At 42.2% G+C, this 67,355-nt stretch overlaps 8 protein-coding genes and 1 long non-coding RNA gene across 19 annotated transcripts in view; 6 read left to right on the top strand and 3 right to left on the bottom strand.

The window, feature by feature from the left end:
- Positions 1-10,917, bottom strand: part of akap9 (A kinase (PRKA) anchor protein 9) — a 56,237-nt gene extending 45,320 nt beyond the window's left edge. The window contains 8 exon segments of the mRNA XM_061814028.1: positions 1-1,783; positions 2,651-2,848; positions 3,797-3,952; positions 4,313-4,456; positions 5,215-5,277; positions 6,256-6,300; positions 7,218-7,409; positions 10,683-10,917. The exon segment at positions 1-1,783 is cut by the window's left edge and continues 752 nt beyond it. Of these exon segments, the coding sequence (XP_061670012.1) occupies positions 1-1,783; positions 2,651-2,848; positions 3,797-3,952; positions 4,313-4,456; positions 5,215-5,277; positions 6,256-6,300; positions 7,218-7,409; positions 10,683-10,730 (2,629 nt within the window). The 5' untranslated portion in view covers positions 10,731-10,917.
- Positions 10,918-13,577: 2,660 nt separating this feature from the next.
- On the top strand, positions 13,578-15,271 carry LOC133498012 (transcription termination factor 1, mitochondrial). The gene is made up of 2 exons (XM_061814358.1): positions 13,578-13,772; positions 14,075-15,271. Exon 2 carries the CDS (start codon positions 14,113-14,115, stop codon positions 15,265-15,267), a length of 1,155 nt encoding a protein of 384 aa, XP_061670342.1. The 5' UTR covers positions 13,578-13,772; positions 14,075-14,112; the 3' UTR covers positions 15,268-15,271.
- Positions 15,272-16,670: 1,399 nt separating this feature from the next.
- dus3l (dihydrouridine synthase 3-like (S. cerevisiae)) lies at positions 16,671-22,932 on the top strand. The gene is made up of 16 exons (XM_061814195.1): positions 16,671-17,032; positions 17,180-17,274; positions 17,715-17,964; positions 18,197-18,548; positions 19,250-19,317; positions 19,773-19,862; positions 19,949-19,990; positions 20,069-20,221; positions 20,386-20,502; positions 20,598-20,663; positions 20,760-20,870; positions 21,497-21,593; positions 21,668-21,743; positions 21,881-22,069; positions 22,259-22,387; positions 22,700-22,932. The coding sequence occupies exons 2-16, from the start codon at positions 17,195-17,197 to the stop codon at positions 22,770-22,772; spliced, it is 1,893 nt and encodes a 630-aa protein (XP_061670179.1). The 5' UTR covers positions 16,671-17,032; positions 17,180-17,194; the 3' UTR covers positions 22,773-22,932.
- Positions 22,933-23,447: 515 nt separating this feature from the next.
- Positions 23,448-27,842, top strand: LOC133497928 (zona pellucida sperm-binding protein 4-like). Of its 2 annotated transcripts, XM_061814207.1 has the most exons (11): positions 23,449-23,891; positions 24,286-24,389; positions 24,457-24,643; positions 24,968-25,090; positions 25,507-25,676; positions 25,760-25,857; positions 26,011-26,159; positions 26,422-26,596; positions 27,096-27,231; positions 27,627-27,701; positions 27,770-27,842. In XM_061814207.1, the coding sequence occupies exons 1-11, from the start codon at positions 23,519-23,521 to the stop codon at positions 27,776-27,778; spliced, it is 1,599 nt and encodes a 532-aa protein (XP_061670191.1). In that variant the 5' UTR covers positions 23,449-23,518; the 3' UTR covers positions 27,779-27,842. The 2 variants fall into 2 exon arrangements, with proteins under 2 accessions (XP_061670199.1, XP_061670191.1); XM_061814215.1 differs by lacking the exon at positions 24,968-25,090 and having other exon boundaries at positions 23,448-23,891.
- A 693-nt stretch (positions 27,843-28,535) lies between these two features.
- cndp2 (carnosine dipeptidase 2) lies at positions 28,536-35,268 on the top strand. Of its 2 annotated transcripts, XM_061814334.1 has the most exons (13): positions 28,536-28,775; positions 29,470-29,520; positions 29,615-29,698; positions 29,987-30,130; positions 30,369-30,531; positions 31,453-31,541; positions 31,736-31,936; positions 32,024-32,108; positions 32,642-32,802; positions 32,879-33,043; positions 34,086-34,227; positions 34,879-35,026; positions 35,092-35,268. In XM_061814334.1, the coding sequence occupies exons 3-13, from the start codon at positions 29,639-29,641 to the stop codon at positions 35,159-35,161; spliced, it is 1,428 nt and encodes a 475-aa protein (XP_061670318.1). In that variant the 5' UTR covers positions 28,536-28,775; positions 29,470-29,520; positions 29,615-29,638; the 3' UTR covers positions 35,162-35,268. The 2 variants fall into 2 exon arrangements, with proteins under 2 accessions (XP_061670318.1, XP_061670312.1); XM_061814328.1 differs by lacking the exon at positions 29,470-29,520 and having other exon boundaries at positions 28,537-28,775.
- A 471-nt stretch (positions 35,269-35,739) lies between these two features.
- Positions 35,740-47,646, top strand: recql4 (RecQ helicase-like 4). 5 transcript variants are annotated; one of them, XM_061814043.1, is made up of 28 exons: positions 35,741-36,000; positions 36,093-36,126; positions 36,199-36,317; positions 36,663-36,809; positions 36,879-37,009; positions 37,234-37,942; positions 38,369-38,451; positions 38,541-38,640; positions 38,951-39,128; positions 39,355-39,609; positions 39,682-39,774; positions 40,026-40,162; positions 40,255-40,338; positions 40,410-40,598; positions 40,676-40,858; positions 40,933-41,131; positions 41,498-41,691; positions 41,793-41,876; positions 41,997-42,134; positions 42,209-42,479; positions 42,720-42,849; positions 42,928-43,094; positions 43,236-43,413; positions 43,654-43,810; positions 43,890-43,998; positions 44,306-44,423; positions 46,102-46,188; positions 47,300-47,428. In XM_061814043.1, the coding sequence occupies exons 1-27, from the start codon at positions 35,917-35,919 to the stop codon at positions 46,181-46,183; spliced, it is 4,353 nt and encodes a 1,450-aa protein (XP_061670027.1). In that variant the 5' UTR covers positions 35,741-35,916; the 3' UTR covers positions 46,184-46,188; positions 47,300-47,428. The 5 variants fall into 5 exon arrangements, with proteins under 5 accessions (XP_061670046.1, XP_061670027.1, XP_061670036.1 ...); XM_061814062.1 differs by lacking the exon at positions 47,300-47,428 and having other exon boundaries at positions 35,740-36,000; positions 38,378-38,451; positions 46,102-46,316; XM_061814052.1 differs by lacking the exons at positions 46,102-46,188; positions 47,300-47,428 and adding an exon at positions 47,507-47,646.
- On the bottom strand, positions 47,545-53,119 carry LOC133497879 (zinc transporter ZIP4-like). 2 transcript variants are annotated; one of them, XM_061814135.1, is made up of 12 exons: positions 52,500-53,118; positions 50,717-51,079; positions 49,871-50,066; positions 49,638-49,780; positions 49,405-49,576; positions 49,157-49,329; positions 48,870-49,058; positions 48,668-48,778; positions 48,541-48,598; positions 48,155-48,307; positions 47,758-47,945; positions 47,545-47,684 (listed from the first exon to the last, which is right to left on the bottom strand). In XM_061814135.1, the coding sequence occupies exons 1-12, from the start codon at positions 52,944-52,946 to the stop codon at positions 47,556-47,558; spliced, it is 2,322 nt and encodes a 773-aa protein (XP_061670119.1). In that variant the 5' UTR covers positions 52,947-53,118; the 3' UTR covers positions 47,545-47,555. The 2 variants fall into 2 exon arrangements, with proteins under 2 accessions (XP_061670119.1, XP_061670111.1); XM_061814127.1 differs by having other exon boundaries at positions 49,157-49,576; positions 52,500-53,119.
- On the top strand, positions 47,844-51,016 carry LOC133498039 (uncharacterized). Of its 4 annotated transcripts, none has more exons than XR_009794174.1 (8): positions 47,844-47,983; positions 48,123-48,279; positions 48,387-48,435; positions 49,148-49,324; positions 49,648-49,800; positions 49,892-50,069; positions 50,141-50,241; positions 50,882-51,016. It is a non-coding gene; the product is annotated as an uncharacterized LOC133498039 (long non-coding RNA). The 4 variants fall into 4 exon arrangements; XR_009794175.1 differs by having other exon boundaries at positions 47,845-47,983; positions 48,078-48,279; XR_009794176.1 differs by having other exon boundaries at positions 47,859-47,983; positions 48,102-48,279.
- Positions 53,120-58,692: 5,573 nt separating the features above from the next.
- Positions 58,693-65,213, bottom strand: LOC133497914 (zinc transporter ZIP4-like). Its single transcript, XM_061814183.1, has 12 exons — positions 64,849-65,213; positions 62,256-62,609; positions 61,638-61,833; positions 61,375-61,559; positions 61,143-61,314; positions 60,422-60,594; positions 60,141-60,323; positions 59,959-60,063; positions 59,832-59,889; positions 59,448-59,600; positions 59,051-59,238; positions 58,693-58,910 (listed from the first exon to the last, which is right to left on the bottom strand). The coding sequence occupies exons 1-12, from the start codon at positions 65,068-65,070 to the stop codon at positions 58,782-58,784; spliced, it is 2,118 nt and encodes a 705-aa protein (XP_061670167.1). The 5' UTR covers positions 65,071-65,213; the 3' UTR covers positions 58,693-58,781.
- Between the last annotated feature and the right edge of the window lie 2,142 nt (positions 65,214-67,355).

The following is a 67,355-nucleotide window of genomic DNA, read 5'->3' as shown; positions in this document are numbered from 1 at the left end:
GGTAGTTCACTTCGAAATTTCTCTCAGCAAAGGAGAATGTAGTCCGTTGCTTTTCAATCTCCTCTCTCAGCTGGGAGACGACTTTTTCCATTCCAACCATTTTTGCATCATTTTCAAAATGATGCTCCTTCCATTTTCTCTCCCAGCTTTGGTCCTTCTCTTGAAGAACCTCGTTCTTCTTCAGCAACATTTGGATCTCATTCTCCATCCTGACTCGTTGCTCCCTTCCCTTCCGCAAATCATTCAGCTCTGTCTGGAGTTCCTCTAGCTGCCGGACAAGGTCGTCCGCTTTGGAGCTGTGCAAGGCCAGCTTGAGATCTTCCTTCAGGTTGACAATTTGTTGCAAGAGCTCCTCTCGCTCGTTGGAAAAGCCAACCTTATCCTTTTGTAACAAATGCATCTGATCTTCATAGGTGAGGCGCAGGTCATCCAGAGATTTTTGGTGTTTGACAGCAGCTTCGTTAAGGAGGTTCTCGGCATTGAGGAAGCCCTCTCGACGGAGCTCTTCCCGGAGGTGCATAAGCTCCTCCTCATGGCTGAACAGCAGCTGCGTTCGCAATCTCTCCAACTCCGCCTCCTGTGATTCTGCCATGCGGTCCAGCACAGCGTCCTTCTCTCGCTCCAGCATCTCGAGCTTGATCTTGAAGTTGGTCGTCTCAGACTCATGCTGGGCCTCGGCTTCCAGTGCCGCCTCCCCAGCGGCAGCCAGCTGGCGTCGTAGATCATCAGCAGTCTCCAGAAGCCCCTGGATCTTGTCTTGTTGGCTCTCCTGCGAGATGAGACTACTGGACACCAGCTCGGCTTTGTCTTTCGCGGAACGGAGATCGCAGCGGAGCTTCTGGAGCTCAGACTGGAGGTTCGACTTTTCTCGGTTGAATTCCTTTGTGGATACTGCTAATGTTGCTTGAAGCTCCTGAATCTTCACAGTGAGTTTCTCCTTGATGGTGGAGTTTTGTTGTTTCAGAAACTCCACCTCGGCATGATGTTTGTCTATCTCTGCGTGATGCTGCGCCGTTGCTTGCTCCATACGAGCTGCATTCTGCAAGTTGAGCTCCTGTTTCATTTGGACAATCTGTTGCCCGTACATCTCGTCCAGCTCTGCCCTAAGAAGGTCGAGCTTCCGCGTAGTGTCCTCCTGCATTCTTTGGATGACATCACCCTCTGACAGGCTGTCCCGATGACAGCGCCTTTGCAGATCCTCCACTGTTCCCATGAGCTGCTTAATCTCATCTGAGGACGTTCGTTCTCTTTGTCTAGAGGTGGTGAGCTCACTTTCACAGCTTTGTAGGTCACCCCGTGCCTTCTCCAGGTGTGATTTACAACTTTCCACTTCGCTTTTACTGCTTTCTAAATAATGCTTAGTGTTCACCAAGTCGCCAAGGCATTTTTCAAGCTCTGATTCCTTCACAGCCACTCGTTGCTGGAGGCTCCGCAGGCTTTGCCGTGATGACTCCAGCTCCTCCTCCAGCCCTCCGAGAGAACAGTCCCTCTCGGAAATGACTCTCTCCTGCTCTGCTATTATCAGGTCCTTCTCATCAGACGCCTGAATGTCATTCGCTGATCGTCCCAAAATGGCCAATTCCTCTCGAAAGAGGTTCAGAGACGCTGTCTGCTCGGATAGCAGCAGATTCTTCTCCTTCAGCGTGGTGGCAAGAGTCTCTTCAGACGCTCTCAGTTCGGCGAGAAACTGATCTTGATTCATGATGACCTTTTCTTTCTCAGCTATAAGAAAATCCTTCTCATTTAGCCTTTGGGAGAAGGACTCCTCTGATCTTCTCCCTGACTGCAGTAACAGTCAAGTATTACAAGAACACCAACGGTTAATAATATAATAATCAATAATTCTTCAACAGGCAGTAACTGTCATCAGTGTGAAGAGTGGAGACCATTTAGACTATGCTGCTAAACAAAACAGCAGCACTTACCATGACATGTAAACAGTGATAAAGCTGAATGTTACGGACTCGCTGTTGTGTTAAATAAATAAATGGCTCCCTCCAACGGAAGCCTCACAATCAGGGAAAAAAAAATGCAACAACTTCACAACATGTTATTCTTCACACATTGACATTACAAAGTTAACTGTTGAGTCACTTTGAACTTTATCCCTCACTTAAAACAGCAGCACATAAAAAGTCTATGAAAAGCATGTGTGTTGTAAAAAAGTTCACTGAGCAGTAGTAAAGATGATTATACAAAGAGACTGTCTTCAAAAATGATCAGCGTTGCAGTAGATGCTATTATCTGGCCACTCCACAGTGCTATATTCACGTTCCATGAGCTATGCAACTTTTTTTCTTCCTTCTAGTCTTCAACTCTTGCCACTTCCATAATATACATAACTACTTTCTTGTTGCTTGTCCCGTTAGGGGTGGCCACAGCCTGTCATCCCAGAGGAACTCAAATAGTTTAATAGTTAAACGCCGCTATCAAATGACATAATGTGGTTAACAAATGTGTTCCACCTGTCATAATAACTACATCATGATGTGCTTTAATGCTGGCTCTTTCAATTTTGGTGAGCTTTTGATGTTTCATCACTATGAACATAAGGTATTTTTGTACAACAATTTAAAAAATAAAGCCACCATACGAAGGGATACAGTACCGGTAAGAACTTTAATAGGAATAGACACAACCTGTCACTTACCAATTCCATGTCACTGATTTTGAGCTGGAGCTGAGCGATTTGCTCAAGCTGCCTGTCACACTTCTCCCGTTTTTTTCCGGCTTCAATGTTGGACTCTTCCAGCTGGATCTGGTACTGCGCCAGCTGCTGCCTGGCTTGAAGAAGGTCAGCTGCCGTGCTGCTGTGGCTCGTGTTCCGTAGGGTCTCACCGGCCTGCAGCTGTAAAAGATGGGGGGAAAAAAATTACAAAAAAACTGAAATCTGTTATACGGGACATATTTTGAAAAAAATTCTTTTCAATGGCTTGTGTACAAACAGTTGGGTCTCTGGCCTGTCTACCCACCCACTAAGTGGGAAAATAACCATGAAATCATTTGCTCTCTGCCCATTTCTGAAAACGTGTCTATAAGAAGTGTTCTGTGCTGCCCCCTCACTGTTGGGGTAGTTTCCCACAACAGGTTTCTCTGCAAATGACATTATTTGATGGGCTGGGTGAAGTTCCAGAACCACTTTCAGCTATTACCTATTTTATAAATACATCAAAATTGGGATTTATCCCAAAAGCAAATAGCAAGAAAAACATGTTGAACATTTTTTAGAATAATGATTTTGAGCATAAATATAACAGGAACTACGACCCCAAAATAGTTCAATATAATTTAAACGCAGCTTGAAAATAAATGCGCTACAGATAATTGGATTTTGAAAAATCCACCGGCGGGAAAAGACTAATTCTACAAACCATGTTAAATGTAGCCAATTGCAGACATGTAAAGCTGAAAAACGAGTAGCTATATCGCTTCAACATACTTTGTTAACATAAACTACTGTACTACTTTCCTGTATAGGTTTTGGTGCCATCTTGTGGGATCTGGGGCATTTTCGGAACAAAAACAGATTGTGTGACTTTTACCAGAAAATAGCTGAGGATAAATTCCCAGGAAAAAAACAATAAAGCATTTTTACGCTGTAAGACAGAATTTAATACACTACACTGCGTGGATGTGGCACATTCACACAAATACTTCCAAACTGGGTCCGGTGTAATATGTACTGTAGTTTTTGATCGTTGGGGAATGGCGAAAGCATTTCACAGACACGAAATTAAGACACCTGTAAAGTCGTTTAAATTGGGTATATTAAAAAAAAAAAAAAGATGCCTTCCACCTGTTGGAACTGAAGCTGCAGTTTTTGGCTCTGCTCAGTCAGCGCCAGGAATTCCTTCATGATCTCGTCTTTCTCCTCGCGAGCTTGCTGGAGATTAGTGGTGAGCTGAGTGATGATGCCATCCCTTTGCTTCAGCGCCGCCTCAAAGTCCTGCAGCTGGAAGAAAGATGGAATGAATAAGTGACACCAAATACGTGGAAAACCCACTGGGGGCACGCATCAATGACTGTGTGTTTTTAAACTACCCCTGCTTTGTTAGCAGCCATTGACAGTGGAACCAGTGCACATCAGCTAAGGACAATGGCTTAATGATTAATTTGATTTTGATTCAATTGAATTTTGTTCTTTTCTATGAAAAAGGTCAAGATTAATTTAGGTTGAAACAAATTATTCCTATAACATTTAGAAATGCATATGGTAGTTATGTTTAATTGGCCCTGGAATATGAAGCAGTCCTTGGAAAGGTTTCTCATCGGAATCTCATCATCATCTACAGCAGTGATATTTCATTTTTACCTTGTGCACACCTTCTGCTCCAAATATGGCCCGTATTTCCTCAAGCTCTTGACTTAGCTCCTCCACTGCTTGGGTCTTTGCTGCAAGTGCGTCCTTGACATCCTGCATCCTACCTTCCTTCGTCGCCTCTTGTTCTGTCTCATCCTGAGCAAATAAGTAAAAGCTTGTAGAGTAAATGCACTTTTCTTCAAGGTGTAAGAGAATAAGACAGAGGGGCCAGTTAGTAAACAATCAAGTCCTGCGGCAGTAGGCTTTAAAAGCTGAAAGCGTCATAGATGAGAGAATATGCGGTATTAGTTTTGGAAATTCAGGTCAAACTGCACATATGTCAAGAGTTAACCATTTCAACTGTTACTAACCAAAACAGAAGCAGATATTGAGGGACAAACAGTCTCTGTGAATGAAGTTTGAATGTTAGTGGAAGTTAAGAAGAGTATTCGCCATACATCCAAGTCCATGAACCCTTCAAGTGCTTTTTTTTTTTTTTTTTTTTTTTTTTAATATTATTAAATCGATTTGATCACGGTTGTTCCTTGTCTATGGCAGGGCGAGGTTCCAATACCCTGGGCATACTCATCTATGACACCTTAACAAGATTCTTACATTAGTCCAAATCAAACCCCCTAAATCAGCTGTATTGATCAGCACCTCCATTAGCCAAGCAAAATAAATCATTCTAAGTCATGTCATGCGGTCACTGTGACCTTGACACTTGTAACCAACACCAAAGCACAATTTCTTTGTGTGTAGAAGAGTACAAACATTAGTACAGAGTCATAGTAGCGGGGCGAAGGGGTGGGTTGGGGGATCTTAATATGTTAAGCGAATGGATAGTCAGCTGCGGGAGGCAGTTTCCAGCCATCAGGGCCCGCGAGCAGAGCTGCCTGATCGGATTACCGTACCCAAATAAAATCCCCGGAGGAGGACGTCATGAGATTGGCCATCATCTCACGGCAGCCGTTGACCTGCTAATTCACAACATGTCAGGCAAACAGCAAAAGAATCGCTGATGTGAGGGCTGATTACATTTGTGGACATTTGGATGCCTAATTATGAAAATAGGATAAAAATATTAGTAAGTCCATCTCTGAGTTGCTGCAATACCAGGAAAAAAAATTATCTTAAGCAGTGATTCCTTATCAGTGTGTCATGAAAGACTATCAAATTTACCTGAGAAAATTATCCAATTTCACTTAATGCTCCAAAAATGATTGGCTTCATATAATGTAACTTTGATCAACTATCTATTCCACAGACTTTTAGTGATATGAAGAGAACAATTAAATGCTCTTCCATTAGATCACAGAATGTACATATTTAAACAATGTATCCATTTTTTGTGACATTTTTGTTTGGTTGTTTGCTGCGAGGTTTTTTTTGTAATATATTATGTGTCTTAGTTCAGTAAGTTTTGGGAGGCACTGCTCTAAAGCAGAGTAGACACACACCAGCAGTCAGGCTAAATTTGAGGATTTTCCATTCCTTGCGATCAAGATGATTGATTGATTATTATTATTATTGAATATCTCTAAAAGACAAAGCTGAGCCCTTTCGTGTGTGTGTATGCGGGGGGTTAAGTGTGCTTTTTTTTTCCCTCCCTAATCTGTTTAGAAAACACACCAACAATTGTAAATGTTAAACCTGTCCAATATCTACAATCACAAAGCCTTATGTTCACTTGGAACTGTGACAGACTTACAATTGGCGAGAAGTAAGGTTACGCTTGCGGTGTGCTCTGTTGGTCATCTCAAGTACACCACATTTTATCATCATGTGTAGAGTTTTGAGAATTTCTAAAATTGCGATGAGTTTACCCCGCTTAAGACATCCTTAATATTAGCTGCTAGATTTTGTAAATAACATATAGTAATTAATAGATCATTTGAAAGGCAACAGATCATTGTTTATGACGGCCATTCATCTACTCGCTAACATCACCTTACCTCAGAGGAATAATCATCTGCCGTCGTCGACACTTCACTCTCGGGCTGTAACACAAGATGTTTACATTTTTTCCAAATGTATTTACTTTACATGATTGCACAGACATATTAGGAAAGTTTGATGATAATGAGCCAATCCTGCAATACAAAAAGGAGAATATTGAAATTTGAATATGGGCCTCAGGTTGTGCTTCAAAAGTACTGCAAGGTCGCAGGAGTCCGAAGACTGTCTGTTTCCATGGCAACCCCATTGCTTTCCCCAGCATCAATTACATAAGGGGTTCTGGGACAAAGCGAGTAATAACCACCGAAAATAACGTTGATAAGTGAGATTCTTTGCTGTGGAAAGCATGATGTGACCATTTTTGCTGGAAGTTGCTAGAAGCAAGTTATCTGCCAACACAAGAACAGCATGTGAGTTTTCTGGCTTTTGAAACATTCGCCTTCATTGTCCATTTACAAGTTGTGTCCTCCACAGTCTGAAATGAACACTAGAGGCAGCATGAAAAAGGAAATCCATCAATATTTGAAAGGAATTTCAGAATGTGTGATGAAGGTATTTTCAACCAGCAGACAACTGGAGTTTGCCACTCAAATGGATAGCAGAATTATTAGTGGTTGCGTTATGTTTGCGTCGTGAAACGAGTGTCAGGCTGATTTTAAAAATCCTTGTAATGATTGTAAAATTTTATAATTTGCCTGAAATGACTGCTTTAGATCAAAACACCCAACTTCCTTTTCAATTTCCACTATTTTCGTGGATCTTGTGATCAGAGGAAAAGGCTGCATCAGAGCCTAATGGCCAAGTTCCTGTTCAATTTAGGGCTCGGGTCCTTGACACTTTTTCATGTTAGACAGCTCCACCCAACTATATTGATATGTGATCCTGTGTCAGGAGCCATTTATTTCTAACTTTCTTGGAAACCCTGGTGCCCGGGACCTAAAAATCGATTAAAATGTACCTCGATGGGGTATGTCTGGTCGTGCTTCAGCGTTTCCCCACTGGGTAGCATCTTGGAGGAACTCAGCTCAGCGGCGGATGGTGCCGAACGATCTGGCTCCACACTTCCCTGCGAGTCCTCCTCTGGCTTCTTTTTCTTCTTCTTCTTCCTCTGTGAATCTGCCTGAGCTTTCCGTTGACGGTACTCAGCCAGCTGTGGTAAAGAAGAAATAAAAAGAGATGTTTCAAAAACAGGTCAATGTTTTCCTGGTTTATCCTCTCAAAAATAAATCAGTTTACTTGTTGTCGGCACAGTTTAGGAAAAGTCAAGCGAAACATGTCATCGTCTGTGTTCGGAGCATCCATATAACATGCAAGTCATGCCTTTTGCTCTGCCAGCAGGTGCTAATCCCGACTAAAGGATTACACTTCAAACCATGTTAACGATCAGTTTAAACTGCCAGTGAAACTTGGGCAACAATCTTGCTCCTCTTTTCAACTGGGCGCGAATTTTTTTTGCTTAATTCATAACCTCTCATTGGTCATTTAGCATTGGAAATTTTTCGAAATTCCAACTATTGCTGGCAGACACATTTAATGTTGAGCCTACATGTGGAGCAACTAAGACATCTAATTAACTGAATTAGATCACTTGAACTGAGGTACACCTAATCTACAGCATGCTGCAGCCAGATCTGGGTGAAAGCCACCATTTCTGCCAAAACGTACACATTGGAATAGAGATTTTCACATGGAGACCCCAAAACAATTGCAATACCAGAGATGAACAGAATGCCCACAGCAAAAGGATTTTCAACTTGAAGAATTGCCAGGTTAATTTTGTCCCTCTTATTGTGGCAACAGCTGCAAAATGGGGGGGGGGGCACTCACAATCACACCTCGGGGCAATTTAGTGTCTCCAATTAATGTTGCATGTTTTTGGGATGGGGGAGGAAACCGGAGTTCCCGGAGAAAACCCACATAGGCACGGGGAGAACATGCAAATTCCACATAGGGAGAGCTGGGATTGAACCCGGGTCCTCAGAACTGTGAGGCCAACTCTTTACCAGCCGCCAAACAGGGCAAAAAAAAAAATTAAATGTTTCTGTTTGTAGGCATTGAAAAAGGGACTACTGTATCAGTTCCGATGCTACCTCTGACAGTGGAAAATTGCCCATTGACCTGAATCCACGTTGCTTTTTATACAGAACAGTGACATGCTAATTAGAAATTGCCATCTTTTTTGATCATCTACAAGGAACTCCAGCTCTGAAACTACCTTTGAAGGTGGAAAATTGTGGGTTCATCTTTGTCCCCCGATTCCATTTCAGTGGGGAAAAAAGGCAAGATAATTCCAGCTTTTACATAATGAGTAGAAGGGACGACAGTCTAGCTGGATTGTTTGAGACAAAAACAGGTGTGAAAATGTTTGCTTCAATAAATTGAAAGTTTCCACAGGTTCTGATATTACATCTGAAGGGGAAAATTTACCCTCTTGACTACATACTCCCCTGTTCTATGTCTGTGTTATTTAAATTTAAATGTAAAGACAGCAATCACATGGGGGGAAAGGCCAGAAAATGCCATCTTTTACTGGCTTTGTAAAGAGGTTCTTCTCTGATACTACCACTAAAGACGGAATATAGTATTACTGCATCAACCTTGAAATGTATTTGACGTAGTTCTTTTATTCCATCTCGTGACACTGCACAGGTCAACCACGTGTTTATTGATAAATATTTTTCTTTCAGGGGAATTGTGCTATTGACAGAGTGGATAATGAACAGACATATATTATGTATGACCAACAGGTGGACACACAGGTGGGACACGAAGCTAACCCTGCTAGCTTAGGTTACAGCTAAAGATTGTTTGATATGGATTCTAAATCGACAAGAGGGCTAATGTGTAGTCCAGGAAATGTTTGGCTTTTAGTGAGCTGCTTAGTATTGTCAACTGCCCTACTTGGCAGAGCCGGTGCTGAGGGTGGGGGGCATATGGAGTGTGGAGTCTGTGGAGGAGCATCTCCATCTGGGCTGGCGCTAACCACGTAGGTGTTTCAACATAAGCTGTTTGGACACATTTATACTCATATTCCAAAACCGGATTGTGGTGGTAAAAACACAGTAGACTGAGAGCAGGAAGTGCTATGTGAGCATGGTGCATAGTGAAAGAAAATCAATATGAAAATGACCCAGATGAAAATCTTCTCATGAGGCTCTACAATTTGTTGGCATATATGAACACAATTGTCGTCGAAAAAGCAAACCCAGCGATATATCATGATATATTTTAGTCCTCGCAGTAAAGATGCACTATTTTAATTCCTGCTTGCATTTTAGCATATTTTTCACAACTATCCTGATTTCCTTAGCAGCAAGCGGCATAACGTGACCTAGCATGATGACAAGGTGGGGCAGAAAATTCTCGTGTCACAACTACAAACTATATGTTTTCCCCTTTAAAGCAATCTCCCTGCAGTCTAACACACTTTCCCAGCATTCCCTGCAAGGCCCAAATGCATTCCTGGACAAATTCATTGGGAATCCTCCATAAATCTGTTGTCACAGCTATTTTGTTATCATTCACGTCTTGAAAACTATTGCCTATTGATGACCCCATTGAGTTCAGGGGAAAAAAAGGAATGGGGGGGGGGGGGGATTTGCAGAGCCAAGTCAGCTGAGTGCTGATCCATCAGGGATGTTCCTCTTCGCCAAGAAGTGTCAGACGCTTAGGGTGTTCTGAGAAGGCGCGTTGTCATGGTAAAAACCACAAGGTGTCCTGTCACAACTCCCATTTCTTCTTACACATTCCACAATAGAAACACCTCAGGATCTCTTTGCTGACATGCTGACATCGAAGGGGACAATTTGTAGTGTGAGTTTGAAATGTATCCTTTGTGACACCAGTCTTAGAACTTTTCTGCCATACTCCATGGGGGCAGCATTGCACTTCAATTTGTCCGCATTGAAAATCTATCCTCACTTTTTAGACCTAATCGCAGGAAGTAACATACAGTATATTGGAATTTACATACAACCAGCCACAGGACAATGGGTTTTCAGGAAGTATTAGGGACCTAATTTGCAAGAGTGCTAAATGACACAGAAAAATTAGTACAAGTTTGTCATGAGGGGGGTATGTGTCCTGTAAATCCTGTTCCACCTGACTGCCGACCTCACATCAGGGGAGGCATCGAAAAGCTTTTATTTACTGACGGATAACGCACTCTCTTGAAGCACTCCAATCTTATACAAACAATGAAGTTTCTCATGCAGCATGATATTAAGGTTGCACTATATATTGAGAAAGTAGCGACGCGGCTAATCCCCTGTCAAAGCCGCCGGGGCACACGTCTGGACTGACAGCTGCAAAGGGGGGTGTCAGGGTCGGTGCGGAACAGTTGCCAGATCCCCAAAGGGCCTTTACATTTCAACCAAAAGTTCTCCACGACGTTATTAGAGAAACACCACAGCAGAAATTTTACCTTTGCTTTGCCGGTCTCGAGCTTTTTTTGCCGCTCCTCGTCTTCCATAGTCACCGTGGCTACAACAAGACAGAGAGGAAGTCATAAATCGCGTAACCGCGTCAATGATCAAGTGTGTGAGGGCCTCGCCGGCTTCCCCTCAGCCGCCACTCGCATTCTTTCAGGGTTGCCTTCTTGCTAGCAGTTGGCGGCCATGTTTTTTTCCACGTAAACATGACACCCACCCGTGATGACGCCTGATAGGTGGCCCGTAGCCACGCCTCCTGCTTACCACCGGTGTTGCTCTCATGGACAAAACATTTTTATAGTTTATTTGTCACACATTTAAACGACAACGGAGTGAAGACGGATTCAATCCATTTAGCGTGTTTTCTCAATTTTCTACTTTGGTCAGGTAGTTTGTTCACTCGTGGTGCATTTGGCGAGCTACCACCCGGAAGTACTTATACGTCGGCATCTTCATTCGAAAGTGATTTATAACCGCGCCTTCTTTACTCATTGCTGTAGCCTGATTGGCTGTCGGAATTCCCAATTGTGAGGCTTCCTTCACAGACGAGCGTTTGAGCTCGAACGTATCGAATGAGTATAAATAAATAAATAAAAATAACAAATAAATATAAAATAAAAATGACTATCAAATAAGAAAACTACGTATAATAAACAGTTGTTGTTTTTTAATTGCAACTGTTTACAAGCTTTTATGGTTCTGGTACCAGTTGTAACTTTGGTCCAGATTTTGCCATGAAACATGATTTTAGCGGGGCAGGAGAAATGATGTGGATGGCCTGAACTGTGTCTAAAGTCGAGGACTGCAGCTCAGACAAGAAAGGATCGTCTACTTTTCATTGTATTAGCATGAATTATGGTGTGGTAATTAGCAATATTAATGCTTTATTGTTGTAATTACTGCAAAAATAAAAGTTATGCTATCTTTAGATGCACTTGCTCAGTCACTTACTAAAGGGGGATAAAAAAAAACATACCACAAACACTGAAATTAAAGGATTGGTGATGAGTCCACAGGTTTCTTGCGTCCAACACTTAATAAAATTTACACATTTTCTCAAATTGTTGAACAAGAGCCATTTGTTGGTAGAAAAGCATGTTCTATTTTAATTTATTTATTTGATTTACTTTTTTTCATTTCAATTGTTTTGTTTGGTGTGTTGTATTTTTTTTTTTTTTTTTTTTGGGGGGGGGGACCCTACACCCCATGTGCCGTATATGGCCTGCGAATGTATTTGTTTCGGGCCACCCTGCAATTCTACGACTAAAACCACACAGCAGCTTTTATGAAAATTCCCAAACATGTGAGATTTAACCAACAAATGCTCACAGTGAAACAATCTGTTTGATCGGTGCATCATATTTTACCATATATTTTGTAGTACGGCCATCATGGGACTGTTTTTACCCCAATGCTAGTTAATTGTGTCAGGAATGAAAGATGACAAAACACAACAAGCATCTATTTTGTGATCTATGCGTGTTTGTCCTTCCATCTCAATTCACTTATGAAAGTCATAAGTACTCATTGTTCTCCCTCCCAAAAATGACTGCTGCTGTTTCTATGGTAACAGACAGAGCTGTCGCAGTTCGAGGGGGCTGCTTTTTTGTTTTTTGAAGAAAATGTTCCAATCCCCCTACTCCAGCTGAAGGAGAACTAGGAGAGCTTTTTTAGAAAATGGTCATGAAGGGAACATTCTGTTCCACTGCAACGTACCTGCAGCAGCAGATGAGGACGATGAGGGCGATCTGTGTCTCCGGTTGTCGGTCGCGGAGCAACTTATCGTCTGGCAGATCTTGAATTCCACCCATTTTCTTGTAGACATGTCAAACTTAATGCCACCTGTGAGAGCGGTTAGTGTTTGTGCGGCGGCATGGGAAACCGTGAGGCATTTTGAAACTTTAGGCCGCATTCTAAATTATTCATTCACAAAGGGAGTAATCTCTCAGCAGCAAAACTGAACAATTGGATCAGGAGTGGAATGCATAAAGGAAATGAGAACATTGTGTGATCTGATTATACAGCTCTAAGGTGAGGCAGTGAAGAAAATAACCAAATAAAACTGATTGTAGCAATATTGTGCTATTCGGTAATTAATCTGCCACTTTGAAGCGCTTATTCTGGAGAATAAAAGTGGATAAATGCAGAAAGATCGTCATAATAGCCACATGGCGCTATGTTAATCAAAGTGCATCTGATCATGACAATCATACAAAGGGATACTTTTTTATTCATGTTTAAAATCATCCTCACTTGAGTCTTACACAGCGCAGGGGTGAAAGTTGTTTTGCATAATGAATAGCCAGGGAATCGGTTCAAATATTCATGAGTGGAGGGCCTCATCAGTGTCAACCCAGCAGGCACAAGACGTGGATGCAACGTTGAATTAACCTTGTGTGAGGTCGTGACGTCGGACAACCTAAATTCAACGTAAATTCCACAGTGGAATGACAATACATTTTTAACGTTGATTCCTCGTGGATGACGCAACTAACGTGATGTGTCAAGTTACTGTCTGAAAATATTCCCATGATGCACTGCACGTGTTGCTGCCATTCCTAGTTTTCAAATCGTCAGCAATCGTTCATTGTGATTTACAAATTTTTATGGTAATTAATCTGTCTAAACTATCAATCCGTTCGTCCAGGCTGTGAGCTCCAACGCATTTTCGACGTTGGACGTAGACGTTGTTTCAACGTAAAATCCACGTGGAATGCGATTGTAATTTCAATTTAAATGTGCCGTGGCCTGTGATTGGTTCAGTTCAGGGTGTACCCTGCTTCTCATCCAAAGCAAATCGTGATAGGCTCCAGCACGCCCTGCCCGCGACCCTAGTGGGGATAAAGGGTACGGAAGATGAAGGAAGGAAGGAATAAATGAATTAAATGAATGACTACAGACGATTCTGGTGCTACATAATTAAATGCAATCACAAGATGGCGCCAGCTCCATCGCGGGTAACTGATCGGCGAAGAAGAGGAAGAAGAAGAAGAAGGAAAAATCGACGAAGAAGAAGGAGAAGGAACGAAGAAGAAAGGTGCAACAGTTTCGATTCAAAATGTTAATCTCTCCTACCGCGTGAGGTACGTCTCGTTTTAACTAATATATATCTTTAAAATACTGTTTGTCGTTTTGTCGTTGTAATTTTGACCTCAAAATTGCAGCATGGCTTATTTTTTTGTGTGATACTGCATTAACTTGCCTTATCTTGTAAAAATAAATAAATAAGTGTATCTATATTTATATCTTGGGTGTAACCAAATATCTTACCTTAAAATGTCGGAGCAGTATTTCCTTAACCTCAAAGAAAACAGTGATCATATCTGAACTTCAGATATTTTTTTCCTACATTTCTTGATGTTAAGTGTGATTATGCTTTTTGCAGTTCTGATGATGCTTACAAGGATATCACACTGATGAAAAATGGCATCTGCGTTCAGAGCAATTGTCAGCCTCCACAGATTATTCTTTCTCCATAAAACCTTTAAGTGTGCCACAGTACAATCGGCGACAGTCTTCCCTCTCAGGAGACTTAACAATGTGGCCCCCAACGAGAATGAGCCCAAAGCATCCGTAAACACTGAGAATGAGTCTCTGCTGGAGAACTTGAATCTGTTAGGAGTGGATGTGAAGATGGCTCGCCAACGTCAGCCAGGTGTTCTCCGTAGGGTCTTCACCAACGAGCAGGGCGTGGCTAAGTTCCTGCAGAGCAAAGGTGCCAGCCAACACACCGTGGCTAGCATCATATCCCGTTACCCGCGCGCCATCACACGCTCCCTGGAGAATCTGGAGCACCGCTGGCAACTGTGGAGGAACGTCTTCGAGACTGACGAGGAGGTTGTGAGCATCCTGGACCGCTCGCCCGAGTCCTTCTTCCGCTCCAGCGACAACTGCAAATTGGAGAAGAACTTAGCTTACCTGTCTTCACTCAGGCTGAGCAACAAGGACCTCCACCGGCTGCTTGCAGCTGCGCCGCGCATCTTCTCCAACAGCCTGGAGCTCAACAAGCAGATGGTGGAGTTCCTGGAGGACGTCTGCATCAAGCTCGGCGGGACCGCTCCAAAGGAGTTCGCCAAAGCAATCATATCCAAAAACCTCTACGTCCTTATCCGAAGCACAAAGAGAGTCAAGACCAACATTGATAATCTGCAAGCGGCTATGAAACTGAGCGACGCCGAGCTCCTGGTCTTGCTTCAGGGGTCCGGTGCAAAAATCCTGGACCTCTCCAACGAATACCTGAAAAATAACATGGCCAACGTTCAGGAGAGGTTTCTCGTGTTGGGCTGTTGCGAAGAGGACGTCAAAAAGTTGATCGTCAGCTATCCGATGGTTCTCTACATCGGGGCGACCACCCTGAGCACTAAACTGGACTGTCTCCTCAACGGAGGAATCACAATGAAGCAGATACTGGGGAAGCCCAAGGTGTTGGACTACAGCACGCAGAACGTTGCTGCAAGATTACAGGAGCTTCACGAGATCGGCTATAACTTCGAGGCGAACGGCATCGGCATCCTGGACTTGAGTCAGAAGCGATTTGCCGCCAAGATAGAGAAACTAGTCACTTCCCCCGATGAATAAATGTGTTTGTTGTCGATGTAAAGTGGCTTCCAGATCGTATAACTACAGATGCCACAAGATGGCAGCAAAGTACTTTTATTTTCTATGAGGGAGTCAAAATGAGTCGCTGACTTTTTCTGAAAGTGACAGCTACTTTTTGGGTACCGATTCATGCAAGGGCTTACCAGTTTGATACACACTTTTGAAATATGAAATTTGTGCTCAAATTACCTTTAATATGCTATGATATAGGTAGATACTACATAATGATTTAAAAAAAGGTATGAAGCAATTGTAAATCTCTTTGTTTACATTTTCAAGTGATCAATTCTAGGAAATCACAATACCCCATCATTTTGGCCCAAATTTAAAAAATCTGGGAATTCTGAACCGTGAATGTGTTTTCTCATTAGTTTAACATTTAATATAGAGCAAACAATAATCCCAAGTCACTTATGCATAATTAAGTAAGAGAAAAATTCAAAATCACGAGAAAATATAGAGAATAATTCCAATAAATTTAATTAAGTTCCACAAAATGGCACACACAATATGCATTTTATCAGACTTCAGCTCAGTGAGCTTTTAAAGGATTGTCATGATTTGATTTTTGTGTGACACCAGTACAGAAAGGTACTAGTGGTTGTGAAGAGGAAAAGTGTACTGTTAACCATAGAACAGGAAATAAAAGGCCTCTGTGTTCTCAGTACAATAAAATGAGGAATAGAAAATATTCATTGCAAATACTAATTCAAACAAGCAGATGCTAATGTAAATACACTTTCGAGTCTTTCCATTCCTTCTCCATTTTGTGTGGCAGGCACCACTGTATTTATTTTTCTTATTTTTTTACGCATGTTCACTTGTATTCTTAAATTCTGTGATTAGCTGTAGGAAAGTAAAGGATCAAGTATTACATCAAACATTACCTGTACGGGTACGGATTTGTGATGGTGGGGATTTTATATTATTTTGTGAGTGAAATGAATTTGAAAAATGCAAGCAACTCTGAGACTTTTGCTTTAGTGTAAGATAAATGTAATTTAATGATACAAATTATCATTTAAAAAAAAAAAACAAACTTGAAATCGTCGCTTTCGGCTTTTGGAAATGAGTTTGGGCTTTCAAGTCATCCTCGGACGCTTTTAAACGATGTACTGTACCGGTTTTGGGTCCACTTCACTTTCAGTGTCGCTAAGGGAGGTCAAAGTCGTGAGCGCATTCCAAGTGTGTGGACTGCAAAGAAAGAAAACCTGAAAATACATTGTGCTTCATTCGGTTACACACAAAGCTGAAAAATCACAACGAAGACGTGGGAATAATATTTTATGCGCAAAATATTGTTGAACGCACTTTGGTACTGATGGGGGGAGTAAACCTCGTGAAAATACGTTGAAAATTCGACTTAATTTTAATGTCCTTGCATTGCCTTTAATGCCATTTTATATTAGCCTGAGTGCTGCGGAATGTTGCCAGATCTGCTCTTCATAAACTCTGCTCGTGAACAACGGAACCAATGATTTGCGCACGTAGCTTCAAGACCTTTATAAGTGATGCGCTGTTGCCTTCTCATGCTTTTCCTGCCCACACAGGTCGAATACTTGCAATACAAATGCTACGTTACGGCAAACACGTAACCAAAATTAGTTTCAAATGGTTTGTATATTCAGTGGCATTAAGAAATGTAACGTGCTAGTTGTCGACTGTTTTAATTGGGATATTAGCTTTGTGTTAGCCGCTAGCTTCCATAGATCACCTGTCACAGACCTTCGACACCAGCATACTAGTAAGTAAGAGCCGCGTCAGTTGACCACAACAAGTTAGTATTATGGAGACTAATGTTACCGGACAAGTATTTACTGAGTATCTGCCAAAATAATTTCAGTTTAATGTGCACTTAAGAACGGAAGTCGTGTATTTTCTGTTTTCACAGAAACCAGCAGATGTGATGGAAAAGCCTGTAGAGGAAACAGCACTTGCAAAGGGGACAGAAGCTCCAGTCAAGGGTGAAGCGTCCCTCAAACCAGAGTGAGTCATTAAAATATGCATAACTCATAAAATGCCAATCGCAAACAACCATTCACAGTCACACTTACAAGCGACGTAAAGTTGTCAATTAACCAACCATTCATGTTTAAAGTACCCGGAGATAACCCCTAAACTGACAACATGCATATTCCTTACTGTCGAGGCCACATTTGAACCCTGATCCTCAGAACTGTAAGGCCGACGTGCTGCCTGGAGGTGGGGTGGGGCGGAACTATCCTCTGTTTTTATATATTTGCTGTTTTTGTACTCAAACCGGAGCCCTGTTTAAAATAAACATCATTTTGGGACTATCTTGAGGCATCATGGTGTGGAGGGGAGGAACTTTCAAATTAGTACTTTGCTGGCATCCTTTGGCAGTAATAACCCTTTTTATTTCCTAATGTTCTCACTTTGCATGTTCTAAATCATCGCATTTGCAGATTTATCACCAGCAAAGACAAATTCCACGAGTTTCTCGATTCTGAGTGGCATGGCTTGAAGGGAGTTGAGAACAAGACATCTGAGGTGCCTGAGGAGGAGCCCGTAAGAAAAAAGACAAAATTGGATACAGAGGAGATCGACAAAACCGCCAAACCAGACGGCAAACGCCTGAGGGGTCAGAACAAGTCGAGGCCACATAAGAAGCCAACATCATATGACGAAAAGAGGCTTTGTGCCTCTGTTATTCAGGTAGCACCTTCTAAAAGGAGACATCTATTTTTCTACACCATTTGTCCTTATTCGAGTAGCAAGTGAGCTGTCCTGACTGATACTTGGACTGGTTGTCAGTCAATCACAAAACACAACTCCTCAGTTAAATTCACACCTCATCGTTATTACAATCAAAATTCCATAAAACTGCATGTTAAAATGGCTTGTTGTGATGTGATGTTCTCACTGGTCCTCACTCTGGTTTCACCAGGGCAACCAGGAATGTCCCTACGGGGACAAGTGCCACTTCTATCACGACGTCGCCACCTACCTAGCCAGCAAGCCGTCTGACATCGGCCAACGCTGCCACGTCTACGACACCTTCGGGAAGTGCGCGTACGGCCTTGCCTGCCGCTTCGCCAAGGCGCACACCACGGCCGACCTGAAGAGTGCCGAGAACGCGGATGTGGTGAAAAGCTGCGAGGGCCGCACGCCGGTGAGGAACAGCCTTAGTAAAGAGCTGCAGAATCAACTGAGGAAGCATTCCGTCGTGTTCAAGAAGTCGGCGGAGTACCTCAAGACGCTTTCCAACAACAAGGATAAAAAAGAACAGCAGGACAATGGTAGGAAGACATTTTAGTTTGTTGACCATGGGAATGAGTGGTTCTGAATGGGTGATCTTTAATCATTTGTAAAAGATTATGGGTAATCAATTAAAAACAAGTGCATACAGATTGTACTCAATTCAAAGCTCTGAGAGGATTCTCATGTCACTTAACTCTTAAACGCCTAGATGAATGAAATCTAAATAGTCCCAAGTTTTATGTTTTAAAACAAAAGACATTTTTGAGAATATAGTCTTTTTTTTTTTAAGAGTAAGGGCATAGTTTTAAGCATAAAGGTGTAAAATTATTATTTTTTTTTAATTAACTTGATATATAGATTTATTTTGCCTAACACCTATGATTCAAATCCCACAATACTACAACTTTATTTTGAAAAATGCCGTTATCTTTTTCTCCTAACAAAATTCATCTTTGTTCATGTAAAGATTAATTTTTCTTAAAAAATCTGACTTTACCCTCCTAAAATTACAACGTATTTTCTTTAAATATGAATTCCGAATTTCAACAGTTTTTCTCGAAAATCTGTAACTTTTTCAAATTGCTACGTTATTTACTGGAAATGGTAGGTATACTTCATTAAATCCAAGATTACAAGGGGTACTTGGAAAAATTTCTGTCCCTTAACCCAAAAGCTTTGTCAACCCCTAATGTGAGGAATATTAATAATACCCCTTTTAATTGTTGAAAACTTTTGACAGGGGCCGCTGACATACCAGCTGTTCCAACAACCGAAGCAACGCATGAATCTACAGGTGCAGAAACTCAGGTAAAAATGTATCTACAAAAATGTACTAAAATATCTGGATTTTGGCTACGACACACCAAATTCCAATTTAATTCCTGAATGTCCACGTCTAATTACATGTGACGCATATGATGTTACATTAATGACATACATGAAACAACCCGCATATACAGATGCAACCTAAATTGCTCTGACATTCACATTATGTACATCCACAATCATCACCAATTTGTTGAGTTTTGCAACATCAAGCTTGGTATACACGATCAATGAGTTTACACCATATCGGCGAATATCCAATACATATCAGATTTTTCTTTTTTTAATCCACATTAGGAACAGGCCAGATTCCGATTTCATGTCTTTTAGAATCTATTTACTCTGCCGCGATGCAAATCCAAATTGTGCCAGTTGATCTTATTTGATCCCTGCAGTGTAAATCCAGCAGTGCCTCATGTCATTTATTTTTTTGGCAGGTTAGCTCAGAAAAGACATCCACTGTGAGGACTATTGGTCCCGTCACTGACATGGATGTCATCAAGTTGCGAGCATGTGAAAAAAAACAGGTGTCTTCCACACCTCTGTATATTTTTCTTTTTTTTTTTAAAGCCAAACCAAAGAATGCTGAACGTATGTGGTTCTGTGTTTGAAGGTGGACTTCCAAGACAAGCTTTACCTCGCACCGCTAACAACTGTAAGTGCCACGAGAGTGCAAATTCCGCACACATCATTGATTTAGTTGTTAATTATCGCTGTCCTCTTATTTCCCAAGTGTGGCAACCTGCCTTTCCGCCGCGTGTGCAAGCGCCTGGGAGCGGACATCACCTGCGGCGAGATGGCCATGTGTACCAACCTGCTCCAGGGCCAGCAGTCCGAGTGGGCCCTGCTCAAGAGGCATGAGAGTGAAGATCTCTTTGGAGTCCAGGTTGGATTACAATACCACGCTTAAGGACCAGGAAGGCCCTAAATTGGCTACTTCGGGGTGTGGGTTTCCCAAGATGTGTGCAAGGACTACTTGAAATGGATACCCAAATCATAAAGAGAGGGGAAATACATGCTTACTGGTGTTAAATATTACTTTGTCTTCAGGTGGAGGGCTGCTTCCCCGACACCATGACGAGATGCGCCGAGCTCATCAACAACAACACAGAGGTGGACTTTGTGGACATAAACTCAGGGTGCCCCATTGACCTTGTCTATAAGAAGGTTTATTTCTTTCTTTATTTATCCATGGTGACAGCCCCCTCGCCACCTAAATAAATGAATAAATAAATACAACTTTTCTGTTTTCTCGTCCTCAGGGTGGAGGCTGTGGCCTAATGACACGCACTCGCAAGTTTGAGCAAATCGTCCGGGGAATGAACTATGTGAGTGTGCGTGTTTAAGATACCGGTAAATTTGTCTGTGTTTTGGGGAAGAAAAAAAAACAAAATTTTTTTTGGGCTCCCCCCCACCTTTATAAGGTGCTGGACGTCCCTTTAACAGTGAAGATCCGCACCGGGGTTCAGGAGAAGAACAACATTGCGCATAAACTCATCCCGGAGATGAAGAATTGGGGCATTTCTATGATCACGGTAATCGTTTTTTTTCTCCAGACTATCTGGTATAAAATATTTGCGTTAAACAGTTCAAGTTTTGGTTTTCTGTTACGGTTTTAGCAGATTGTACTCACCCTAACAGAATAAGTCATAAATGAATAATCTTGTTTCATTTTACTCATAAATTTGCAAATTATGTGATATTGGGGTCAGTTTAATTGAGCATTTATCTTCTACCATCAAGGCAGCTGATGCTATAGGGTAGATGAACATGTGCATTTTTTGTAGAAAGTAATTAATTATCAAACCAATAAAGTTATATTTCCCATAGAACAGTGTTTGGGAATCACTGGTTTAGATAACTGAAAATGACTTGAGAGATTATGCTTTTCAATAATTTCAAACAATGAAAATTTTAGTGACGTGCTTTTTACAGCCATTGGTTCATGAATACGATGGCTGCACTTGTTTTTAGCTAGTTTTTGTGCCTTTGTTTTCTTTCCCCCTCTTTGTTTTACTCAGCTGTATGATGCCAGGTAACCATTTCAAACGAGAATGTGTTCTCAACTGCCTTGCCTGGTAAAATAAATAAAACTAAATAAGAAAATGAACCAAAACACTACATTTCCTACGACGTTTTTCTTCCTGGTGTTGGAATTTAGCTGCATGGCCGCTCTAGAGAGCAGCGCTACACCAAGCTTGCCGACTGGGAATACATCACCACCTGCTCCAAGCTGGCCAGCCCTATCCCACTCTTTGGTAAAAATAAATATTGGACATTTATTTCTGTTTTAACAATGCAGAATAATGCATCGATGTTGTTGTTGGAATAGGTAATGGCGATATTCTGTCCTATGAGGATGCCATGAAAGCCAAAGAGACGGGGGTTTCCGGGATCATGATTGCAAGGTTAGTGTCATTTTATTACTGCTTTTTCTCCCCCACCAAACAATCTACTGAACTCCAAAGAGTTCCGAACCATTATGAGTAGTAGTACATTATGAGTGTAATGAAATCTATATTCTGTATTTGTGATCATTCATCAGGGGCGCATTAGTGAAGCCGTGGCTCTTCACGGAAATCAAGGAGAGGCGCCACTGGGACATCTCGTCCGGGGAACGTCTGGACATCCTCCGGGAGTTCAGCAACTTCGGCTTGGAGCACTGGGGCTCGGACACGCGGGGTGTGGAGAAGACGCGCACCTTCCTGCTGGAGTGGCTCTCCTTCATGTGCAGGTGGGACGCTTTTGGAGTCACAAGACCCATTGTAAAAATGAAATTGGTACAATAATCGGTTTTAAGTAAAGTTGTTGTATGCTTGAAGTTCTCCCTGGACACTAAAGTTTTGAGAACGCCTGCCTTATGGGAAACGGTATTACTTTTATGTTATATACATACGTTTTTAAAGTTGGAAACGTATTTCAGGTATATTCCAGTCGGGCTGCTGGAGCGAGTGCCTGTGAAGATCAACGAGAGGCCTCCGTACTACATGGGGAGGAACTATCTGGAGTCCCTGATGGCGAGTCAAAACGTCGGAGACTGGATTAGGATCAGGTGAGCGCCTGTTTCCCCTGTTTCAGGAGCATTTTTCCACATAGCGATTTCGCATCAAAACATCACAGAAGAGCCGAAATGTATTTGAAGCGAACAAAGGCAGAATATTGGTGCAGTTCTGTGCAAATGATACAATAACGCATCATCCCAGCTGTGTAAGAGGGGCGGTTTCATATAATAATGGTCCCATCACACGCTTGACAGAAGAGCTGAAATATATTTAACAGGCAGTGTAAATGAGGCTGTTTGTTATTTATTCAATTTTGCTTTTCAGATTGATCATCTTCAAAATGTTTTTTTTTTCTTTTCCAGTGAAATGCTGCTTGGACCTGTGCCCCCAAATTTCAACTTCTTGCCCAAACACAAAGCCAACTCGTACAAGTGATTCTCCCCACCCACCCCCCCTGTCATTTTGAGAACAATATCTAGGATTTTATTTTATTTCAAAATCAACTGTGTGGTATATTAACTCACAAGAAAAATATGCTAATTTTTGTTTTGGTACACTTGTACTGTGCAATAAAGCCACACTTAATATACCACTGATGTTTTTATGTGTCTCTGTAAAGCGTTAATTGCTCAGCCCGAAACTTAAACTCTCACGCTAATCAAAACAGCAGCACATAAATTATGGGATGACCGCTCCTTCTTGTCCTATGTGGTGTTAAAGATACCATAATCCTAAACTGTTTGCAGGCAAGGATTAGCATTCTAGTCAATTCTGATCTGATCACGCCGTAATGTGTGTAAATGTTAAATGTAAACAGTATGACAACAACTAAAATGAATTAAAGTGTGGAGCCTTCCCCGTCTGTAGTTTAGTCAACACCCCTGCCTGGAAATGCTTATCAATGGAGCAATTTTGAAGCATATAAATGTGCAGTGAGAATGTACTGTGCGGTATTTGAATCATTTTTCATATCAGTAGAAGAGGACAGATTTTATACTGTACATATTTTTGCACGTGATGCAATTTGATGTGAATTGTGATTGATATTGCACACCTGCCTTTTGATTGGCTGAGATTCATCCAATCAGAAGCCACCAGGTGTGATCAATTAAGCACCACCTGAAGCCGAACGTGACGGTCGGAAAGATTCTGCCACGTCACGTTTTTCTTTTGGAGTCCAAATGGCTCGCCTCTGGCTGCTGGTTGTCCTGACCTGGGGTCTTTTGGTTTCGGGACGGGACCAGGAAGTTGAAACGGCACTTTTTGAAGAGGAGGCCAAGACGGGAACGTTGGATGACGATGACATTAACAACAGTGATTACGATGACGATGAAGGCAATTTTCCTGATCTAGAAGGAGTGAAAACATTGGACCCGGAACCTGTAAAAGGGGATTCGGCGACCCTCGGACTTCAGGAGGTATCCATCGGGTCCGCTCTGAGGGGATGGTCGAGCACCATAGACCCGATTGGAACTGGACTCCGAGTAACTTGTGACGATGAAGGCTTCAAGATCTTTCTCCCGGCTGCTCAGTTCAGTGACGTAAAAGTTTTGGGTAGGTGCTATTCATCTGATTTTACAGCACTTAAAAATCTGTTCTACTCATTCATGTTCATGACGTGAAGTTTGCACATCAGTCTGCTATAAGGGACAGTAATCCAAACGCTATCTGCATATTCATTTTTAGATTTGCAAATCCAGTAATGACAGCTGTTGTCTTGTGAAAGTTGTGCATGAGTCACTGTGGTAGAATGTGATCAAAAAGCTATTTGAATGCTTGATATGAAAGTTGTCAAATACTGGAGTGAGTACAAAGAGTTGGCAGAGAAGAAAACATCTTTTGAACAACTATCCCTGTGTAGCAAGTCCCCACCACACACACCTTCCCAATGCATTCACCACTCTTAGAATTTTTGTATTATTTTTTTTAATTCTTGGCTTTTCTCCAGGTTCTGAAGACCAACGATCTGTCGATCACGCTCAATGTGGTCTCAACGTGAGCCGCTTCGAGGACACCCTAACCGTGCCTTTTATCGGATGCCACATGGAGATTGTAAGTCCTACATTATTTCTCATTTCAAAACAAATGAATGGACTGAAATATTGCCTTGCCCTTGCAGACCAACAGCTACAGCCTGCAACTGTCGTACAAAGATGAGCTTGGCGAGGCCCGTGTGGCCGCAGTGTCGTGCCGTCCGGGTCCGGAGTCCGCCTCAGGCCTGCAGCTTCGCGCCGGTGTCCCACCTGGCGCACCTGCGTCGAGGTGCCGTACGCCACCACCAGTGCGGACACCGCCAAGGGCGGAACGTGAGTGCTCAGTCTCCACAGATCACATCATTTAGCGGTAATAGTGAAATGATTTAATGCACTGGTTCTTATTATGAGGTCACAATATCATTAAAAAAAAATTACTGTACATATGAGGACGAACACAAATAAACATAATAAATAATAGTTAAAAAGGGGAAAAAAACTTTTTAAAAATACAGTATCAGCTTAAATCAAATGGACAATTTTTAAATGTCATCTTGGGGTACAAGTGCTAGTCCTGGTATATTGGTTTAGGATTAGGATGGCCGTCCTTGGACTCCAAAAACCTGAGGAAGCCCTTTTTTAAATGTTTGACTTCAGACTGTGCCGTGGCCCCTGAAGAGCAGCTACCTTGTGGCTATGCTGAAATTTTGCCTGCTGATTGTGAGACAAAGGGATGCTGTGTCAATCCTACTTCATATGAATGCTTCTATCCATTGGATGGTAAAGATTTTTTTTTCTCGTTTATTTTGGGGTGTTACAATTTGCTGTCAATGATCTGGTTCTGGTTATTTTTCACTCTTTTGGAATGCTGTCGCTGTGGTTTCTTTTCAGGCTTTTTATCTCTCATGTACACTGTGCTTTATTTCTAGCTAGCAAACAGTTGTCATGATACTGCTCTGTGCTTCTTTTTCAGTATGGTTACTGCTGTTGAGTTTTCCTGCTCTCCAGCTTTGCTTTTCAGGCTTTTTTGTCATACACTGTACTGCTTCAGGATTTTTTTTTTTTTTTTAAATCACTAATTCAGTTTCAGGATTTGTCTCTCGCTCTGTGCTTCTTATTCAATATTTTTCTTTAAGTGTTCATCTTACTCATGATCAGTTTAAATCAAATAGACAAACTTTAAATTGTCGTTCCAGAGTGCACGGTCGATCTCCATTTTGTTTTCATCATCCGTTCCACATACGAATCCTGGCATCTGGACCCCACCCGGCTGGTGATTCCCGGAACAAAGTGCAGGCCCGTTGTGGCGAACGCCGACTTTGCCATCTTTAAGTTCAAAGTTACCGAATGTGGAACACGCACTTATGTAAGTTGTCACTTATCATTACACGTAGCATTGTGATGTACTCTTGCTTTGTACTGCCTTAAAACCTGATGATCAAATTTCAGGACATTGGCATGACAAGGTTCTACCTGGCTGAGGTCCAAACTCTAGTTCGAGCGCTGAACCTCAAGTACGGCATCATCACAAGAATGGATCCATTAAGGTTGCCATTATTACACTATATAAATGAAAGTGTTCTTCACTAGGGGTTCTCAAACTTTTTGGGTCTAGGGACATGGAGACATTTTTCCAAGACCCCCCTCATAATGCCAACCCCAATGAAACAGAATCATTTCATTATTTGTCTTCATTTTAGGTTCTTGCTGGAGTGTCGCTACAGTTTAGCCGATCGTGACCAGCAGCCGTTCGCCAGCGTCGGCTATATGGTGAAGATCCCGAGCCGCGACCTACCGTCGTCCATCCCCTCTGACGGTTTATACGGGGTTCAGTTGAGGATTGCTACAGGTCTGAATGAGGGCTGGGATTCGTGGAGTTATTTGTGATAAAATTATTGGCCTGGTTGTAAGAGCACGCGACAGTGATTCATCATATCTGCGTAGCAGGAAAAAGTCAAAACTGATTGACACAGCAAAACGATGTAACACAAATGATAAAGTGATGCAATACCACACTACATGTTGCAAAATATCACAATCCCATATGTATAATATTGCGCTTTTGTTTGAATATGAAGTTTGTAACTTACCTGTGTTTTAATTCCAAACAGATGAGACGTTTTCCACTTTCCTGCCTTCTTTTCCAACGTTGCGGTACATCCTGACCAAACCTGTATATTTGGAACTGAGTCTCTTGTCTCCCAAACCTAATGCGAGTATTCTGGTCAAGTACTGTCTGGCATACCCTCAGTCTGCAAAGAACGCACTGGTGCTCGTTTATGAAGGGTAAGCCAGCATCTCGACCCAACTTGCCCCCCCCCCCCCCCCCCCATTTTTATCTTATTTCGTTGTGGTTTATCGTGTACGTTTGTCTTTTTATATTTATATATTTTAAAAAACATTTTTTCATTCTGTGGTTTGGAGCCAATTGTGACAGCCCTCCCCCATACCTGCTCACCTGAACTGCTTGCTCTAACAACATAGGTGCTAGTTCGGAACTACCTTAATGTTTGTTTAGTGACTTTTCTGAACCCTCTAGCAAATACCCCCCACCACGACTGACTTGTACAGGTATGGTCTTACGAGGAATGTTGCTTTCTGTAGGTGTGCTTGGAGTTCATACCTGCTTGCACGAACAACATAGGTGCAAACAGGTGGTAGTTTACAAAAGTTTGCAACTAGCTTAACGTGCTATGTTTAGTGACTTTTCTGACCCCTCAAGAACCCCACCCCCCACGACTTACTTGTACACGTATGGTCTTACGAGGACTGTTGTTTTCTGTAGGTGTGCCAACCCTAATGACCCAAATGTGGCAATCCTGCAAGTGAGCAACTTACACCAAAATCGCCATCAGAGGCATTTTGAGGTCAAGGCGTTTCAGTTTATGGACGTTAAGACTAAGCGGTACCTTGATGAACAAGTGAGTATCTGGAAAGGCTTTCAAGTGTAGATTCTACTGACCTCTATATGTGATAACTATGGAAAGCAATTGGAGCATATATATATATATTTTTTTTTCTTTTTTGGTTCTGTATCCTTAACATACAGCTCAAGGTCCATCCAGTAGTATGCCCTTTGTCCTCCCTCATAAGATCATTCAACACTCTCGTAGAATTGGGAATTAGTAGGATGACGAAGTGGTACTAGTAGTGGAATGTTACTAAAAATAATTTTTCCCAATAGTGTGCCTTTGGCGCTCCACTCATCTATTTTGTCTATTTATGTTACCTGAAGTTGGCTAACAAGGATAATGATACATGCTCTAACAGCTTTTATAAATAACTTAAAATTATACTGTATCTATTGCCCCTACAGATCCACTTCATGTGCTCTTCAGAGGTTTGCTGGTCCGATGAGAAGACTTGTGAAGAGCGCTGCTTTGACGGAAAAGTGAGATTTCAAATGCGTATTTATATATTACCGTCGATGCGCTATCTTAATGTTCTATTTCTTTGCAGGTACCATAAGGACTCACAACCTGTGGACATCAACCTAAACTGTGATTGTACATTAAAAAGACTGACAAATGTATCCTGTTGTGCATTAATTTCCTATTGCATCATGCAACAAGAGGTCACTCAAATTACACATCATTCATGTCCATCAAGTCGTCAAGATTTATATAACCTACTGGTGGATCTTAATAAATTTCAGTAGTTCAATTAAAAGTGAAACTTATTCACGATCTGGAATGAAATAGTTAATGATTTTGAAGGATAATCTTTGATATATCTTTCTCACCGTCTCAAATTGGAAGATGAGAATTCTTTATTTTTTTTCCCCTTTGGTAAATGTTCTCATTGCTGACCTAACTCAATAATGTGCATTTACAAACAAGCCGAAGTTAAATATTTTCATTTTATGAACAATTCTTAAGGTACAACAAACGTTGGCAATTAGTGAATTTTATACACACACACACACACACACACCACACACACACACACACACACACACACACCACACACACACACACACCACACACACACCACACACACACACACACACACACACACACACACACACACATATATATAATTTGAAAATATAGTGATGAAGCAGCGCCAACCCACAATCCTTTGCGCCATTAACACGTAAACAAAATAGTAGTTCTGGCATTTTTAAATTTCCATTATGTGCATTTTATCGCCGTTAGTACAACAAGGAAAACATTTTGAATATAATTTTGGTTGCGAATTTTCTGTATTAGACTACGAAGCCCATACAGAATCCGGAAGTGTGGGTTGTCACGTGAGTAACAGCGGCACGAGTCATAAAAAATAGTGCCCACGTTGAAAATTATTCAATTGAATTGTTTTATCTTTACTTCACAAGCGGGCCAACCGTCTTATTGCATCAGATTTTATAGTAAGTGTTTTAGGTTTAATTGAAGCTATCACTGCTGTTGAACGTGAACCTGACTGCTCAGTTGTTGGCGACAGCGCGACAAACCACAGCATTCGGGTAAGTGCAAAAATACAATTTGGCTAAATATTCGTTATGATTTAGCAAAACTGTTCGGCCACTGTTAGTTAATCGTAAACGACTCTTAAAATGCAGTGAGTGTTGACGAATAACCTGGTTAAAATCGTGCAAATTTAAATTCAATTATGATCTACTCTTAAAAACTCCTTTAAACAAGGAAAGTCCATCCATGCATAGTCCAAGCCGCTTATCCTCACAAGGGTCGCTGGAATGCTGGAGCCTATCCCAGCCAACGTCAATTTGACATAACTGATGATTTTATTGCGATGTCGTCGTAGCATACCTCACGGCTGATGTTGAAAATCGTTCTGCTTTTATTAAATCTTCCATAATTTACAGTTTAACATCTAAACTGACTGTGGCAGTTGTGACTGGCTTGGACTTTGCCTCAAGTCAGGGAGTCTGTGTTGAGAATGGATATTTTATTCCTCTTCGTAGTGGAAATGGTAAATGTGATATTAAGTGATTGTGCAAGAGATGGGGTTTCTTGTTGCTTGTGTTTGTGTTTGGGTGTCACGACCAGACGATGATGTACTTTCCCCAAATAATAGACAATTGAGTGCTCGAAATGTGTCAAAACACATTTTTTTGTTAGGTACTTTTGCGTGTCTTGTGATCTTGCACTTTTATTTATTTATTTATTTATTTTTGTCCTTTTGGATTTGCTGTGCAGCTGCAGATGTAGTTCCGTGTGCATTGGGTAGCCAGACTGTGTTGTCAGCAAGTAGGTGGAGTCTGTCCACCACACACACCCCTCATAAACCAGTGCTGGGCTGGAGGTCGTCTGACACCATTCTCCCTCTGTCAAACCTTCTCAGATCCTCCTTCCGACACCGGACAAAATGGCTCATCTCCCTGCTCTTTTCCAGTATGTGGACGAACACCAGGAGCTTTACGTGGCGGTAAGACCCCCCCCCCCCCCCACACACACACACACATTGGCTAGACTCCTTATATTCCATCAACATATATGTCGTTTTAGTGGCCGATTCATATGTTATATAGTCTCCAGAGAGCCATATAATATTAATGAAATCGTATGATGCGATCATCAAGCGTCTGGTCATTGTTATAAATTTATGAGCATTTGTCGGGTAGCTGTTTAGAAACTTTAGAACAGTTTTGCATGGTGCGCCACATTTTGCCAAAAGCTGCCTTTAACTTGTTAACATTCAGTTGTTCTTGACCAGCGCTTGGCGGAATGGGTGGGGGTCCAGAGCGTGTCCGCCTGGCCGGAGAAGCGCGGCGAGATCAAGAAAATGATGCAAATGGCCGCCAAGGACATTGAGCGGCTGGGCGGCACCGTGGAGATGGTGGACATTGGTAAACAGAAGGTGAAAACGTACTTTTATATTGTTTACTTGCATGTTATTCAATTATGTAGAATTCCCTAAATTCGAAAAATGGTCTGCCAATTTCTGTTCTGCAGTCACGTCAGCCTTGTAGCATAAAAAAAAACAAACAAAAAAAAAACAATTAGACAACTGTTAATATTCTCAATAATCAAGAAGATTTAGTGGAACACCCACCGCTGTTTTAACATCCAGCTGAGAGTGTTTCTGTTTGTTGCAGCTTCCGAGCGGGGAGGAGATCCCGCTGCCCCCCATCATCCTGGGCCGGCTGGGTTCCGACCCGGGCAAGAAGACCGTTTGCATCTACGGCCACCTCGACGTCCAGCCCGCCAACGTCGACGACGGCTGGGACACGGAGCCGTTCACTCTGGTGGAGAAAGAAGGTGAGTTTGGTGACTTTCAGTTTCTCTGATGACTAGTTTATGTTTTGAAATGGTTTTATAATGATGTCAAGAGTCTGATGATTACTCCCACTACTGCACGGTACATTCATTGTCTCCAGACACACGTTGATAACAGATTTCAGAATAAAATACATGTTTGAGGTGAAACTGTCAATTACTTATTCCTCCATAACATCTCATGTTTGAGCATTCAATGTCTTTCCGGCGTTACAGTCAGTGTTTTGATCAGCATTCCTCCACGAAATGCGTGCTGTGCAGCTTTTATCAGCTGATCCCGTCACGGTTCACGCTCATTTCCAAAGTCCTTTCCAAGTCATCGCGGCTTATCTCACCGCTCGGAATGTAGAACTAGGTAGAAAGAGTCATTATCTTGCTTTGTATTGTTCCCGCTTGCACATTCAAGAGCCAACTTGGACTCGGTTCCTCTGCAAAACGGCAGCACCTATTAACGTGCATAAACACTGTCAAGTGTGAAGACGCTATTGAGGTGCAGACACGCAGTGGTGTGCGTTGATGTTACGAGGTCACTGCCATACATAACTGACTGGTTCTGTGCTTTCTTAGTCTGTTCTGATTTGTCGCACCCCTTATTGTTGTACTCCTTTTTGTTTGTGATTTTCTATCACCTTATAGAAAGCAGCACTTCCTCTTCCTGTCACCTCCATCCTACTTGCTGAGTTTCTCTTTTGCATTATTTGCGTGGGTGTGTGTTTCACAATACAAAATAAAATCAATTCAAGAGAATAGCTTCAACTTTATTTGGAATTGTCTGACCAGAACTAAGACTTTAATCCAAATGTTTTCTTTTATTTTAGTTGTGAAATTGTCCAGCCAGAGCCCAGAGAAAAATGTAATTTATTTTAAAACTTGAAAATGGTGTTATTTTGTTGTATTTGATAGGAAAGCTCTACGGAAGAGGCTCCACTGACGACAAGGGTCCCGTGCTGGCTTGGTTTAACTGCATCGAGGCTTACCAGAAAATCCAGCAGGTAAACTTCCAGCAAGAAATTAAATGTGTCAACAGGCGATTCCAGGCGGGTGACTGTCCAAAGGTCTGAATGCAATATGGTTTCTCCTTGCAGGGACTTAATAATTAAACCCACTTACATCACCAACTTTGTTGCTTTTTCCACCATTCTTTCTTTGAAATCGAGCTAATCGTGAGATGTTGCCTCCACGGCAGGAGCTGCCCATCAACATCAAGTTCTGCTTTGAAGGCATGGAGGAGTCTGGATCGGAGGGCTTGGACGACCTGGTCTTCTCGCGCAAGGACACCTTCTTCAAGGACGTGGACTATGTGTGCATCTCGGACAACTACTGGCTGGGCAAGACCAAACCCTGCATCACGTACGGCCTCAGGGGAATCTGCTACTTCTTCATTGAGGTGAACATCTTGACATTTTGATATGTGTACACCCAGCACGTACAAAGTTAGAATTATAATAACAACCATGTTGACGATATGTTAAAGGTGGACGGCTGTGAGAAGGACTTGCACTCAGGCGTGTTTGGTGGCTCTGTTCACGAGGCCATGACGGACCTCATCACACTTATGGGCAAGTCATGATGCCGTTTGCATTCATAGCTGATAGTGCATAAAGAATGTGCACATACTTGTAAGTGGAGTTGGACGCACGTAAGAAAACAAATACCCTTTGACGTCTTCCTTTTCAAATGTCAGTGAGTCCAAGCGTACACCTAAATCAACAAATGAATGGCTTCAGGTCAAGGAAGTTTATTTTTGGAATGGCATTGGAATTCCTTTTTATTTCTTTTTGTTTTATTTCTGCAAAGGATGGATGGTCTAGCCAGAGCCCAGACCTCAATCCAAATCATTTAAAAAAAATTTTCCATTTCATTTTCATTCAAACTTTATAAATGTCTAGCCAGAGCACAGACCAAAATCTTTCATTCGCATTAAATTAACATTTTAGAAGGGTTCAGCCGCAGATCAGACCATATTCCAAATTTTTAATTTTCAAAAAAATTACAATGAATTATTTTAACTTGTTGTAATGGACTCTGCAAAGCCAATTAGAATTCATTTTACTTGAATTAATGGATTCATTTGTGTTGTCTCCTTCAACAGGCTCCCTGGTGGACAGGAAGGGGAAAATCATGATTCCTGGCATGTACGACGACGTGGCTCCTCTGACAGACGACGAGAGGCAACTTTACGACAGGATCGAGTTCGACTTGGAGGAGTACTGCAAAGACGTCGGTGTTGAACAGCTACTGCACAGCTCCAAGGTGAGGCCATTGTTAACCCTAGGAACAAGGCCACCAAGCATTTGAATCACTTTTTTTCCCCATCTTTTTTTTATAGGAGCAAATCCTAATGCACCGCTGGAGGTACCCCTCGCTCTCTCTGCACGGCATCGAGGGGGCTTTTGCCGACGCAGGCGCCAAGACGGTTATCCCGCGCAAAGTCAACGGCAAATTCTCCATCCGGCTGGTCCCTGACATGGACCCCAAAGTTGTGGAGAAGAAGGTAAGACCACAAATAATTAAATCAAACTACAATACTCTAATTAATTAATTTGAAATACCTGTATACAAATACATTGAATTTAATTAAGATAAGATACATAAATAATAATAAAAACGTAATGCATTTACATTTACAATAATTTAAATTACAATAAAATGCAACACGTTTTATTAAATTCAAATAAAAAAATTCAATACTGTGAATTAAATAGCCATTCATATTAAATTGACATAAATTCAAATAATTGAATAAAAAACAATCAAGAAGGAAAAAAGCGAAATTATACTAATTTCAGAGAACCAAAAAAAATGAACATTTTAATACAATAAGTAATAAAATACAATAAATGATATTAATCAAGATAAATATCATTCCAGTAAGTCAATCAAAAATAGTGATGAAAGAGGATATAGTGCAATATATTTAGGTTTAACCAAAGAAATACCTTTTCAAATTCAGTAAATTGAATAAAAGAAGTGTAATTAAAATTCTAATAAAATAAATTAAAATAATAGTAAACCACAGTGAAGTATTACAGTATAATGAAATTAAGGTAATAGTGAAGTGTAGTAAATCTAAAGAGATAAAATACAAAAATATTTTTTTTGTATTCACAGCTGATTACATAAATTTCATAAATACTATAACGTTTTATTTAAACGCCAAAAAAATTCAATGAAACCAAACGAAGCAAGATTAAGATACAATCACATGCAATTTAATAAAATGGAACAAGGCAAAATTTTAAAAATGAATTGCTCAGCCATTTTTTTTCTAGTCGTCATGTGACTGTGGTTTGCCACGTCTGTCTGTGCAAACCTAAAAATAAACCCCGCCAACAGTCCTTGAGGAAGTACGTGCCTCTCACCATTAGAAACAATAAAATGAAAAGCAAACCTGTGCACATCAAGATGTTTTTTTTTTTTTTTTTTTACTTGAAGTCACGTGAATAGCTGACTCATCATGAATCACATCACTCCACACAAGTTAGTTTTTGTTTGCTTGTGGAGTTATTCAACGCAATCGTTATTTTGGTTTTCAGGTGACTGACTATCTAAAGCAGAAGTTTGCCGAACTGGAGAGCCCCAACAAGCTGAACGTGTACATGGGCCACGGGGCCAAAGCCTGGGTGTCCGACTTCAACCATCCACACTACATGGCGGGTCGCAAAGCTATGAAGACGGGTATGCCTGTGTCAGAGAGGTGGCAATAGTACAAACACACTGTAGTGGAGTAAAAGTCCCCCCTACAAAAAAAAAATGACTATGGTAAAAGCAGAAGTACAGATTCAGTTCCTTTACTTACAGGGGGTATTAAAATTTTGCACACTTCAAATTCCATTTTTTTTTTCGGTGCCTCTCTATATATGCACTAAAGTTAAGCTGTTCTAGAAGCCCTTTCTTGACATTTTAATAGTCACATTTTACAGTTTTGAAATAATTTATCTTTGTCTTGTTTTTTTCATATCACAGAAAGAGGTAGCAGACTTTTTTTTATACTAATAATAGCTTTATGTAGCACTTTTAGAGATATTTACAAAGTTCTTTGAGAGACCAAATAGGACACAAAACATAAGCAAAAATTCACTTTAATATTCCAACACAGTAATCATATAAAAACGACACTTGCCTCCACCGATTTCAAAGGCTGGAAGAAAAAGTATAAGTCCTGAGAAAAATAAATACTTCAAGTACAGACAACTTCAATATTGACTAAAGTTTAGTAATATCTATACAAGTAACAAGTAATTGTATGTTGCTACTACCCATCACTGCCGTGTGAATTTGTTATAGCCATTCGTTAGCCGCTCATTAAACCGTGGGTCTCTGTTGCAGTCTTTGGCGTGGAACCGGATCTGACGCGCGAGGGCGGCAGCATCCCCGTCACTTTGACCTTCCAGGAGGCGACGGGACGCAACGTCATGCTGCTTCCCGTCGGCTCCTCTGACGACGGCGCACACTCCCAGAATGAGAAACTCAACAGGTGCTCGACTCCTTTTCCGCCTCTTCTTCCAGGATTGTGAATCACATTTCTCTTTTTATTTTCAGATCTAACTACATTCAGGGGATCAAGATGCTTGGTGCGTACTTCCATGAGGTGTCCCAGCTGCAAGAATAGATCCCAATACCATTACCCCATGGACCGCAATCAACTGTTGTATTTGGGATAGAAATTGGATTTGAGTTTGTCTTCCAGCAATAAAAGACTTCCGCTTTGTTACTGTAGTTCTGACTTGTGAATATTTTACAGATTTTTCTATGAAATTGTAGAGGATTACAGTCAGGGGATCAAGCTTTTGACTGCAAATAATAAGTGCCTGTAGTAGGTAGCTTGTGACTCTATTTTATGTGTGTGTGTGTGTGTGTGTATTCGGTGAAGAACGTTGACCTCTATGAAAAGTACTAAAGATTGCAAATTAAATTTACTACTACTTGTACTGTATTTCCGAGTAGAAGGGAGGCCTGTCTCTTTAAATGATGAGGCGGGGCTTATTTGGAACCCGTAAATCCGCCATATCGCCCACAAGCAATAATATATATATATATTTTTTTCATCTCCACACAGACAATTTATATTCACAAAAGTTTCATAAAGCTATGCTATTCTATGGGTTCAAATATGATCAGATTAGGAGGATTAAAAAAAAATAAACCTGGCAACACGCGCTGCCATTTTCCGGCGCGGGAAAATTGTAAAAAAAAAAAAAATAGGAAGTTGTTGGTTGCTCGCTCAATGATGTCATTGTTGTGCGCCCCAACTTCACATTTTTCACTCGTAAAACGTTTGAAATGAGACTAATAAATACTGTTAAAGTTCGCTGAACATCTCCCCAAGTCATTCGGAGATTTTCGACCGAATCTTTTTGTCCTAGTATGGCTCGCTATAACGAGGTAAAACTATTACTGAAAAGCTGGGAGCAGGGCTTTTTCAAGGAGCATCAAAGGAAACCCGCTAAGGTAACAGCTTTTTGTTGTTATTTTTGTATAAACGTGAATATTTCACTTGTGCAGTTAAATCTGTTCTGACTATATTTATATAAAATCTTCAGGAGGACATTGATGAAGCTTCAGAGGAGACCAGGAGTGAGTGCACATGTCTATTTTTCTGTACTATTCCTGTATATTTATTCAATGAAATATGTTGTTGTCTTCTAGATTTATACCGAGAGTACCGCAGTTTGAAGCAGGCCAAAGAAAATAGCAGCAACGACAGCAGCAATAGTAATGATGCAACCAGAAATAATACTGAACAGTCAGATTCTGCACCCCAGAAGGTAATAGTAGTTGTAATAATAATAATAATGTTTTTGTTAATTTCCAGGCACTATTGAAGGCACATAAAGACATCATGAAATCAAGGTTTAAAAGTGATACACAAAAGAAACAAGTAGTATTGAAAATGGATGGATGGATGGATGGATGGATGGATGGAAGGAAGAAACGGGGACAATACATACCTGTAAAATTGGTTAAAGTGAATAACATTTGCAAATTCAGTGCCAAATTTCTGTCAAAACAAAAATAAATCTATTTAGCAAGAAACAAGGCGTCGACACTTCGTTTGTTCATTAGTGGGCAAGGTCTGTTGCCTAAGTCTTTGTGCCATTGTGCCCATTCAGGACTGCTGGGGTTCCCATCTGAATCGGAGCGCGATACCAGCGTCTTCGTCCCGGGGCCTCACCGCCTTCGACAGAGACACGCTGAAGGCCTCGGCGCAATACTACGGCCTCAAACTGAAGAACAATCTGGCAACGCTGACTCCCAAAGTATGTCAAATTCAAAGAGATGTTTGTGTGGTTGATTGTGTTGTTAATATGCGCATGTTGCTGTTGCAGGAGAAACCCGTCTCGTTTAAAAAATCCGGACGTGTGCCTTTTAACTCCTTAAAAAAAGACGTTCAAAGTGGACAGAGCATCAGCGCTGTCGCCGCAACCCCTGTTGCAGAATGTAGCCCATTTTCTCCTAGGTGAGTGACTGCTGTACAGCAAAAAGACTTTGGTTACCCTATAATAATAATGATAGTAATAATAGGAAGATGCAATAAATCTCAACTCACTTCAACATAAATTCTTGGCACCAACATATCACACCACAGTGGGAAAGCAACACATATATTATAACCACCTTTTAGCAAGCGGTTCTTAATTTGAACAAAAGTGGCAAAATCTTGCTTGTATTCGTCCCTTACAGGCGTGTGAAGCCAACCGCAGGAGACCTGGTCTCCAATAAGCTCCATCCGGTGGACCATGAAGAACCTCTTGAGCAGTTTCCACCTGTTCTGGAACCTTCCAAAAAATCTTCTAGCCCTGGTACGCCTCAGCTTTGTTCCATCTCCATTGGAGATGAAGAAAAAGACTCCGGGACTCCGGATAGACCCGTTGTACCCCGAGGTCTGGGGAGACTTGGAGGATCAGCCAGCGTGGGAAGACCTTCTCCTGCCACCCGGCTGATCTCAGTAGACAGGAAGTGGCTGGAGAGGTGTCAGGTTTTTGGCGAACTGGGAGCAGAAGACAAACCCGCTGCAGGAAACCAGGCGGCTCATCAGCCAAGCGGTAAAGAGGAGGAGAAACGAGCGGATGAGAAAGATCCCACGACCAACACTCCAGTAAATCTTGCTCCGCATTCCGTGAAAATGAAGGAAAATACAGAAGACCCCGTGCCGCTGGAAGGATCCAGCGGGAGTCCTCGCAAGAAGAGCGTGAGGAAAAGACAGCGAGAAGGAGATGTGATAGAGGACAGAGGAGCCCAGAAGAGGAGGAGGAGGAAGAAGACTGAAGAAGGACACGAGAAGAACGAGGAGGATGTCGAGGAAGGAGACGGGAAGAAGAAGAGGCGCAGAAAGAAGGGAAGCGAAGATGCAGAAGCCGAGAAAAACAAAGAGACCAAGGCTCCAAAAATGGTACAGCAGAAAATTGATATAGAAACCTTGTTTGAAGTATTTGTTGTTTTTGGATGTACGAAAAGAAGATTAGGATTGTTGCCAAACTTTTTTGAAAAAATAAATTAGAAATCGTGTAATTCAGCAGAGCAAAAAACTGTCCGTGGAAGATGTTACTTTTCAGCATTTAGGGCACCAATACATTAAAAAAAAAGACTAAATAATTTGGAAATGTAAAAAAATATCAATTGTAAAATTTATAATTTAGTAAAAATACAAAATAAAACGTCATGGAAAATGCTGATGGTTTGAGCTGTAGTTGCCAAGGAGAAAAAAAAAACATGATTTGAGAGTTGAGATTTTTCCAACTTTTTAATGGTTAAATAGCTTCTATAATTGTGTAAAAAAAAAAATCTCAAACTAATAGCTACTATAACTCACGTTAAGGTTCCTCAGGAGAACCTACTTGGAGAAATCGAGGAAGATTTTGGCAAAAGGCGATCTTATCACGCACAGCCTGTCAGAGCCAGGTAAGACCCCCACTATACTTTGAAGTACTTCTACCGGTATCTAAAACTTGCATGTCAAAATAAATTCTTTAATTGTCTCCTCTTTCAAGAGCCTCCAAAGTGACCGAGGGCAACTTTGTGAAGATCAATCTGAAGAAGAAATCTCACGTCAAAGGATACGCACTGAGAGGCATGGCCCTACGCAAACAAGTACGCACATTAGCACCTGCGTCATCCTATTAATTTAATTCCTTCTTATTTCATTGTTTTCTACATTCTGTGATGCAAATCCTTTTTCTGTCTGTTCTGTAAAACTGTAGTGCTTCAAGAAACAAGATAAAAACAAGATGTTAAAATGTGAGATAAATGACGTTATTACACCCAAATAATCATGAGGAAAAAGGTCTTTTTTTTTTTTTTTCAGAAAGAAGACTTCTTCTGTGCTGCACATAACATGGTGCATTTATTTATACTGTGTCAGTTATCTCATGCATAATGTGTAATGTGTTTGTTGTTCCAGTTGTACATACAGAAATTCCAACTGAAAGGCGAACGCTTCGGTGGCGGCGGCTTTTTCGGCAGAGGCCGGCGCGGTGGCTTCCACGGCGGCTTCCGCGGTGGCCACTGCGGCCATAGCGACGACATCTGCTACAAGTGCGGCGGCACGGGACACTGGGCCGTCCACTGCAAGGGAGCAGGTTGTGCGCAACAACCTTCTCTTGTTTAGTTGGGTCTCTGTTACACTATATTATTCATGTGTGACATGGTGCCACGGAGTGAATCAGTTTTTTATTGCTTGAAAATGACTACACAACGTTACGTGTACTTTTTACATGACTTAACATTTTTTGGGGTGGGCTGTCGACTGCATGGGATTAGTTGATCCAAGGTTTGTCATTACCGAGCTCCTGCTTTGCTTCGCAGCGCCGTCACCTGCCGCTCCCGAGGAGCAGCCCATCGAGGAGGAGGAGCCCTTCGAGTTGCCCACCCTGGAGGAGGTCGCCAGGGCGACGGGAACGCTACAGCCACAGCCACAAGGTATTAATGTCAAAGAAGAGCAAGAGCCAGACGACAAAGACGAAGCTCTGCTCAACGTGATCCGTCCCGACTACGAACGTCCTGCACCTCTGCCTCCCGTAGAGCCGCTTTACGCCCTCACGGAAGACGGCAAAGTTCAGGGTAAATAAATTAAAATATTGCACTGTTTCTGATGATAGCAAAAAAAAATAACACGGCTCCTTTCGTGTTTAGTGACACCGGATGAGGTCTCTGCTGCTCTGCAAGAACTCGGCTACAGCTCGTTCAGGGCAGGGCAGGAGGAAGCCATCATGAGGATCCTGTCAGGTACTGAAAGACACTTTTCAACCACACAACTGGCCTTGCTAGATACGAGTATATACATTGAAAATGTACTTAATACAAAAATCAATCATGTCAGTAAATCTCATGAGACTTCTGCATGGTGAGCATCTGAAATTTTTTTCTTTTTAAGTGTCTCATGTTACCACAGACGTTTAACCAGAGAAAAAGTGTAAAAATAATCATAGAACCAATTTTTTACTTATTTTCATACATAAAGTTATTTCTCCCTGCAGGTCTCTCCACTCTGGTGGTGCTCTCAACAGGGATGGGGAAGTCGTTGTGCTATCAGCTGCCAGCTTACTTGTATGCCAAGCGGTCCAACTGCATCACCCTGGTCATTTCCCCTCTGGTTTCGCTCATGGATGATCAGGTACCGCACACCGAGGAAGAGCATTTTAGTGTCTACACAACATAGCATGCTTTTGATTTGATTTGGCAACAGTTTTTTATATTCTTGTTTAGCTCTCTAGCCTGCCAGCCAACCTGAAAGCAGCCTGCATCCACTCCAACATGACAATGAAACAGCGAGAAGCTGCGATACAAAAGGTAGCTGGCAGCCATTTTTGCAACAATGATGTAGTTTCATTCATGAGCGTTTCTTTGGTGCGTTTACTCAGGTAAAAGCGGGTCTGGTGTGCGTGCTACTGCTGTCCCCCGAAGCGCTGGTCGGCGGTGGCGGCTCCAATTCGGGGTGCCTGCCCTCGGCGCAGGAGCTCCCCCCCGTGGCCTTTGCGTGCATCGACGAAGCCCACTGCGTGTCCGAGTGGTCGCACAACTTCCGGCCCTGCTACCTCAGGCTTTGTAAGGTGAATAAGGTTTTAGATGTTACATTTTCATAGCTATCAGTTGAGGATTACGTGACAAATGCTCCCACTTTTCGTAGGTGTTGAGGGAGCGGTTAGGCGTGCGTTGCTTGCTCGGGCTCACGGCCACGGCCACGTTGTCAACGGCTATGGATATCGCCCAGCACCTGGACATCCACGATCAGGACGGCATTGCGGTCCGATCCACCGCCGTGCCCGAAAACCTGCACCTGTCCGTGTCCATGGACCGAGAGAAGGATCACGTATGACCAGTTGTGTTCTCTCCATCAAGTGTGTCCCCCCGATTGACAACACTTTGCTTTCCTTTTCTTTTAAGGCTCTGGTAAACTTGTTGAAAGGCGATCGTTTCGGCTGCCTGGACTCGGTCATTGTCTACTGCACCAGGAGGGAGGAGACGGCTCGTGTGGCCGCACTGCTCAGGACCTGCCTGCAGGGGGTGCTTCTTAAAGAAAATAAACAAATCAGCAACAGCCAAGCACAAATCAATCCAGCAGGGCAAAAGAAGAAAGAACTTGGTAAGCGGGCGGCTACTTTTGGCTACGACCCGCAGCAAACAAGTTGAGCCGGGATAGCTTGTGCATTTTGGTGGTGGTTTTTATCATCTTGCATATCTTACTTCAATATGTAGTTCCTACACAACATTAATGTGCTGCTTACTTTTCATTTCAATTCCGTCTGCCAGCCCATTAAGTTTACTAACTATTGGGTCCTGTTTGACTTGCGACCTTTGCCATTTGCCCCATTTGTTATTTTTACCTGTATTGTTTTGATTTATTGACGACACAACATAGCAGACCCTTAGTACCTGGCAAGATTAATTTGGCTGCCTGTTTTTAAAATGGAAAAACAAACAAGCAAGTGTCTGTCTTTTATCTTTCCAGCACGGAAGAAGATTCGTAAACCTCTGAAGTGGCAGGCCGAGTCATACCACGCCGGCCTCTCTGGGTCGGAACGCCGCCGGGTTCAAAACAACTTCATGTGCGGCGAGCTCCGGATTGTGGTGGCCACCGTGGCGTTCGGCATGGGCCTGGACAAATCGGACGTGCGGGGCATCATTCACTACAACATGCCCAAGGTGCGTTTTGGGCTTCTCACACAGTAGTTTCACAGACAGTACTTGGTTTGGAGTGTGTACCGCAAATTGTTCTGTGCCTTGATTTTCACATTATTCCCTAGAGCTTCGAGAGTTACGTCCAAGAAATCGGAAGAGCGGGGCGAGACGGAGAACCAGCACACTGTCACCTCTTCCTTGATCCCGAAGTAAGATTGCAACTGTGAATGACACATTAGATTTTCTTTTTAACAATTTACTTTATCATTTTAAAATGTACTTTATTTTATAATGGATGGATAATTATTAATTCTGTGTTTTACATACAGGGTATGGACCTCCACGAGCTGCGGCGTCACATCTATTCCGACACAGTGGACTACTACACAGTGAAGAGACTGGTCCAGAAAGTATTCCCACCATGCAAATGCAAACAAATCCACCAGAAACAACAGGAACTGATCCAGGTAAACGCCCGCAATGAGTTTTTAGTCCCATGACAAGATGGACAAACGTCATACCCGATGCTTCTCGTATCAAGGAGGACATCTGTGACGCCGAGCTGTTGGCGATGATGGAGATGCGCGATCAGGAAAGCAGCCACGACAAACCCGCAACCCAGGCGATGCAACATTCCACAGAGAGCGAGCAAGAAGAGGTCAAGTCAGACACGAAAAATGTCAGCGCGGAGGTTCCGGGTGACCAGGAAGTCGGAAGCTCCTATGAATGGCCTTCGGAGCGAGTGTGCCACACTCACGAAAGAGCTGTCGCTATCCAGGAGACTGTGGAGACACTGGACATCACAGAAGAAGGTAACTGCGTCAACCATTCTTACTTCTCCCAGTTTAGGCTGCAATCTCATCAGGCTGGAATTTTGTGTACCTACTACTGGTTGCTGCCAAGTAGTCAAATTAACTTTTTGCTCTTTATAGCTTGAAGATGTAGTGACTACACAACAGAAGAATGACTTTCACTACCCGTCACAGTTCCTTCACCAGCCTCTTCAGGAGCAATATAAATACTCTTGACGTGTATATGTCGTTTTCTCCCAGGTATCGAAACGCTGCTGTGCTATCTGGAGCTACATCCCCAGCGCTTTGTGGAGCTTCTCCACCCCACGTTGTCTGCGTGTAAAGTCAGCTGCTACGAAGGACCCAGGCAGCTCCGGAAGATCACTAAAATGTAATACCCGGCTTTTAACTTGGTACCCACGTTCATCCCAATTGTTTCAAATGCTAAAGAACACGCGTGGCCTCCCAGCTGCCCCCCCGTCGCCGTGGTGCTGGCCCGGAGGCGCATGGCGGGCGAGGAAGTGGTGTCGTGCGACCAGCTGGAGTTTGACGTGGTGGAGGTGGCCGACACGATGGGATGGCAGCTCCCCCTGGTCAAAAGGGGACTCAGACAACTCCAATGGAGCACCAGTAAAGGCAAGTGGACACTGACTATCTTTCATATTGTGACAAATGTATATGTATGACTATTGGTTTTGCAAGTAGTAATTTTTTTCACCGGATGAGCTAAGTATGCATCTATCCAGAGGGTTCACTGTACTTGTCCTTTCCGTGTAGCTGGAGGGCGGAGCGGCGTCCACGTGGAGTTCTCTTCCCTGTCCTTCTACTTCCGCTCCTACGGCGACCTGAGCGATGAGGAACTGGACAGAGTGTGCCGGTTCCTGCACAAGCGGGTGCAGGATCGAGAGAGGTGCAGTCTCTACCAGCTGAGCGCCTGTTTCAAATCTTTCAAAAGGTACATGTCCGTCCAAACTAGCAGGGCCTGAATCACTTGAGCTCACTGCTGGTCACTGCCAAAGAGCAAAAGCCTTTGTTCTTCTCAATTGCTTCAATATGTAATCATTAAACAGCACAATGTGTACTTTTCCCATCTATGTAACATCTGTTTTATCGTGATTGTCCACCATACAATCTTCCTCAATTCCTTTGCAACACCAGGCAGCAAAACCGCATATTATTTTTTCTTCGTCACCAGTGTGGCCTTTAAAAGTGTATTGTCCTGCGTGGACGACCTGGACGAGACTCGCAGTCTTCGGCTGAAGGACCTCCTGTCCGATTACTTTGACAAGCGACGAGAGAGAGACCTCACCCTGGACCCTCTCGAATCGGAAGACAACCTTGACTACTACAAGGTGGACAAAAAACACTATGTTGGTGTTGTAAACCTTTATGATGGATTTAAAAAAAACAAAAATCTTAATTCATCTTTAGCTCTTGGACTGGGAAAATCAGATCCGAGGGGACATAAGGAGCTTCCTGTCTCACAGAAGTGACGAGAAGTTCTCGGGAAGAGCCATTGCCCGAATCTTCCATGGCATCGGTAAGCCGTGACCATTTTGTGGTTTTGCATCTCATTCAAAATCACATGGGAAATTGGGTTTGAATTACTCTGTTTAGAAAAAAAAAAAAAAAAAAAAAGAACATTCATCCATTAACATGTCTGGAAACGCTTGAGCAGGTTTTGACCGCTAGATGGTATCGTACAGTAAGTGAATGCTCTCTCGTTGGCTTATGCTGACGGTGCCTCGGTGGTGTCTTGGTGGGCAGGAAAGAGAGAAAACGAATACTCATTGTACATTTGAGCGTAATTTAGTGTAATCGTTGATTGTATCTGTTTTCTCTTATAGGAAGTCCGTGCTATCCCGCCCAAACATACGGCAGAGACCGACGCTACTGGCGGAAGTACATCAAGTTTGACTTTAACCAGCTCATCAAGCTGGCAACTCAGGAGATCATTCGATTCAAGTAAAACTCACCCTGGTATTCTATTTTGTGTGCCAATGTGTTTCTTTGTATATGAATAAAAGATTTATTTTCCTAAGATTTCTGACTAACGCCGTCGACAGTCATTTAAAAAATAGCCAAATCAAAGGACTAATGAGCGGGTTGGTTGAAACATTTTAATGCGTTAGTCCATTTCTCTCTAATTGAATGAAGGTGACTTCAATCCACAAAGATTCGAATCGAAGAATTCCCGAGGGGGTTCAGTGGCAACACTTGCCTTTTATACACGTCAATGTGTTTCTTTTTAATCCAATAAAAGATGTATTAATATTAATAGTATTTGATAGTGGCACTGACTAACGTGTATTCACAAAATATTCAAATAGGAAGACTCCTTTGGTGGTTTTGCTGCAACATTTTCCATTTTACTTTACATGCATCTATGTACGTTTCTTTTCATCTGAATCAAAGCTACGTTTTTCGCTAATTTATTTTTTGCCAAATATCCAAACCATCGGACTCCTGAGAGGTTTGGTTGCAAATATTTTATATTTTTAAACACTTCTCAATCCATTTATTTTTCTATCAAAATAAAGCATTAATTTGCTCGTGCCTGCAATTGACTACAAAAACATCCCGTTTGAAGGAATACTGAGTGTTCCTTTTCCCTTTTTACACGCATCAATGCATTTTCATCTGGATAAGAGAAGTATTTTTCCTGATGTCCCTGATTAACATCACAAAGGACTCCCAGGGGTTTTGTCAGTACACTGACAAACACTCGGAATGAAGAAGAGCTGTTTGCTTTCTTTCCCGAGACATGCGCCAATCATTTTTTTTTTTCCGAGCATTGACTCCGAAGGCAAATATTGACCTGCATCATAAATTCCAGATGGGGAATGTGCTCCATTTTCTTGTTTTTAATCATTGACTCAATCTACCGTCTTGCACGGTAAAGTCAGGGTGATCACTTTACATGCGTTGACACACCCTCATAATATTCCACTTTGGGTTCTAATCACATACAAAAGGGCCATGGAAACAATATTTTGCAAAGGACACCGTTTTGACTTGGTGCTTTAAAAAAGAAGCACTGACAGCAGGCCTCAGTGCAGTATTTGGGTTTACAGGCTCAGCACGCTAATGTGTGCGTTGTCATTAAAGTGACTGCACCTGAGTACAGAGTATGCGTAATTGCTGTTTCTGTGTGATGAGCTGTCACTGGACTCTGGCCCTAATGAAGATGTTAGCATAACCTCGAAGGACAGATTAGATGAAGTTTATGATTTAAAAAAAAAAAAAAAAAAAAAAAAAAACAGGCTCTGCCATCAGCCAGTTAGAAGGGATGTCGTTGTACTCACTATTAAACAATCATTCCATATCCCAACTCTACTTCATTTATTTTCCAAAACACTGACTGACCTCATATAAAGTTCGGGTGTTCTCATAGTCATTTTCGACTGACTAAAAAGATCCCCAAAGCATGATGGAGCCACCACACCACCATACTTTCATGTGGGTGTGGTGCTCTTTTGCTAATGAGGCCAAACATATTTTTTTGGAACTGCAGCTAAAAGGTTCAACCTTGGCTTCATCAGCCCAAAACCGAATGTGGCCCGCTACATGTGCAATTTCAAGAGTGCTTTTGCAAAAATGAAGTCACGCATTGATGTTTTCTTTCTTCCTGGAACTCCTGCAGCTCCTGCAATGTTTCGTTGGGCTTCCCTGACCAGTTTTCCTCTCGTCTTTGTATCAATTTTGCAGGGACGTTCAGTTCTTGATAATGGTAATGTCACTTTTTGTGGCATATTTTCTTTCCTTGATTCTGATTCTGTGGTATATTTAATGCTTTAAAAATTATTTCTGAACCCTCTTTTGAACTGTTACTTTTGTAGATCTGGTAGAAGATCTTTGGAGCTCATGGTTTTTAATCATTTAATTTGGAATTATTCGCATTTTTGTTTTTTAGGTATTTTTAAAATGAATTTCATTACATTTACTGATTCAATATTCACATTTCCAAGTTTTGTTGTGATTCATTCTAACCTGATGTTTAGATTAATTGTTGACATGGATGAGGCAAATGCTCGATTCAAACTTGTCAGATTGTAAAGTCAATAAAAACAATTGGTGTTTTGACAGCATATTTATTAATCAAATATACAAAATATATATTGCACTGTAGAGAAAAATATTCACACTTTTTTCCCCCTTTACATTTACCATCAGGGAAATTGAGAGTCAAAATTAAAATCAAACTTAAAAAAAAAAAAACAATAGTCACCACTCATACAGCATTAATAAACCTAAAGACATAGACAAAAATAATAAACTGTGCAAAGTTACATAACGATTAAACATCAAGAACCACTCTTTGCGTTTTACAATTACAAATCGAAGATGACTTTGGCACGCTGTCATGTGGCCATGAAGTAACTTTACCGGGAAAAGGTCATCATGTGTGTGTGCGTGTGTGTGTGTGTGTGCATGTCAAAGTCCCTTTTAATTAGCACCGGGATTCCTCTTGTGACATAAGCAGCTTGAAAAAAACGGATGGAATTCGACATTGAATGCAGCTCACAGCTAAGCTGTCAGCCCACTGATAAATTTTTGCTGTGCAAAAGTTTTTGGTCGCATCAATTGTTAGATACTAATTGAAATGAGGGCCTCCAGCAAACAGATGCTTCTCCTTTTTTGCCATAAGGAAAGAAATGTATCAATCATGATTTTACTTACTTTGCACATTAGTTTTTAACATTTTAATACAACAATTCATGCTTTTTTTTAAATTAGAATAGCTTAATGTTTTTAATTGTTCATTTTACTAATACACGAATGAACCAAAATTTTTAATGAGCTACGTGCCAAAACAATGAATACTATTTTTATCTAATTAGTTTCGTGGGGGTGGGAGTGGAAAAAGTCGTGCTCAGTGTGTCGCATTGAAGAGCGGAGCGTGCAATGTGTGGAACACGGGCTGTACTTTGACCACCCCTGATCTCGATGGTCATGACAACATTGCCAAGGTCAAGACTTGCACAATGTGTCAGCAAGAGGTTTAATTGTTTTGGTTTTTTTAACATGTAAAACATTTGACTTCGTAGAAAAGAAGTGATCCTTATTCGTGCTGAGGCCAAAGCAGGGTCAAGGCTGCTAGAAGCTGATGCTCTCCTCGAAGAGTGACAGCAGCAGGAGGATGCCCCAGCCGCTCAGCAGGCCGACGTTCTGCAGGGCGAACATCAGCCACGGCCTCTTCGAGTCGATGTGGATCATGGTGGGCAACTGGAGTAGGGAACACGACCAGAAAAAAGAGAGCGGTTGCACTCTACTGTACTTTTGAAGTAGTACCACTCACCATGTCGGCCAAGCCCACGTAGAGGAAGAGGCCCGCCGTGAGGGCGGCGATCCACTGCGTGGTGGCCAGGTCTGTGGCTACGCCCAGGCCGATGTAGAGGCCCATGAAGGACGTCATGGCGGTGGCGAGGTTCAGCAGCAGCGCCTGGCGCACCGACAGGCCGCTGTGCAGCAGGATGGCAAAATCGCCTGTGGGGGCCAAAGAGTGAATTCCAATCACACAACTAGTAAGGAAAAATTCATCTCATGAACATCAACACATTTAAGATCATTACTAGTGCGGAAGGGACTTGTTTGTGACACACACTAAGACCCCACTAGGCCAATGTTTAGCTGCCTCTGTAGGTGGCGCTGTTTTTCTTGCAGTGTCAACTTCAGCATGCGCGTGTATGCATCACCTAGCTCGTGCGGCAGCTCGTGGCAGAAGACGGCCAACGACGTGGCCAGTCCGGATTTCCACGAGAGCGAGAAGGCGGCGCCCATCGCCAGGCCGTCGGCGAAGTTGTGGATGCCGTCCCCTAAGGTGATCATGAAAGGCAGCAGCCGTTGTTCTGTACAAACACACAGATATTAACGAGCTGCCAATTTTTTCAAGATAATGTTAATTATTTTTTTTTCTGTTTAAAGCAGGACTCGTTCCCCTACAGAGGTAACACAGTACAGTGGAGAAATGCAACTTGTAAGTCGAGGTACTACTGTGACACCAAATAGCAAATATTTGTCAATGTGTATGGAGAATTTGTGAATCATGAGTGAGTATGCAAATATTACTGTATAGTCTTACCTCTTGTCCTCCCTCTAGAGCTGGGAATATCACTATCATGCTCCTCCTCCTCTTTTACCTTCACACACATCACAGTAACGACAGTCACGATAATATCAATTTAGCGCAAATGTGCAACATTTCCTACCAGGTCAACTTTGGAAGTGGAGCGCAATTCGTATTTCTGTTTCTTTTCCTGTTGATACATCTCGAGAACGTGACCGTGGTCGCAGTGGCGATCCTCGGATTTGTCCTTGTCCTAAAAGGTTTGGAAGAAAAGAATGGAAACGTTTTGTGTTTTTATATCATCTATAAAATCTCATCAAAAAGTTGCCTTTTCATGCGCTCACCGCTTGAGGGCGATGCCTGTGCGTGATGATGTTGAAGATCGTCTCCATCAGGTAGAAGTAGTAGATGCCCGCCATTACCACCAGCATCTTGTACACGTAGTCCGAGACCCCTGGCTCTTGATGCCCATGGTAGTGGTGCGTCAGCCCGCTGCCGCCGGCTTCGTCCGAGTGCACGTGCAGGCCCAGAAACTACATGTGACATTTTTACGTGGTATGCCGTGAGGTTTTTTCCTCATCTCAAACCTTGACTCAATAAAAGTTAAAAAACGGAGTTGCAGATGGCTGACCATGGGCAGCAGGTGCAGCAAGGCGTCCCCCGACAGCGAGCCCACGGCCAGGCTGACGCAGAACTGGATGCACAGCTGGAAGACGCTGGTGCACGACGTGCACAGCAGCAGCAGGATGCCGACCATGGACATTAGCGTGATGACCACGTTGGCCAGCGTTGCGTAGAGGTACCCTAAACCACGACACATCTCTTTTATGTCTCTGTGTGAACGATAACTTCTCAGATTATTAGCCGCAGAGCGCTTACTCTCCGTTTTGCTGAGCTTGTCTGGTTTCGCCGGGCTTGAGCCGGAGCAGGCCCCGCTCAGGATCTGCTGGATCAGAGCCGGGCTAAGCCGGGCCAGGTCCGAGCGACCCAAGGTGGGGGAGGTCCCTCCCACGCCGTGGATCAGCACCAATTCGTGTGCAGCAAAACAGTGCTGGGATAATCGAAAGAGTCGGTCATAAAAAATACTTCATGACGATCAATGATGTGTTTACCTCCTCCCAGGTGCTGTTTGCTTCCAGGTGTCGGTGTCGGCTGTCATGATCGTGATCATGATGCGCGTGTTCGTCCTCCTCGTTTCCATGGCTCGACTCCAAGCTGGGTCCCACGTCCAGAGACTTCATGAGAGCCTCCAGATCTACGAGTTCCATAAAATATGTAAGAATTATTATTATTTTTTTTTTTTTTTTACTTTTGTTTTTGTATTTTTTTTTTTTTTTTTTTTTACCTTTGATGGTGATATTCTCAGAGCCCAGTTGGTGCATGATGTAATCCAGGAAGAAGCTCTCCTCAGGGAGCGATCGAAAGCATCGACCTCGCAGGGCGTGGTACAGGACCCGACCCAGAACTGCGCCCGCCGCCTGGGTTTGCTCCGCTGATGGGGCGCCGACCTCCAACATGATGTCGCTTGCTGTGACGCAGCTCTGGTTAATGAAGGGAACAAAAAGAAAGATGGAGTATCCTTCAATGAGTTCTATTTAACAGCTCAATCCTTCAGATCATTCAACCTTAACCAACCCAACTGGATTTGACCCCAAAGAAGAAGTAGAGACCCCGATAAGTCTACACGACTCCCCATCAAGCATTCACCTTTCCTGGGTAAGTTTGTCAACCTCCAGATCTTTTTAACAGGTTTATTTATTCATTCAGCTGGTCTCAAACCTTGCATAATTTGTTCATACGCCACATGCTGAACCACTCGTCCACAGCTAAAGCCACCAGGTAGAGCCATCACATGAACTTTTTTAGGTAATTTTTCAAAACCTAGCCTAGTTTATGGCTGGATCATTTTTGTCCCAAAATGTGTTTTTGGATCTAAGATGGTCACAAAACCTGAGGGCTTTGGTCCCCCGGCCATATTAGGAACCGCTTATTAAAAACGAAGCCCATATTATTCGATAAAAAGGGGCTCCAGGTGGAGGCCCCAGTAAGGCTGAACCACTGGCCAGTGACAGCTCACCTTTCCTGGGTATTTTTGCCAAACTCCAGGTTGGGTGGCTCGTTCAATTCTTTAGGTAAAAAAAAAAAAAAAACAGTTGATAACCAACCCTAAGCAAATATTTTTCCCACTGACCTCATTGCCTGATGACTCATAGTGTTTAAGAAGTTCGCTGAGCGCACTTTCTAAACCATGGAGGCCCACGTGCCGATGTTCACGCCCGTGGCATGGGTCGCCCTCCTCCGCTTCCTCCTCCTCATGGTGATGTTCATGGGAATTCCCGCTTGCGATTCCATCCAGGAAGTGTTCTACCTCCTGCCCCCACCTCCCCTGGGCCGCCGCCGTGCACATCGTGTCGGGAGAGGACAGGTACAGGACGCAGCCAGCGGCGAGGGTAGTAAATCCCGACACGTCCACACCGTGTTGTTCTTCGTCGCTACCCCGGCGGTGGTCGCTGTGATTGTTTATCAGCTGGTGGACGGAATCTGTTAGGTTGCACTGGGGATAAAAACACGAAAAAATAAACACAGGCTTTTTTTCAGTTGTTATCATGAGCCAATTTTGCATTTTTTCTTCCTCAGTTGACAAGCTCAGCAAAAATATCGGAACACTTAGTTTTTGATAACACATCCAGTGATTTTCTTTTTTTTCCTACAAGCCCTGCAAAAGTTACTTCAATAAGGGAAAGTATTTTGTGCACATAAGCGTTTCTGTTTTTATGCCAAGTTAGCGAAATAGAGTTACTTGTGTCGTAAAGTGATAAATGTTCTGTTCCGTTGCAATAATTCAAAGTGACCATTGGATGGCCTACATCAAGCAAATACCAAACTTTTTTTTTCCAAGGGGAGAAAATTGGGTGATGGCGCGTCACTTTTTGGCTCAATTATCTTTTCAATTTATTCAAGCTCTATAGGGTTTGACACTGACCACAGTATTACGGGCAACAATGGAGGACCCTCTTTGACTTGTAAATCACTTATCACCCACAGGCCAAGCTATGATGCCTTATTTCTGCCAGTTGGAACAATTCATCACGCGCTTTCCTTTCATTGCGGTCACGCCGACATGCGACGAGTTCAAGGACTTCTCACACACTGATAAGGACGCTTAGGCCTCGCTGACCTCATGCTTGCAAACGTTGAACATTGACTCAACGGGGAGTAAGATCCTTTGTTCCTGGTTTCGCAGGGCGTTGAAACCTACAGCCCGTGGACTGTGTACTCTCCCGCAGAAACATTTGGTTCGGCCACCGTGTAATGTTAAAAAAAACAACAAAATGTCAAATTCACAAAAAAAAAAATCCCTTCTTCTTGCTTTTCTTTACTACATTACTCGGCTTGTCTAGTTAGGTTTCGCCACAGCGTGTCATCTTTTATCCCTGAATGCTCATAAAATACAACAATTCTAACATTTATTTTTCATTAAATATAAAATAGCGTATTCAACATATAGGTTATTCAGATAAGGATCAATATTTTACTATAAATAATATTTTCTCAGTATTTTTTTTACCTTAATCTTTAATCATTCGTCAGCTTTTAAAACAAATGGGAGGACATAAACTTACTTTACTAAAAAGGCAGTGAAATTAAAATTATAAAAATGTCCAATAAATACAAGTTGCAATGTTGGATTTGAATGAATTAAATATTAAATAGAATTGAATTTTGTGGTAGGAGTGACTTTCATGAAAAGAAAAACAAGAAACCAGTGCCAGCTCCCCTAAATGTAAAGTTTAAACATCAGGTGAAAAATATCACTAGGAAATTTGGCTTGAAGTTAAGGATCAGAAAAGTTCTCATTAGTGTCCTGTTAATCGCGTTGTTATCTCACGAACGGCTTTTGGACCTCGATCCCTTAGTACCGCACTTGAAGCGCGCTTAGACTTTGACACAAGGAAAAAAAAAAAGAACGGTACCTTTCCACACGGCACTTCTCCACACTGCACACGGTTCTCCAGTGTATTAAAGAGAGTGACGAGCGAGCCTTCTCCCAGATGCTGGCGCTGCTGGTCGGGGAGCAGCAAGCCGGCCACGGCTCCGAACGCCTCCTCCACGGCGGGACACGCCGAAGCGCAACCGAGCGCACACCAACTTGTCAGGGCCCAGAGAACGCGCAACGCTGGGCCGAACTTTTTCATCTTAGCTTCCAGGGAGGGTTCCGTCTGCGACTGTAGTGGACAAGTGGCGGCCGATCCGGTTCTGTTGGAGCTCTCGACCAAACCTGAGTCGAAAAGACGCCGCTGCCGACCTTTATCGGACTTGAGGATGAGGATCCTCTGGATTGTGATTGGCTGGGACGTCCTGACCATTAATGGTTTATGCACTGCACTCACCTGAGGGCCTCGACGCACGCGCGTGCACATAACAAATGGTTTTCGCAACCAGACAGTAAAAAAAAAAAAAAAAATCCGAGAGAAAGAATCCAAATCAGCATATCGTTATTGGGACACTGGATATAAAAAAAAGTCCACACACCCCCCTTTGAAATGGCAGGTTTATATGTTACAAAAAAGACCCCTCTGCACACACCTGCCACCCTTTAAAAGTGTCTAAGATGAACTCCCAATAAAGTTCGGATGTTCGGGTAGGCTTTTCCAGTCTTTTTTTTTTTTTTCCTGCCACCCTTTAAAAGTGTCTAAGATGAACTCCCAATAAAGTTCGGATGTTCTGGTAGGCTTTTCCAGTCTTTTTTTTTTTTTTTTTTGCTCAGGTCTGACAGCACAACAGAGCTTCCACAGAATCAGAGAATTCTCGTGGGTACCAACATTTCTAAGGCATTAAATATATTGTACATGACACAGTGAGGACGGTCATCATCAAGTGGGGGACACTACATGGAATTAAAGAAAAAAACTGGATATCTGTGGCACATTGTGTTTGGATTGGTTAAGAGATAGATCGATAACGTACAGTTGTGAACATTACTATTTTTGGCCCACGCAATACACAAAACCCACAACTTTTTGTGAAAATACTGGACATGTTTAACATATTTGCTTTAAGTGTGTTCGTTCTTGTAGTAATAGCAATTTGCCAGCGGAGGGCGCTGTGTCGCACCCGGTGACCGACGCTGCCCGGCTCATTGGCAGAAGAAGGTGCATTGAAACGGGCAACTGAGAACTGTTAGCGGGTCCTGTTTACGTGCTGTTTACAGGTAAGGTACACGGGAGTGGGGGTGGTCGTTGCTGCTTCTGAGACGCATCGCTGTCGAACTTGTATTTTATGTATTTCTAAGTTCTGACACGTTAATTGAACATGATAAAGCCGGAGTTAAAAATAACTAATAAACGGGAAAAGAGTGTGCAACTTCCTGTTTCTTCACAATAAGAGCAACAGGCCTGTTTGATATTTATGTCTAATCCTGCTGTATTATTTTCGAACTTAACTTGTCATATTTGATTTCTGTATGTTCTTGAACACCGGAATTCGGACAGAACTCACTAATTTAAAATATTGTTTCAAACGTATCGCGTGTGAGAACTGTTAGCGTATACTATTTATCATAAATTTCATGTGATGTGAGCTAAATGTGTATTCTGCGCTGTTTACAGAAAGAAAATTAAAAAACTTTAATATGCTGCACAAAGAATTGGGTGACTCCATTCTTGAGTGTAACATATTCAAATTGATGAAAAGACGTAAAACCGGTCAGGAGGGGATTCTTGGCAAGTGCTGTCTGTTTAGATTAAATTCACCTCTTCTTCATAATTGTAAGCCACGAGGCCCCTTATTTTACAAAGGAAAAAGAAAACACGCATTTGAAATTTGTTATGATGGGGCCAGGAAAAAACAATGTTGAACATTTCGGTTGCCATTCCAACAAAAGCACACTATTATACAATCAAGTCCACTAGGTGGCGCAGTTACTCTATTTGCAGATGGAGAAAAAGACTGGGATTCCAGATGGAGGCGTTGGATCCCAAGGCCTCGGGAGACTTGGACGATCCACCAGCGTGGGGAAGACCTTCTTCTGCCAACCGGCTGATCTCAGTGGACAGGAAGTGGCTGGAGAGGTGTCAGGTTTTTGGGGAGAGGGGTTGCGTCAGGAAGGGAATCCGGTGTAAAAACTGTGCCAAACAAATATAAGCGATCGATATGACACGCTGTGGCGACCCCTAAATGGTACAAGCCGGGAGAAACTGTTCGAGGGTTGCATCAGGAAGGGCATCTGGCGTAGAAACTGCCAAATATGAGCGTTTAGCTGCGGCGACCCCTAATGGGACTAGCTGAAAGGATCCTACTTAATGTGGTCTCTTTCCCGAGACCTCCATGAATATTTTTTTTTTCCAAGCATTGACTCAGAAGGCAAATATTGACCTGCATCATAAATTCAAAAGCGGGAACGTGTTCTGTTTCTTTGTATTTATCATTGATTCAATCTACTCCCCGATTCTATTCCAATTTGGGTCCTCATCACATAAAAAGGGTCATGCGAACGATATTTTGCACAGGACACCGTTTTGACTTTGGTGCTTTAAAAAAAAAAAAAAAGCGCTGATAATAGCAAAACTTCCTTCTCTGTCAGGCCTCAGTGCAGTATTTGGGTTGTCATTTACATGAGTGCAACAGGGACGCTGTCTTCACTTCACCAATCTAGTCTCAACTTATTTGTTATATTAACCCGTAGTTTATCGTACTATCACACGGATTGGTGTGATGATGTCACTTCAATAGTTCTTTGTGCTTGTATACCGACCTTCCTTTTCTCTCAAGGACAAAATGCAGTAACTATGTGAAAAGCATTCATCATCTTTTGTCTTTTCTGAGGAATGTTTCCATTTTAGTTTAACTGTGTTGCTCTTCTGTGTTCTTCGGGGAGAAGTAACACAACTGTAACTGTTTTGTAACTACTTCATTTAATTGAATGTTGCCACGTGTACAATTTGTGTGCTTTTGCAAAAATGAAGCCACGCATTGATGTTTTCTTTCTTCCTGGAACTCCTGCAGCTCCTGCAATGTTTCGTTGGGCCTCCCTGACCAATTTTCCTCTCGTCTTTGTATCAATTTTGCAGGGACGTTCAGTTCTTGATAATGGTAATGTCACTTTTTGTGGCATATTTTCCCCTCCTTGGTTCCGATTCTGTGGTATATCTAATTCCTTGAAAATTCTTCCTGAACCCTCTTTTGAACGGTTACCTTTGTAGATCTGGTAGAAGATCTCTGGAGCTCATGGTTTTTAATCATTTCATTTGGAATTATTCCCATTTTTGTTTAAGTATTTTTAAAATGAATTTTATTACATTTACTGATTCAATATTTACATTTCCAAGTTCCATTGTGATTCATTCTAACCTGATGTTTAGATTAATTGACGTGGACGAGGCAAATGCAAAATTCAAATTTGTCAGATTGTAATCTCAATAAAAATAATTGATATTTTGACAGAATATTTATTAATCAAATATAAAAAATATATATTGCACTGTAGACTAAAATATTCACACTCCCCCCCCTTTACATTTACCATCAGGGAAATTGAGTCAAAACTAAATCAAACGTAAAAAAAAAAAAAAAAACAATAGTCACCACTCATACAGCATTAAAAAAACCTAAAGATAGGAAAAAAATAATACATTTTTGTTTAAATATTTTTAAATTAATTTTATTACTTTTACTGATTCAATATTCACATTTCCAAGTTTTGTTGTTTTTCTAATTATTACAGTATCGATTCTAACCTGATATTTAGATTAATTGATGAGATGGACAAGGCAAATGATAAATTGAAACTCTTGTCAGATTGGAAAAGGGAAAAAGTGTTTTTTGACAGCATATTTATTAATCAAATACACAAAATATATATCACATTGTAGACTAAAATATTCACACTTTTTTCACCCTTTACTTTTACCATCAGGGAATTTGAGAGCTGAGTCAAAATTAAATCAAACTTAAAAATATATATATATTCACCACTCTTGTGCACCATTAAACCTACAGACATAGAAAAAACTAATAAACTATGCAAGGTTACATCATGATTAAACATCAAGAACCACCGTTTGCGTTTTACACTTAAAAACTGGAGATGACTTTGGCACGTTGTCACGTGTCCATTAAGTAATTTTAATAGCAAAAGGTCATCGTGGGAACGTGTGTGCGTGCCAAAGTCCCTTTTAATTAGCACCGGGATTCCCCTTGTGACATAAACGGATGGAATCAGAGTTTGAATGCACCTCACAGCTAAGCTCCTGATATCAAAATATATTTTTGCCGTGCAAAAGTCTTTGGTCGCATCAATTAGTTGTTGGATACTTAGAGAAATGAGTGCCTCCAGCGAATAGATGCTTTTCCTTTTTTCCATAAGGAAAGAGGAAAGAAATGTATCAATCATGATTTTACTGACTTTGCACATGAGTTATTTTTTTATTATTATTTTAATACAACAATTCATGTTTTTTAGACAAATGGATGACAAAATACAACCACGCTAACTTAATTCGCAAAAAAAAAAAAAAAAATCCAGCTAAGAGATGACATAAAAGTGACCTTATTAAAATGGCCAAAGTTGGGTTTGACGAATCCCAATAGTGATTATGGGTAGCAAAAAAAAAAAAAAAAAAAGAGGGAAAGGAGTCAAAAGAAGGAAAGGACAAGAAAGAGAACAGGAAGAATGAGTAAATAGAAAGATCTGATGCTTCAGAGACAGGAAGATGATGAGACAGGACCAGTTTTGAGGACAATAGAAACTGGAAGACAAGAGGAAGTCGTTAAAAAAGGCACACAGAAATTAAAAAACCGACCACACCTCTCTACCTACACCTCCACACCAAATGACGATCAGACGGACTTGAAGGGAGGACCACTAGCTCCCACACATAATCATGCCCTCCATGTGAAGAAAATTTGGAATGATAAAAAGAAACGAAACAAGATGCCACTTTTTGCAGGAAAGACACCGCTACAACCAGCAGAACATTTCCGAAGAGAACAACAAGATCAAATGAATGAAGACATTCGTCATGTAACAATGTGGTACAAAAAGACTCCAGGCCCAGTGCGAAAACAAAATCTACAAATCCACTCCCGGAAATGGAAAAAAAGTAACGCACGGGTCAGACTCCCACAGGCCTTGACAGACCTCTACAGGGGTAAAAGAGACCAAACGAAAACTGATCGAAAACGAGACGAGGAAAATTTGAAAAGTGCAGGTTAGCGCAGGCCGTCACCGTCATCAAAAGTGACGCAGGTATTGACTTTTACCAAACAAAGGAAGAGGAAACATTTTTAAAAACAAGTCCCAGGATGCACATGGCCGATAGAACCATTAGCTGTGCGACTCATTAGGGGAGCACAACCTGTACAAATAAGACCAAAGACAGAAAATAGCCCATTTATGAAACAATATCCATTAAAAGCAGATGCATTAGATGGCATCTGTCATTAGTTATTGCAGGGGTAAGAATTGAATATCCAGACTCTCCCTGCAGCACACCTATTTTCCCAGTAAAAAAAAAAAAAAAAAAGGCGCCCCTATCTGGAGGTTGGAGAACATGTATGAGCGCAGCAGAACAGCGGTGAGGTGTGACGTTGGTGTGTCAGAAGATTTGAGGTGGAGATGGGACTGCATCAGGGATCCGCGCTGAGCCCATTTCTGTTTTTTAATTAATTTAAAAAAAAATTGGTTTCTTCTGGTAGAACAAAGGTGGCATGGTGGAGCAGCTGTTAAGCATTGGCCTCACAGTTCTGAGGACTGGGGTTCAAATCCCGGCCCCACTTGTGTGGCACTCCGGTCTCCTCCCACATCCCAAAAAACATGCAACATTAATTGGAACACTCTAAATTGGGTTAGTTATGCGGACATTTATTCTTTAATAATGAGGAACGTCCATGACAGTGGTGAAGATGCCAATTTCGATTCTCCGTTCAACTTGCCTGACTTGCTTTCAGATCCTCATTGAGTAAAAACATTTTTCTTTTGAGTGTGTGTGTACTTTTTTTTTTTCATAGAAATGATTCTGTAACTGAAAATCATTAAGACTACTTCATCAACGCACACACGTTCATATTTTTGAATGTGCCTTTGTTCTCTTGCCCTGGTCTCCATGGTCATGACAACATTGCCAAAACAACAACAAACCAACTGCAGCCCAAGAATTTTACCCAATGTGTCAGCAAGAGTTTTTATTTTTTTTAACATTGAACTTCATAGAAAAGAAGTGATTGTTTGTGCTGAGGCCAAAGTAGGGTCAAGGCTGCTAGAAGCTGATGCTCTCCTCGTAGAGTGACAGCAGCAGGAGGATGCCCCAGCCGCTCAGCAGGCCGACGTTCTGCAGGGCGAACATCAGCCACGGTCTCTTGGAGTTGATGTGGATCATGGTGGGCAACTGGAGTAGAAAACATGACCAGATAAAGGTACCAATTTTTTTGGTTTGTTTCAGTTTATCTGGATATTCATCTCCCCACCCACACGACTCCTCGATCCGCTTGAGATGTCGCACTGTACTTTTGAAGTAGTACCACTCACCATGTCGGCCAAGCCCACGTAGAGGAAGAGGCCCGCCGTGAGGGCGGCGATCCACTGCGTGGTGGCCAGGTCTGTGGCTACGCCCAGGCCGATGTAGAGGCCCATGAAGGACGTCATGGCGGTGGCGAGGTTCAGCAGCAGCGCCTGGCGCACCGACAGGCCGCTGTGCAGCAGGATGGCAAAATCGCCTGTGGGGGCCAAAGAGTGAATTCCAATCACACAACTAGTAAGGAAAAATTCATCTCATGAACATCAACACATTTAAGATCATTACTAGTGCGGAAGGGACTTGTTTGTGACACACACTAAGACCCCACTAGGCCAATGTTTAGCTGCCTCTGTAGGTGGCGCTGTTTTTCTTGCAGTGTCAACTTCAGCATGCGCGTGTATGCATCACCTAGCTCGTGCGGCAGCTCGTGGCAGAAGACGGCCAACGACGTGGCCAGTCCGGATTTCCACGAGAGCGAGAAGGCGGCGCCCATCGCCAGGCCGTCGGCGAAGTTGTGGATGCCGTCCCCTAAGGTGATCATGAAAGGCAGCAGCCATCGTTCTGCAAAAACACACAAATATTAAAAAAGAGATGTCAATTTTTTTCAAGATAATGTCAATTACTACTATTGTGAGACCAAATAGTGAACCACTTCTTGATTTATATGGCATCTCATGTTGTTTTAGAACGAGTACAAAAATGTAAATAGAGTTTTTCAGCAAATATCTGTCGACGTGTCTGGAGAATTTGTGAATCACGAATGAGTATGAAAATATTACTGTATACTCTTACCTCTGATCCTCCCGCTAGAGCTGTGCAGATCGCTTTCATGTGCCTCCTCCTCTTTTACCTTGAGACACATCACAGTAACGACAGTCATAATCATATCAATTTAGCGCAAATGTGCAACATTTCCTACCGGGTCTGCTTTGGGAGTTGAGTACAATTTGTATTTTTGTTTCCTTTCGTGTTGATACAGCTCGAGAACATGCTCGTGGTCGCAGTGGTGATCCCTCGATTTGTCCTAAAAGAATGGAAACATTTTGCGTTATTATATCATCTATAAGACCTCATCAAAAAGTTGCATTTTCTCGCACTTACCTGGCGATGTCCGCGCGTGATGATGTTGAAGATCGTCTCCATCAGGTAGAAGTAGTAGATGCCCGCCATTACCACCAGCATCTTGTACACGTAGTCCGAGACCCCCGGCTCTTGATGCCCATGGTGGTGGTGCGTCAGCCCGCTGCCGCCGGCTTCGTCCGAGTGCACGTGCAGGCCCAGAAACTACATGTGACATTTTTATGTGGTATGCCGTGAGGTTTTTTCCTCATCTCAAACCTTGACTCAATAAAAGTTAAAAAACGGAGTTGCAGATGGCTGACCATGGGCAGCAGGTGCAGCAAGGCGTCCCCCGACAGCGAGCCCACGGCCAGGCTGATGCAGAACTGGATGCACAGCTGGTAGACGACGGTGCACGACGTGCACAGCAGCAGCAGGATGCCGACCATGGACACCAGCACGATGACCATGTTGGCCAGCGTTGCGTAGAGGTACCCTAAACCACGAGACGCAAGAGCGTCAAAGCCAAAATGTAGCTGGCCCAAATTGGCCCAGCAGTTACACTGCCTTGTGAAAGTATTCGTCCCCCCTTAAACTTTTCAAACTTTCGCCACATTTCAGCCTTCAAACATAAAGATATAAAATATTTTTTGTTGTTGTCAAGAATCAACAACAAGTGGGACACAATCGTGAAGTGGAACGAAATTTATTGGATGTTTTACACTTTTTTTAAGAAATAAAAAAAACTGAAAAGTGGGGCGTGCAATATTATTCGGCCCCCTTTACTTTCAGAGCAGCAAACTCACTCCAGAAGTTCAGTGACAATCTCTGAATGATCCAATGTTGACTGATGATACATAGAATGTGTATACGTGTAAATAAGTCTCCGTATAGATGGCTTGCTCTTGACAAAAATTTTAGGTTTGAAGCATGAAACATGGCCAAAGGTTGAAAAGTTCAAGGGGGCCAAATACTTTCCACAAAGGCACAGTATGTATCTGTGTGAACGATAACTTCTCAGATTATTAGCCGCAGAGCGCTTACTCTCCGTTTTGCTGAGCTTGTCTGGTTTCGCCGGGCGCGAACCGGAGCAGGCCCCACTCAGGATCTGCTGGATCAGAGCCGGGCTAAGCCGGGCCAGGTCCGAGCGACCCAAGGTTGGGGAGGTCCCGCCCACGCCGTGGATCAGCACCAATTCGTGTGCAGAAAAACAGTGCTGGGAGAATCGAAAGAGTCAGACATAAAAATACTTCATGACGATCAATGATGTGATTACCTCCTCCCAGGTGCTGTTTGGTTCCGGGTGTTGGTGTTGGCTGTCATGATCGTGACCGTGATCATGACCGTGATCGTGACCGTGATCGTGATCATGATCATGATGCGCGTGCTTATTCTCTTCATGTCCATGGCTCGACTCCAAGCTGGGTCCCACGTCCAGAGACTTCATGAGAGCCTCCAGGTCTACGAGTTCCAGAAAATGTATTTTTTTTTTTTTTTTTACTTTTGTTTTTGTATTTTTTTTATTTTTATTTTTTTTACCTTTGATGGTGATATTCTCAGAGCCCAGTTGGTGCATGATGTAATCCAGGAAGAAGCTCTCCTCAGGAAGCGATCGAAAGCATCGACCTCGCAGGGCGTGGTACAGGACCCGACCCAGAACTGCGCCCGCCGCCTGGGTTTGCTCCGCTGATGGGGCGCCGACCTCCAACATGATGTCGCTTGCTGTGACGCAGCCCTGGTTAAATGGTAATAAAAAGAAAGATGGAGTATCCTTCACTGAGTTCTATTTATCATCCTGAACCACTCGTCCACAACTAAAGGCATCATTCAGTGCCTCCACTTGACCTTTTTTAGGTAATTTGTTAAAACCGCCTAGATATTTTTGTCCCAAAATTAGTTTTTGGATCTAAGATGGTCACAAAACCTGAGGGCTTTGGTCCCCCGGCCATATTAGGAACCGCTTGTTAAAAATGAACCCCATATTATTCGATAAAAAGGGGCTCCAGGTGGAGGCCCCAGTAAGGCTGAACCACTGGCCAGTGACAGCTCACCTTTCCTGGGTATTTTTTGTCAAACTCCAGGTCGGGTGGCTCGTTCACTTCTTAGGGTCAAAAAACAGTTGATAACCAAGCATAAGCAAATATTTTTCCCACTGACCTCATTGCCTGATGACTCATAGTGTTTAAGAAGTTCGCTGAGCGCACTTTCTAATCCACGGAGGCCCACGTGCCGATGTTCATGCCCGTGGCACACGTCACCCTCCTCTTCCTCATGGTGATGCTCATGGGAATTGCCACTTGCGATTCCATCCAGGAAGTGTTCTACCTCCTGCCCCCACCTCCCCTGGCCCGCCGCGATGCACACCGTGTCAGGAGAGGTCAGATACACGATGCAGCCAGCGGCGAGGGCCGTAAATCCCGACACGTTGACACCGTGTTCTTCTTCGGTGCTTCCCTGCCGGGGGTCGCTGTGATTGTTGATCAGCTGGTGGGCGGCATCTGTAAGGTTGCACTGGGGATTTAAAAAAAAAAAAAAAAAAAAAAATGTTGTTACCCGTTGCTTTCACCTGAATCAGATTATCCAATTGAAATAAAAAACATTGATGTTTTGGGAACCACCAGTAAGATAAACATTCAACTAACTACGAACGTTGATGCACTCACAATGCATGAATCACAGTAGCTGTATTTAAAAAACAAACAAACAAAAAACTATCACCTTTTGATGGCATCGTCTAAAAGTAGCGTGACCCAGAAACTGGGAAACAATAACCTGCACAACCAACATCAGTTGGGCAGTGGTGGGAAGTAACAAAGCCCAAATGGATTGTTCATGAATATTAGTTGAGAATTTTTTCAATATAACTTTTTACTCTTACTATGTTTAAGGGAGCATCTGTTGTTCAAATTTCTCAGTTTAAGTTAAAAAAAAAATACAACAACAAGAAAAAACAAATACAGGCTTTTTTTCAGTTATCATTAACCAATGTTGCATTTTTGTTCCTCAGTTGACAAGCTCAGCAAAAATATGGGAACACTTAGTTGTGATAACATGTCCAGTGATTTTTTTTTCTACGAGCATGACAAAAGTTACTTAAATAAGGGAAACTATTTTGTGTACACAAGCATTTCTGTTTTCATGCCAAGTTATCAAAATTGAGTTGTGTATAGTTAACTGTGATAAATGTTCACTTTCTGTACATTTCAGTTTGTACCTGTTTTTATGATTATTTCTAAACGATGCACTGTGATAATTGCTAATTCCGTTGCAATTATTGAAAGTGACATAGTAGGCTTTTTTTTCCCCTCCAAGGGCAACAAATTGGCTGATGACGTGCCGCTTTTTGGCTCAATTGAATTATCGATTTATTGATCCTCGATAGGGTTTGACACTGACCACAGTATTATGAGCAACAATGGAGGACCCTCTTTGACTTGTAAATCACTTATCACCACAGGCCGGGCTGTGATGTCTTTCATTTCTGCCAGTTGGAACAATTCATCACGCACTTTCCTTCCATAGTGTTTGCAGACAGTCGTTCTGGCCACCAGGCAATATTAAAAAAGCAAAGCAAGTTTATTTGTATTGCGCACTCCATACACGAGGTGACGCAATGAGCTTTACATGATTAAAGGCATTTGAAAACAAAGAGATCAAACATTCAAAACGGGATAAAAACAATAAAAATGACAAACACAATATTTAAAAAAATCAAAACCGCATACAGTGCAAGTAATATGATCAAAAACAATAAAATGTCAAATGAACTCAAAAATCCCTAAATGCTCATAAAATATAACGATTCTAACATTTATTTTCAATAAATATAAAATAGCGTATCCAACATGTTATTCAAATAAGGATTCATATTTTACTATATATATTTTGTTTTCTTAATCTTTCATCATTTTTTTCCTCTTTCCTTTCCTTTCATAGGGTTAGCAGAAACATTCAGTGCGGCCGCCGGGCAATAATATAAAAAAAAAAACAAAATGTCAAATGAACTCAAAAATCCCTAAATGCTCATAAAATCTAATGATTCTAACATTTATTTTTCATAAATATAAAATAGTGCCTGCCATATACAGGTTATTCAGATAAGGATTAATATTTTACTCTCAATATTTCCCCAATATTTGGTTACTTTAATCATTATTTTTTTTAAAAACAAATGGAGGACAGAAAAATACTTTTTTTTTTTTTTAACTGTGGGCTGTTTTGTTGGCTCGACCATGGTAAACATTTTTCTATACAACATTTCTAAAGAATTTGTAAAGAACTCTAGAACTTTAGGACCCAAGTCCTATTGAATTTCTGTAGAAAATCACAGCCAAAGTTTTATAGAACAAGTTGTTAGGTACAAATTCTATAAAATTTCCACAGTAAACTTTTAGCAGGGGAAGCTTTTGAGTCCCAATCCCGGACGTTGGAGGTCAGTCCCTTGATAAGTCACCGGCGCCACAAAGCTAAAGGGATCAAAGAAACTTGATAGCTAGCATACATGAAATGATGGACAACACGACTGTTAGAAGAATATAAACAATAATGTAACCCTTGGCTATTAAAGAGTGTTCATTCATTCATTGATTCAAAACCAAGCCCGAAAGATCAGAAAACTTGTTTTAATCGCGTCGTTAGCACACGAACGGCTTTTGAACGTCAATCCTTTAGCACCGCACCTGATGCGCGCTTTGACTTTGAAACAGAAAAATAAAATAAAAAAAAAAAAAAGAAAGAAAAAGGACGGTACCTTTCCACACGGCACTTCTCCACACTGCACACGGTTCTCCAGTGTATTAAAGAGAGTGACGAGCGAGCCTTCCCCCAGATGCTGGCGCTGCTGGTCGGGGAGCAGCAAGCCGGCCACGGCTCCGAACGCCTCCTCCACGGCGGGACACGCCGAAACGCCAACGAACGCACACCAACTTGTCAGGGCCCAGAGAACGCGCAACGCTGGGCCGAACTTTTTCATCTTAGCTTCCAGCGAGAGTTCCGTCTGCGACGATAGTGATCCGGTTCTGGTGGAGCTTTAGACCAAATCTGAGTAGAAACGATGCCGCTGCCGGCCTTTATTGGAGTTGAGGATGAGGATCCTCTGGATTGTGATTGGCTGAGACGTCCTGACGGTTAACGTTTTATGCACTGCGGAGCGTTTCGCTGTGGCGACCCCTAACGGGACAAGCCGAAAGAACCTCCCTCACCTGAGGCCCTCGGCGCACGCGCGCATGCTCATTCTATTAAAAAACCGTGTTTGCAAGCAGGCATTAAAAAATTAAAATCCCAGAGAAAGGAACCAAATCGGCGTATGGTTATTGGGACACCATTAAAGTTTGGATGTTCTGGTAGGCTTTTCCAGTCCGTTTTTTTTTACAGCAGACGAGAGCTGCCATAGAATCAGAGAATTCTCATAGGTACCAAAATTTCATGATCAGGCATTAAATATATTGTACATGACTTAGTGAAGACAGTCATCAAGTAGGTGATGGAGAATATGACATTACATCGAATTACAAAAAAAACTGGACACGTATCCAAATTGATGAAAAGAGCAAAACCGGTTAGGGGGGAATTCTTGGAAAGTGCTGTTTAGAACGTGACTGCGATTAAATAAATATTTTCTTCATAATTCTTCAGAATTAACCAATCTTACAAAGGAAAAAGAAAAGACGCATTTGAAATTGGTTATGACGGGGCTAGGAACAACCAATACATAACATTTCGGTTGCCATTCCAAGAGCACAATACCTTAGATCACGTCCACTAGGTGGCGCAGTTACACAATTTGATGACGTACAGGGGTGAGAACGTTCAAAATAAATTTGTGTTGAAACTAATGTATATGCATTATTACTGCCACACACAAAAACCAAAAAAGGAAAAAAAAGGTCGGGTTTCACATTATCATGTGAAAAGATTCACATAATAATGTGTAATGGGTAAAGGGGGGTGAAATTTATTAATTTATTCTCCATCCATCCCTCCCTTTTCTTCACGGCTTATCCTCACAAGGGTCGCGGGGAGTGGTGGAGCCTATCCCAGCTGTGAATGGGCAGGAGGCGGGGTACACCCTGAACTGGTTGGCAGCCAATCGCAGGGCACATTGACACAAACAGCCACGCTCACAATCACACCTAGGGGCAATTTAGACTGTTAATTTATTATTTTCTACGTTATTATGTTAAATGAATCTACGTTATAATGTGAAATGAATCTATGTTATAACGTGAAACAATTCACATTATAATGTGAAACGATTCACATTATAACGTGTAATTAACCACATTATTCTGTGAAATGATTCACATTATAATGTGTAATGGGTAAAGAGGGGTGAAATTTATTTATTTTATATTTTTTACATTATTATGTGAAACAAATCTACTTTATTATGTGAAACAAATCTACATTATAACGTGAAACGATTCACATTATAATGTGAAACGATTCACATTATAATATAAAATATGACCTTTTTTAAAAAAAAATTTGTGTGGCAGTAATACGCTTCCGTAGTGCGAAATGCAGAGTTAAGTGTGGGATATTCATATTGATAGATTCAATGCACGCTATGTTGAACATGACTGAATGGAACTATATTGAGATGATCATACACACGCGCACACTCGCAGTCGAGTTTGCTTCTGGCATGAGAGTCTGGACATCTGCCCAGGACCACAAACACACATACATGGACCCCCCCCCCCCACCTCCCCCATCACCGCTAATCCTTAAAGTGTCCAGTGACCTGTTTTCATCGTCCCATTGTCGTGTGTCACTCTCGGTTAGCTCGTTGATATGCAAACCTGTGGATGTTCTCAACACACACATTCATCAAGTCTCCCTGGACACGCACACGCACGTACACCGACACAAATTTTGCAGGGTTTCTGTGTAAAACGTCCTCTTGTAGCCCCTTTCAAGTAAGAATTTATACAAGATTTTTCTCAGCTTTGCGATTTTCCAGCTTCAGAGGTAGATGAGTTGCCGCATTCTGTAGTTCTTTCAATCTACATGTAAATCATAATTTTTCCAATTCACCACCCCCATCCATGTTTACACAGCATGGACACGGATTGGAGAGACAAGGTCAGCCTGGCGTTTTCCCGGCTCCAAAAGGCACTGACGCGTACCGGCAGGGTGGCGTTGACCCGGCGCTTTTCCCACTCCGGGCTGGACACGAGTAATTTCCATACTTTTTGTGTCTTCTGTATTTTTTTTAAAAACAAACAAACATGCGACAGGAACGCCAGCCCACGT

The sequence above is a fragment of the Syngnathoides biaculeatus genome, chromosome 1 (genome assembly GCF_019802595.1).
Source record: "Syngnathoides biaculeatus isolate LvHL_M chromosome 1, ASM1980259v1, whole genome shotgun sequence".
NCBI classification, from domain to species: domain Eukaryota; kingdom Metazoa; phylum Chordata; class Actinopteri; order Syngnathiformes; family Syngnathidae; genus Syngnathoides; species Syngnathoides biaculeatus.
The sequence above is the reverse complement of the archived record's forward strand: the minus strand, read 5'-3'. Positions and strand labels throughout refer to the sequence as shown.

What these genes read in the sequence shown, in the direction of transcription:
- LOC133498012 (XM_061814358.1), top strand. Translation starts at nt 14,113, where the DNA reads ATGGCATCTGCGTTCAGAGCAATTGTCAGCCTCCACAGATTATTCTTT.
- dus3l (XM_061814195.1), top strand. Translation starts at nt 17,195, where the DNA reads ATGGAAAAGCCTGTAGAGGAAACAGCACTTGCAAAGGGGACAGAAGCT. An exon ending in ACCTCGCACCGCTAACAACT is followed by an intron (nt 19,991 to 20,068) that starts GTAAGTGCCACG and finishes TTATTTCCCAAG; the next exon opens with TGTGGCAACCTGCCTTTCCG. An exon ending in GGAGACTGGATTAGGATCAG is followed by an intron (nt 22,388 to 22,699) that starts GTGAGCGCCTGT and finishes TTTCTTTTCCAG; the next exon opens with TGAAATGCTGCTTGGACCTG.
- LOC133497928 (XM_061814207.1), top strand. Translation starts at nt 23,519, where the DNA reads ATGGCTCGCCTCTGGCTGCTGGTTGTCCTGACCTGGGGTCTTTTGGTT. An exon ending in ACAAGAATGGATCCATTAAG is followed by an intron (nt 25,858 to 26,010) that starts GTTGCCATTATT and finishes TCTTCATTTTAG; the next exon opens with GTTCTTGCTGGAGTGTCGCT. An exon ending in AGCGGTACCTTGATGAACAA is followed by an intron (nt 27,232 to 27,626) that starts GTGAGTATCTGG and finishes TTGCCCCTACAG; the next exon opens with ATCCACTTCATGTGCTCTTC.
- cndp2 (XM_061814334.1), top strand. Translation starts at nt 29,639, where the DNA reads ATGGCTCATCTCCCTGCTCTTTTCCAGTATGTGGACGAACACCAGGAG. An exon ending in CCAAAGTTGTGGAGAAGAAG is followed by an intron (nt 33,044 to 34,085) that starts GTAAGACCACAA and finishes TTTGGTTTTCAG; the next exon opens with GTGACTGACTATCTAAAGCA. An exon ending in TCGCAAAGCTATGAAGACGG is followed by an intron (nt 34,228 to 34,878) that starts GTATGCCTGTGT and finishes TCTCTGTTGCAG; the next exon opens with TCTTTGGCGTGGAACCGGAT.
- recql4 (XM_061814043.1), top strand. Translation starts at nt 35,917, where the DNA reads ATGGCTCGCTATAACGAGGTAAAACTATTACTGAAAAGCTGGGAGCAG. An exon ending in TTTCGCTCATGGATGATCAG is followed by an intron (nt 40,163 to 40,254) that starts GTACCGCACACC and finishes ATTCTTGTTTAG; the next exon opens with CTCTCTAGCCTGCCAGCCAA. An exon ending in CCGAATCTTCCATGGCATCG is followed by an intron (nt 43,999 to 44,305) that starts GTAAGCCGTGAC and finishes TTTCTCTTATAG; the next exon opens with GAAGTCCGTGCTATCCCGCC.
- LOC133497879 (XM_061814127.1), bottom strand. Translation starts at nt 52,946, where the DNA reads ATGTGCACGCGCGTGCGTCGAGGCCCTCAGGTGAGTGCAGTGCATAAA. An exon ending in ATGAGTCATCAGGCAATGAG is followed by an intron (nt 50,067 to 50,716) that starts GTCAGTGGGAAA and finishes TTCATTAACCAG; the next exon opens with AGCTGCGTCACAGCAAGCGA. An exon ending in TGAGAATATCACCATCAAAG is followed by an intron (nt 49,781 to 49,870) that starts GTAAAAAAAAAA and finishes TGGAACTCGTAG; the next exon opens with ATCTGGAGGCTCTCATGAAG.
- LOC133497914 (XM_061814183.1), bottom strand. Translation starts at nt 65,070, where the DNA reads ATGAAAAAGTTCGGCCCAGCGTTGCGCGTTCTCTGGGCCCTGACAAGT. An exon ending in CAACTCCCAAAGCAGACCCG is followed by an intron (nt 59,890 to 59,958) that starts GTAGGAAATGTT and finishes ATGTGTCTCAAG; the next exon opens with GTAAAAGAGGAGGAGGCACA. An exon ending in ACGTGGGCTTGGCCGACATG is followed by an intron (nt 58,911 to 59,050) that starts GTGAGTGGTACT and finishes TTTCTACTCCAG; the next exon opens with TTGCCCACCATGATCCACAT.